Here is a 72,089-nt window from a genome sequence, read left to right on the forward strand (position 1 = left end):
TTCGCATTGTGCTGCTCTCTTCCGCAAGCGGCAGAATGCGTAGCAGAATTCGGGCGGTTTGGCTCTCCTCCCTCCGCTACAGCCTCGGCTGTCCATTTCCCTACGAGACCTTTCCACTTTGTGCGTGAAAAAACAGACGAGCACAAGTTACTCACTTTGTTGAACGATCTGTCTCGTTCCTTTTGCGCACCAATCGCGCATGTTCTAAGCACGGGTGCATTCGTGCCGCTGAGATCGCCGCTTCTTTTCCTTTCGCGATCGTTTGCGTTTTCTCACCTTTCGAGGAGAGCATTCTTTCATGCACCTGCCTTTCAGCTCTTTTCGGCGGCTGCGCTTGAATGTTTGCTTTCTTTCTTTTGGTGCCAGCTCTTTCAAGCTGCTGGTAACCGGAGCTAGTATGGCGCCGACATCGTCGGAGTGCGGCGCCGCGCCTGCATCGCGGCCAGCAGCGCATGATCTCACTGTTAGTCGCGTCCGAACAAGGACAAGGCTCGCTCACGCCTGCCCCCGGGCTAGGCATATCCTCTGCAGGCCCGCCACTCAAGTTACTCTGATCCGCCGATGTGCCGCATCGCTCAGCGCTAACCGGCGCACGATCACGTTCGTCCGACAGCTGCGGCGCTTCGGATCGCGTGAGGTCCATGTTCGCACCAAGGTTGTTTTCGCCAATACAATTGAGCGCGTCAGGACAGAAAGATTCATGGCTGCTGTCTAGTCGCTCGCCGTCGACTTCACAGGTGTGGTTCTCGACAGCTTCCGCGTCATGAGCCTGCCTTAGCTGTTCAACACTTGTGAGCTGCGCAATTTCCATGAGCGCAACTTCGTTTTTCTGTGTGTCATGATCTACGTCGACTCTGACTTCGGAAATTGCCAATTTGTCGTCTCCTAGCCTGACTACATCTCCGCCACGCTTGACAACTTCTGCTTCTGAGTTGTGAGGCGGTTGATTTAATGCCAATTCTCCACTCTCGATTGGTGGAATCGGATTGCTTACAGCTACGTGAGGCGGCGTGCAGGACGGTGTCACTGCAGATTTCTCGCCGATGGAGTCGGCTCCAACCGTCTCAGCTGCCAGTGACTCGACCAAGGTAACCCTAGACACTTCTGTTCGAGGCTCGATCGGTTCGTTGCTGCTGTCGCGTTGCTCGGCCGCCTCGCCAAGCTGTATCTCAGTCTCTGGTGCAAGTACAATTTTCTCCGAGACTTCCTGGCTGTCTAGCCATTCGGTTACACCGGCTTTCAATTGATACGCCAAATTTAAAACCGTTTTGGTACAGTTTTTCTCACGCCGATACCTATCCCCAAGCTCCATTGGTGACAGGCGATGTCTTTTCAGTAAAGACTCTTTCAAGTAATCGTAGTTTTTCAAGTCAACGTCTAACACGCGCTTGATTTCTTCCGACACCTCAGCGGAGAGAAGAGCTACCAATTGGTGTGCCCAAGTATCTCGCTCGAAGCGCTCACTTTTGCAGACACGCTCGAAATCTGCCAAGTACTCTGCCATATCCTCGGCAATGAGGAATGATTGCAGACACTCTCGCGGCTTGGAACTGTTACCTTGAATGGCAATTAAAGCGTCATGCCTTTCAACACTTTTTTCATATGCCGAAAGCTCGAGCTGCCAAAGCTTCTTTAAGCGGGAAAACCGCTTTTCGCGTTGTAACCTACGCTCATCGCGCTCTTGGCGTTCTAGCCTTTTGGCTTCCTCCTTCCCTTTTCTCTCTTGAATATCATCCCAGGCCTCTGCGGCTTCCTCAACCGTCACGTCCTCTGCCTGAATGATCTCAAGAATTTCCTTTTTTCTTTTTGTTGAGCCCAAATCGACGCCCAACTCATCACAAATTTGGAGAAGTTCTTTGACCTTGTAACTCTCCATCTTTTACACCTGCCTCTTGTTGTTTGCCTTTTTAGAATAGTGTACTAAACATGAGCGCAACACCAGGGGTGAGGGACGCTCGGGGATGCTTCGTGCTGCAACCCCATCTGAGAGCCCTGCAGCGATGACATGCCGAGCCGGCCACCACTTCCTTTCTTATGCAAGTACTGATACGCTGGAATCCGCTCACAAAACTCTCTCGTCGACGCGTCACACTCGAGTCACGCAACAAGAGATGTGGTTCGAGCCATACTTGAGCGGTCGTTGTCTCGTTTCCGATGGAATCGAGATTTAAGCAGGAGACACGAAAGCTTGAGCGGCACCGATCGCCGCAGCACTGCATACGGAGACACATGGGCGCGGCATCAGCACGTCAGCGGGGGTTTGATGTAATTAAAAACGAGGAATTTACTGGTTCTTATGATTTGCATTTATCACTTTTGGCACTTGATAAAGTTATTATTACAATTTGTGGCACTGATGATGTCGGAAGCAAGCATTTATTAAATAAAAGTTTAACATTAGCGCAACTCTTGTTAAGCCGCTGGCAACAATAATTTTCTCTTTTTCTGACAGACGACGCTGAGCTGACCGAGCCGCTTCGCCGCACTTTTTTGGTGCCTTCGTTTCCTCAGTAAACGTGTCTGTACACCGGCGAAGGAAGCTTCTAAAGAAGCTGCTGCTCCTAAAAGCGAAGCAAGGAAAAGTGAAACTCAGGTGGTTGGTGCGACCAGCCCCACGAAGCGCGAAGTCTTCACTACGGTAAGAAGCGTTCTAATCATTCGGGTAGCTGCCGATATTTTTCCTACATAATCAAATCAGGAACGTTGACATACGGAGCAACGCATCTTGCTTTTCTATACACAACGCTGCGCACAACCGACAACCTAGCGAGTGCGCCCATGGGGCGGAATCGAGAACAGAGGAGCGCCGTACGACCGCTATGTCTTTCCTTTCATTAAATAGCTTTCTCTCTCTCTCTCTGCTCCGCAGCTCAACTCTCGAGCGCTGTCCGTAAGCATGCTTGCTTGTAGGCTCTTGTAGCGCCGTTGTAACTTCATCGATTGCTGTATGGCATACTGCACCGGCGCAAGCATCATATAGTCAGGCTGCTCATGGTCGGCCAGTGCAATAAAAGCAAAAAATCCGACCGCGTAAAATCATGCGAGGACGAGCAGTCATCCTACGATGTGCTGCTATGAAACAGTGGACCCACATTAACCAGCGTCCATCGCATTCTATGCTGTTTAATGTTGTGAAAATTATAAGCTTATTTCTGACTGGACAGACTTGAGTGCTGCCTCTTCTCGTCATTCTCGCATTTTTCCCCCGAATTGAGAAGCACAGGTGACCATCGCCCCTTTTCTTATTTCAATTGAAAAAGATGAGGGAAGGAGACCTGGATTATTTCAAGAAGCATTATCGCATGTCTCCTGAGCAGTTTGACTTTGTACTACACCTTATGAGGGAGGACCTCATGAAGAGCCATGAGGTCCGGGAGCCATAATGCCCAGCTGAAAGGCTGGCCATTACGCTCAGGTACATTAAATGCTAGAATCATATATTATTTTCAAGCATCACATTGCAATCTTGCAGCTGTTTCTATGCCTGCAATTTATGGGAATTATTCATGTTAACTGTTTGCTATATAGTTGCACCTGACCTTATGTTCTTCTTGTCCATGCATTTGTGCACATTTAACTTCCCAACAAAGTTCATATGCAAAACAGAAATTTTATTGTAGTGAAGGCCTTGCCTTCAAAAAACGGGTCCGCGGGCCATAGTCTCGCCCGATGAGTTACAAATCCCGTCTCTTAAGAACGTCTTTTTTTTTTCTGATAAACAAAAAAAAAAACATTCAATAAAAAGAAACAACATCGGGCACTACCCCGCTGGAAACATGCTGTTCATGCGCGCGACGATAGAACACCAAAGGTAAAGCATACCGAGGGTCAAGGCTTTACCGCGGCGAGACAAAACACATTGCGGAGCGAATAGGGCGAGCAAAAGGCCAAATCGCGAACGGCGGCCCAAGAAACATTGCTGCTCGCGTAGCAGCAACTCACGCCCAAGTCATTCCTCCAGGTTCCGCTTTCGTCTTCTCGCAGATCTCGTACCGTCGTCAGTGCACGTTCCGCTGGTCTCTCCCATCGGGCACAAAAGCATAGAGAAGAGATTTGGTAAAGACCGGGCACTCGGCGAAATCTGGCCCCGGGAACTGACGCATGACTGATAACGTAACAGCCGCACCGTGAAATGGATGGCACCCCCAGCATTTGTCGCGCCGCGCAAACCAAAGCACACTCCGGAAGGGCATATATATATATCCCAGGCAGCACAACAGCCCGGGCCAATGTTGTCAGTGAGTTGGCAGAGATCAGCCCTATGTAGGCCCAGCGCTGCCATCTCATGGCTGGTATTGGTTGTGCCATTCTATAACACGTCCAACACTGGCCCTGAGGATTCCATTGGTAACCAATATTGTTCGTACCTATTTATAATGATAACAACATTGGTCCGTCATATCCGATGCCCCCACAATATCGGTGGTACCATTATACAAGGATGGCAACGATGGGCCTGGATGTCCGGCGTATCACCGGTGTTGGCGCTGCCATGAGATAAGGATGGCTATAACGGACAGCATTAGCCGGCAGTCCACTGATGTTGGCCAATATTCGACATATGCTGGACAATAATGTCAGCTCTGTTACAATGGCCCGCCAATGTCAGATATACACTGGCATACCTTACATATCAACGGTATTGGCATTGCCCTTTCATAAAGATGGCTATATCGAACAGCGTTAGCCATTACTCCACTGACGTTGGCTATTATATGACATATGCTGGACAATACTGTTAGTTCTGTTACCATGTCCCGCGAGATGCATTGGCATACACTTCAGTCAACATTGTCTTGTCTATTTCACCTATTGGTCAATATTAGATGCAAATTAGCATGTGGCTGGAAATATTCCGTGGGAAACCGCATTAGCGTGCTTTTGCGGTTGGCAGGCTCATTTAATACTTGGAGTCGTTAACTGTGCTGTTATAATCGATGTTTTCAAGTTACCTTTGCAATTTTTAATGCTTCGAAAATCTTGTGTTTAAATAGTTATAGTTCCGCGGTGCTGGTTTCCGTCGTGTTTGCTTTAATTCCACCTAGCTGTTGTTGATGTTGCTTGGGATTACACCATGTTCTTTTACACTAGATCTTCATTGACTTAAGCTGGCACTGTAATCAATCCACATGTATACTGTGACGAATTTGGATGAGACCGACGATCGGTCAACGGCATCAAATAAGTTCACCACCGTTTGCTGGTCCGGGCGGCGGCGGCGATAAATAGTCCACGCCGACCGAGAGATCAGAAAGAATCAAAACGACATGTCATATATCGTGCATAGGCAATGGTTGCTATTTTTTGTATTCTATTCGGCAATGGTCTAGGTTCTTCCATGGCTGCTCCCGTGGCGATTCCTGCTGCTCTGGGTGAAGAGAATTCCAAAAGTTTTAGCAAATTTCTTTGCCCCCGAGTGTATCAGTTTTAACAACAGTGGCTTCAAACAGACGATTACCGCAGGACACGCATGCAGTGCGATGCAATTATTGAGCGATAGGCGTCGGCCTATTAAGGCTCGTACGTGACTCAGATCGAGTATGGCGAGCGCGCTTCCATCGAAATACACTTTGAAAATACACTTGGCCGTTCAAGCTATACGAATACGAAGCATCGCAGCACATACTTTCGCTTAAACGATTCAACAATGGTGATCTAAATTAAAGCTGGGTTATTGAGCGGTAAATTAAACGTCGGTCCGCACATGCATGAACGTTCCCACATATGGCAAATCGTATCGACGCTTCCTGCTTCGTTGTCGCTCTAAGAAGTGAAGTATTAGAAAAAAATGGAGAGAAAACACTGCACGTACAATCTCAGTATGAATAATATTAAGGTTATGCTGAAACAAATAACTGGGTTACAGTTTCACTTTTCTTCATCGCACTCGTTCGCACATTTGTTTTTTCTCAAGCGTCCGCTGTTGTTGACGGCACACCGCGCACTTCTGTTCCAGTCCACTGAGGGCACTCACTCGCGCCGAAATATGGACGCTCTGTTCGCTGCTTGCTAGGGTGCATTGAAAACATCACAAACAAAGGAAGAAAAACATTGAGGCACGGCGCCAGCAACAGCGGCGCCGACTTGCCCGAGTGGATGCGCTCTGCAGGTGGGGTTGTCGGGTTACACGCTGCGCGATGCAATCCAAGACGCAGGCCCTGACGCTCCACGTGTGGTTCAAGGTGCACACGGCCGCCGCCCGGGCGGGAATTTACGACGCAGTGCGTCAGCCGCTATACTTTAAGGCTGTATTTTTTTCATATACCTATTTGACATACGTGCAGCTAGCGTAACTGACGTCTTAGGGTTTGCAAGAGTAGACCATTCCATACGTGTAAAATCAAAAATACGACTACAATGACCATGGCGCATTAATCACTGATGGAATATCGCACACATACGGTACTGGTAAATGCTCTATGATTATCTTGAAACACTCATTCGGCAAACGAGTACGCCAGCTATTTGCTAAACAAGCCGCGAATATTCAAATCACTACAGTGGCAAAAATGATCGCAGAGCCAGCTATAGAGTCACCCGCGGCACGGCGGCGGGCCGGCTTCCACATTTCACAAGAACTTGAAACGCGAAATATATCCGCGGGGGGGCTTTGTCACACTGAATTTCATAGGAACACAAAATAGCTTCGTGTAGCGGCCAGTATACAAGAGCGGCAGCTAAGCAGAACAGCTTTGATTCGACGCATGCCAAGTGCATGGATAGCATAATTTTAGAATTTCTCGTTTGTTTTTTTTTGTGGGACGGAGTTTGTGTTGCATATGTCTCCTCCCATAGCCAGGCCCATGTCTGGCGCGGGCCCGTAAATCCAAGCCTCTGGGTGGCTGGAGCGGGACTTCAACACGGGTGAGCAGACACCCGAGAGCCCTCCGCGGAAGCGGAGAGGACTCAGCTGTGACCTGATGAAGAGGGACAGGTCAGCCTGGTGGCATTAATTTGTCATCGAGCAAACTAAGGCAGTTTTCCCGATGATGGGTGGATTGACTTTTGGTTGGTCACTGGGAGGGGCTGCGTCCTCCTGTAACCGAGAGGGGTGCAACCATTGGCGATGAAGCTCTGAGGGATAAGGCTGGGAGCAATGGCGCGCTCCTGTAATCGAGAGAGGCCACGCCGGTGAATGCTCAGACGGCCGACTGGAACCTCGGAACCTTGTGCACTCTGAGGAAGTCTACCCCGCTAAAGCGGGGTAGATTCTCGGGCTTAGGAACTGCTACTATGGGGCCCACTGAAGATTGCAGCCTTTACCGATGATGTACCCTATTGACAAACGGGACTAGGGATAAGGCTGGGGAGCTCCCAACTCCCTGTAATCCATGGTGGAAGCCGCTGGAGTCGGAGGTGACCACTCCTCGTAGCGGGAAATAAGAGTCTGTTCCCCGCCGGTGCAGTCCAGGGATGGGCTGTGCCGGCTAAGTCTCTATGTATGGACGCCGCGGGGGAATCCCCGCTGACTTATGTCATCAGGGGTAGGGGCAACCCCGTGTAACCCAGCCCGCGAGGAGGCATGGGGGCGCTGTTAGAGACTGTCTTCACTCCACCTCCGGCGTGCCAGGTCCGTCCTGGGAAACACTGAGGCCTTCGGGCGTCTCAGCAGGCTAAGAGAGTGAAGGCGAAGCGAAAGCAGAACTGGTGCAAGCACCCTTTGAGAGTCTGTCAGTAGTACCGCTGTGAGACCAGAGGGGTGGAGGATGAAGCCTCCACTCGCGCTTCCGGTACGTAGGCGGTAGGTCCCAAAGGTTTTGGAATACGGGGCCGGCGTCCAATCCAAGACGCTTAACAAAATTTGGTAGAATCGGGCTCTCGCGTGGAGCGCAGCACGAAGAGAGTTACCGAAGTCGGGGGCGCGAAGGCGTCTGGCAGGGGTACACGTCATGGGAGTGTACCACGGGTGTTGCGATCCCGCCTGCCCGAGCACGTGGGTGCGACCCACAACACGACCAACGCGGTGGCAGTAGTTGACAAGTCCGCCACGCGCGCTGGGAGAGCTGCAGGATTCGTTTTCAGCTCGACGATGACCAGACGTAAACTGGGACAAGAGCGGTCCCCGGCGTGGGTGTCCGCCATTTTGTGGGACTTAGCTCTTGGGAAGGGGCTCGGCCTGGGCGATCCCATGTAAGCCTGGGGGATACTTGTTGGCGAGCTAAAACTCTTCTTGGGACGGAGTTTGTGTTGCATATGTCTCCTCCCATAGCCAGGCTCATGTCTGGCGCGGGCCCGTAAATCCAAGCTTCTGGGTGGCTGGAGCGGGACTTCAACACGGGTGAGCAGACACCCGAGAGCCCTCCGCGGAAGCGGAGAGGACTCAGCTGTGACCTGATGAAGAGGGACAGGTCAGCCTGGTGGCATTAATTTGTCATCGAGCAAACTAAGGCAGTTTTCCCGATGATGGGTGGATTGACTTTTGGTTGGTCACTGGGAGGGGCTGCGTCCTCCTGTAACCGAGAGGGGTGCAACCATTGGCGATGAAGCTCTGAGGGATAAGGCTGGGAGCAATAGCGCGCTCCTGTAATCGAGAGAGGCCACGCCGGTGAATGCTCAGACGGCCGACTGGAACCTCGGAGCCTTGTGCACTCTGAGGAAGTCTACCCCGCTAAAGCGGGGTAGATTCTCGGGCTTAGGAACTGCTACGTTGGGGCCCACTGAAGATTACAGCCTTTACCGATGATGTACCCTATTGACAAACGGGACTAGGGATAAGGCTGGGGAGCTCCCAACTCCCTGTAATCCATGGTGGAAGCCGCTGGAGTCGGAGGTGACCACTCCTCGTAGCGGGAAATAAGAGTCTGTTCCCCGCCGGTGCAGTCCAGGGATGGGCTGTGCCGGCTAAGTCTCTATGTATGGACGCCGCGGGGGAATCCCCGCTGACTTATGTCATCAGGGGTAGGGGCAACCCCGTGTAACCCAGCCCGCGAGGATGCATGGGGGCGCTGTTAGAGACTGTCTTCACTCCACCTCCGGCGTGCCAGGTCCGTCCTGGGAAACACTGAGGCCTTCGGGCGTCTCAGCAGGCTAAGAGAGTGAAGGCGAAGCGAAAGCAGAACTGGTGCAAGCACCCTTTGAGAGTCTGTCAGTAGTACCGCTGTGAGACCATAGGGGTGGAGGATGAAGCCTCCACTCGCGCTTCCGGTACGTAGGCGGTAGGTCCCAAAGGTTTTGGAATACGGGGCCGGCGTCCAATCCAAGACGCTTAACAAAATTTGGTAGAATCGGGCTCTCGCGTGGAGCGCAGCACGAAGAGAGTTACCGAAGTCGGGGGCGCGAAGGCGTCTGGCAGGGGTACACGTCATGGGAGTGTACCACGGGTGTTGCGATCCCGCCTGCCCGAGCACGTGGGTGCGACCCACAACACGACCAACGCGGTGGCAGTAGTTGACAAGTCCGCCACGCGCGCTGGGAGAGCTGCAGGATTCGTTTTCAGCTCGACGATGACCAGACGTAAACTGGGACAAGAGCGGTCCCCGGCGTGGGTGTCCGCCAAATTGTGGGACTTAGCTCTTGGGAAGGGGCTCGGCCTGGGCGATCCCATGTAAGCCTGGGGGATACTTGTTGGCGAGCTAAAACTCTTCTTGCCCAAATAGTTGCGCCGATGTGGCAGTGATTTGTTCCGCCATCGGACAACAATAAGTCCGCCTTGCGCGGCAACAGCCCATTATGTGGCCCTTTTTGTTGTCCGATGGCGGAACGGATCACTGCCACATCGGAGCAACTATTTAGGCCGTGACACCTTTTCCCAAGCATTTCACCCCAGAAGAGCCGAGCACCAGGCCGGGAGAAAGCTTGTACCCATTGAAAAACCGGTGGGTAACTGGCGGCACCAGGGATCGAACCCGGCACCTCCCGAATGCGAGGCGGATGCTCTACCACAAGTGCGAAAAAAAGAAGTCTGTAACGTTTCTCCGCTTTTATTCACACCCCCAATTTCGCGATTCCGTCGTCGTTCACTGCAATACAATGCTTGCGCTACATATGGCAACAAGGAATAACTGTAGAGTTCAAAAACTAAATATAGCAGTCGTTGTTTTACAATTAAGCTTAATTCGGTATCAAAGCTTATTTATTCTCTAACTACCTCCGTGGTGAAACAGTTACAGGCGTGCGCGGGGAAGGTAGTTTTTTTTTTTTTTACAAATATTGTGTATGGAGAGAAGATACCCACATGTAAACTGACTTGTTAGCATTTGAACAAAAAAAAATGTGAAAGAAAAGACTGGAAACACAAATAAAATACGAAAAGATACAATGGGTATATTAACAACTGGATTACAATGACACATCTTTGTTTCGCACACGCTCGTTCGCACAGTTTTCCAACGCCTGCTCTCCGTGCTGACGCACCGCTCAATCCCGTCCTCGCGCACTTCGCACTCCTGTCGTTCCCCGATCGTTGTCTCTCACCGCATGCGATGCGAGCAAGGTCCGAGGTTGCATACGCGCGTCGAAATCCACGCAGGTGCGCCAAAGCGGTGGACGGGTCGAGGCACCACTCAGGGTCCAAGGGGCGGACGGCCGCCGCCCAGGGGAAGGCATTGCGCAGTAATAAAAAGACAAACGCTAACAGACTGGAGACTTCTTTTAAACATTTCCGGGCTCTCACAACAGGTTGCATAGAGAAATGTGCTTTTACCGCATTTTCTTGGCCAATAAAATATACGCAAGAAACTAAACTGAGAAAGAAACAAGCGCCTAATGAATCGGGCCAACAAACGACTAATCTAGCAGATAGAATGATGCTGACGGTGCGGATATATGAGAAAAAATGTAAGCATCGTGTGCAACTACCTTATAAAGAGGTGGCAAGTCGTGGTACTAAGATGCTTAGCTCAATAATTTTCAACAAACTTGCTTCAAATCCTCATTTCAGGGTGATTGAAATATTCCACTCGATTGAGCACTATTGTATGAAAGCATTTTCGTTGGTATGCTAAAAGTGAGCAAACTATTCGTAGTAGAACACAGCATTCACAAAATACAACTTGAACAGGTTTGGGTGTTGTAAACAAAACAGCTAGGCGCCTCTCCAGGACGACGACGCGCTTCGCTGCTGGCACAGAGCCCTACATAGATGAGCAGCAACAGCAGCGCATCGTTCAAAGCTGATTCAAGTCCTGTCATCTAGGAAACGCTTGCTAAACGGAGGGTACAAAACCGAGACCATCGATCTGCTGAAAAAGCGATTACTAAAAAGCTCGAAGGATGACGCGACAATCGCTTAGCCGGCATGACGGCGGCAGTTGTATTTTGTTTCAAAGAGGGCGCTCCGTTCTTTCGTCCATCCAACGGCCGCTCGTTCGCTCGGCTCGACGTTCGGTGGCACCGCGCACGGAAAATGCTTCTTTCTTCAAGAAATATTCCATGTAAGTTCTCAAATTTTTTCATTCAGGTTTTATAAAGCGTTTGTGTATATTGGAGCAAAATATTAGCCTCTTAGATTGAGCCTTTTTTAAATTACAAGCGTTGTCTTACATTTCATTGTTGCTGCAGGCTGCGTAAGCCATGTGCTAGGGAGATTTGTCTTCTTTTAGCATATTTCTTACGTTGTTAACTCTTCAAAAGTGGTTCTCAAGTATGCGCGACTTCATTCCGATCATTTTGCAGCTTATTTCAAGTTAAACCGTTGCTGTTTTGCAGAGTACTGATTTACTAAAGTAAACAACTGCGTCGCATCGTAGCCCTAAAAGCCAACTTCGGATATTCACGGCGTTACAGTGGCTGGAACGGCGTATAGCCGTCACTTGGCTCGGCCGCTCGGGTTCCCTCGGGTGACCTCGGGCGGAGTCGGTGGAGTCCGGGCAAAAGCATATATTTTCGTGTCTGGTGCGATAAAACGCTAACCGCATGAGTCGCGCGGCAGCACTATGCGCAGTGAGCTGAGGACCGCTAAAGCATTGCCGCTCGGCGCTGTCGCCCAGGTTCTGGGTTTTTAGAAATCGCTCATGATGCTGGAACCAGCTCGCGAGGCAGCCAATCGCAAAAGGCTTTGGGGTACTCACCTTCGTTGTTTTTTTTTTGTTTGTTTTTTTTTTTGCATGCAAAGTTTGTTTCCCTTGTCCGGTATCAGCGAAAATCCTGCAGACGCTCATTTCGTCTGATCCGTGCATATATGAGCGCATCGAGACGGTTTAGTAAAAGCTTGGTAGGGTAGTATTGCAAAACAAAAAAGGCTAGTGTGGCTAGATATTGCTAATTTTCGAAAGTTGCAGAAAAACGCCACTGCTTTCAATCATGTCTGCATCGCAGTATAGTAGCACGCCGCTGCGCTGGGACCATTTTTTTTTTTTTGGGGGGGGGAAGGGGGGGGGGCTCGACGCTTTTCAAGAAATTTCATCAGTGTTGCTGTTTAGTGCAAGAAACTGGATATAGCGTAACTATACTCAATTACCAAACGAAGAGGCGGCGCTAACAAAGCAAGGCTGAAAACGCGTCTCTGTCGCTGAGGTCCTTCGCTCTGTGCGATGTGCACTAGCGGCAGCGACAGGCGTTATCGTCGTCGTCGCGCGATGCATCGCCAGGGATTGTGGCCTATTTTTTTCTTTCTGTATCGTTGCTTCAGCTGCAATAGATCAGTTGCAAAACCTACACGTCAGCTTCCCGGTGCGGCAGACATTCCTGCACAATGGTGACATAGACTTTGGGGTAATAGTTGGGTACAGTGCTAGCACATCGCCTGACGGGAAGGGTAATTCCCGCACCTCTTGCCCATTCGTCACAGTATCATTCGCGTGCCCATTGTCGCCCCGCTATTACCCTCTCCGGTTAGTGTCCCTTTTCTAAATTTTCTTTCTTCACCCCTAGGGTGACAGTGCTCCCCCCTTTATTCCAGTGTTAAGAATGCCCGAAAACCTTTCTCTGACAATGGCCTGTGCGTGGGGAACTGCATCCCAAGCAGCGTGGACTGTGGTAGATGCATGTACTGCACCTAACTATTATCCCTGAATCAGGTTCTGTCGCCACTGTGCATGAATTCCTGCCTCATAGGGAAGCCGACTTGTAGGTTTTGCAACTGGTCTGTTATAGCATGTCCAGCAGGGCGGGAGCCTTCAGTGTGAGCGCTGGGTGGGCTCAGACAATTTCAGTTCCAGGCCGGGTTCGGGTTTGTAGCATGAGGCCCGGGTCGGGCTCAAAATTTATGCCCGTGCACACCTCTAGTCGCGTCGGTTGTGTAGCACACGTTTGGCGCCCGTGCATGCTTTTAATTTTGTTCTCCGCACCATGACACTTTGCTCCAGCATCAAGACTGCATGAAACATCAGTATGCATTTTCCGGTCGTTATGCTAACTGATCGCCCCACCGCCCTGGCGCAGCTATGTTATACCATGTGTAACATAGAGTTGCAATTAGTCCATTTTTTGAGACAGCTTTCAATTGAAATTATAGATTAACTAAACAGAGAAGAGCCGTGGTATGTTGTTATCATGTTTTAGAGGCATTGATTTAATGGAGACTTTCTTTCCTTGCATTTAGGGCTCTTTGCTCTATAACGCCCGCAGTCCAGCTGCTCCACTTGTATCATCGCACTGCTTTTGCACAAGCAATCATCTGCCATCAAAGGAGTGCTGCGTGAATGTGAGGCAGACAACATCATCATCATTTTGGTGCTGCATAACCTGTCAACAACTGTGGGAGCCTTGCCATGAAACATGCTGTGTGTAAGGAAGCATTGCCTCGGTAGGTATGACACATTGCCTTTGTTTTGCTTTATATAAAGGCTTTAAAAAAGGCTCTGCTGGTTTTTCGCTATATGATTGCATGCTATATGACTTTTTCTAGCTTTTTAGCTCAAGACTTACTTGTTCAGAAGTCTTGCCCAAAGTATGCAGAAAATAATATCCTTCAGGTCCCTGGCAGTGCTTTAATAGCTGGCGCTATATTTCGTTGCTTTATTTCAACAGTATGTGACTATTTCAAGTTGAGGCATGATTGAGTGAACCTGTGGTGTAATAGCACAATAACAGACATAGCTTGTTGAACTGACGAAGTAGTTGTCATTTGCGTAACACGGGAGAGCAGGTGCTTTAAGTGATGGAATATTTAGCATACTTGATTATGCTTGCATTACAAGAATTCGCAGGAAGCCTGTATTGAGGTTTCAGAGAAGAAAGCCATTAAGTATTGCTCAGGTTATTTGCCTTCCACTCTCCCTTCATTACTGCTGCCTGCACTGTATGTATTTGTTCATACAGACATGCAGTTACTGACTGCTTGTACATTTCTGGTTGCCTACACTGGCTTCAGTCATGTAGATGTAATATTACTTTGATCTAAACCAGGCTATTTACTTTGCTCAAAGTGACAATTATAATTAATTCTCTCCCCAAGCCATTGAGATTTGCCATTAGCTCCCAACTCGCTTTATTCGCAGCTGCAATGAGTTTATTCTGTAACCCTAGAGCAAGACATTTGCAGAAAGGAGATCATCATGCAATACTCGTGCAAATTTTGTAAATTTTAGAGGACATTCTGTTTGTTTTTGCATATGCTACGGTGTTCGGAAAACGGAGCAGACTAGCTTACAGTGCAGGAGGGGTGGGCTGCAAGACAAAAGGAAATTATTAGTGCAGCTGCTCATTCAGGCGTGCATTCCTTGTGCATTTATTGCTCTTATATATGTGCACCTTTGCCTGCATGCTTGCCAAGGCTTTCCCCATAATGGGTGGCAGTGATCTTGCCGCCTACCTCTCAGGGGGACTGCCCTTTACCAACTACTTGCCCACAACCAACTCACCTCCTGGGCTTCAAATTTGTCATACTCAAGGAAGATTTTCTGTGTTTGATGTTACCAGTGACGTCACTTAAGATACGCAGTGTGCATCATTGGTCCATTAGTTTCATTTCGGGATGTTGTCACCCCTTATATTCCCTACTCATATTTCTTCTTCTACATCCCCTTGCAACTGCCAAACGAAATAAGACGTATAAAACTGCCAAACTCCCGCAGTCTCTAAATGCTAAGTCAACAACCAAAGAGCTTTTACATGTCTAAATAAAAGTAGAAATGATCCGCCGATTATTTTTTTGACTGTCATGTCTAGTCAGACGGTTTAGTGAACTGCCACATGACCAAGCAAATTGCAATTGTAAGTGCACTGAGGAGTCATGCGTTAGAGCAAGCATATGGATCTTGTGTTGCTTAGCTACTTAACTCCAAATATCCTCCTTTGTCAGACAAGATATTTTTTTAGAAAACTGGATGGGGAGCCAGAAGAAAGCAGATTGGATTCTTAGCAGCATTGTTACTTGTTACACGTGCGTTCCACCCCTGTATACATGAACTCGGCAGAATTGGGTCGCGTACGTCTGTCGAGTGAAAAATCAGTTTAGGGGTTCATGTATACACAGTCGGGTCGAGTAAAATAGGCGGCGGAGCGGGTCGCGTTAACTCGCTTGCAGGGGGTAGGTTAATTCGCTTGATCCGCTTATCTTAAAGGCATGTAGACGCTGTCCAGTCAGGGAGTCTAGTTATGGGGAACTCTGGGCTATGAAAAAGCATCTGGAGCGGCGACGAGCGTCACTCGAAATGAATGCTTTTTAGCGCTCATCAACGATAAAAAATAATCGAAGCTCTCGATAGTAAAAGGCAATGGGATCAAATACGAGTAAGAACTTGCACAATAACTTCGAATCTCGATGCAACGCTCTGCTACGATACTTACTCACTAGAAAGCGAGTTCATGTAGACATCAGCCGGGTCGAGAATGATGACCTTGCTTACTCAACGCTGATTCAACCCGGTGCTGTCGAGTCCATGTAAACAGGGCTATTGTACTTGTAATTTTAGGTGAACTCTCATTTCGTGTATTGCACAATAAATTTGAGTGATATTGGTGCTTTCTTGCGTATGTGCTGTTTTGTTCTGCAAACAGTACTATTTCTCCAGATACAATCTTATTTTTAATTTGAGTACAAAATATTGTCCACTTAAAAAAAAAAACAATTTGTGAGTCTGTTAAGAAATTTTGATTTTGAAATATATTCACAAAATAGCAACATTTTATAGATACTGAAATGTAAAATGTGTGCGAAACAACTTTTCAGCTCAGGATTAAACTGGGTTTTCAAGGAAATTATTGTGATAGGGTGAAAGTGAAAAATCACTGTCATGCTAGATGTATCGTTTTTTTATGATCTCATAGTCACATCAAGCATTGTATTTTATGGTGTGCTTAAGCAATGAAAATAATATTTGGCCTCAGATATCCAGGCAGATTACTATTCTCTATACCAACAACTACTATGAATTGGTTTTAAGAAATCAGATGCCCGAGCACCACACCTGTTACCTGGACATAAAATCACCCATGTATGCCTAACTGAATATAATCTTGCACGTGGAAGGTTGCCGATGGTATGGCCATATGATTAGCTGTGATGAGGGAAAATGCATACCTCGTAGGCTGCTAGCTGATAAGGAAGTACAATATCATTGTACTCAGATCTAGCATAACATTTTCCTGCCTATGCAAAGTAAATTTCTAGTCTTGCTCAATTGCTCATTGCAGGCTGCCTGTAATAATTTTAGCTGAACAAGCATGCACTGTATGATTACTAGAACTTCTTGTTGGGCTTGTTCGTGTTTATTTATTATAAACTGAAGGCGCCAAAACAATGCACGCACACAAGAAAAAAACGGGACAGAGTTCCACTCACAACTGATTTATTGTGCAGAACAGAGTACATATATATCTCACTGCAGGCACATGCCCAAGGAACACATTCAGCTACATCACATTCAGCATCATGTAGTTTAACATAAGCTATGTTCAAGAAATGCTTTCTCAGAGAAAGAGGCTGTGGTATGAGGCATGGGCTTCTTGAACATATCTTATCTTAAACTACATGATGCTGAATGGGTTCTTTGCGCATATGCCGGCAGTGAGATATATCTGTACTTTATTCTGCACAATAAATCAGTTGTGAATGGCGCTCTGTCCCGTTCTTTTTTTCTTGTTTGTGTGCATGCTGTTCTGGTATCTTTAATTTATAATGAGCACTGTATGAAAACTATTCCTTGGTACATTACAATTAAGGCAATTGTTTATAGTAGAATGCAGCAAGCAATAAAGCTGTGAAAACTAAAAAGCTGGAACTTGAAATGGTACGGTTATCTTGAGAATATTATATGCGTACACAGCCTTGAGAATATCTGCGATCTGCACATCTCCCTCAGTTAGCCGATTGAAGATAGCTTGATTGACTCTGTCAGGGCAATTATTTTTTTATTCTGGCCGCAGTAATGCATGCGTGCCTGTAACTGGTGTACTGCAGAAAAATATTCTTTAATGTGTTCTTTAATATCATCCAGTCTTGCATGCTTAGTAATCCATATTGTCTATTGCAGGAATGTTTAAGAATTTTTTAAAAATTGAAAGTTCTGGAGCCTGAACCGTCAGATTTTCAGGGACTGTAATTCTATATGAACACTAAGCATCTACCTGAAGTTATCGGTTTGCCGGAAGCAGGTTTTTACTTCCAAATATCTTTCTTTTGTATCTGGAATGGATATTATTTTGCATATAGGTTTATCATCCCTACGTCATAAGATGCTGCATGCCTTTGCAGGCCCAGAAACCTGTCGCAAAGTGCTCTAAAAGAAGAATGTGTGGCAATAGGCCTTCAATATATACAGTAGAACCCCTTTATAGTACAGCCACTGAGGCCAGCGAAAATATTTACTATATCATGGTCTTTACTGTATCAGTGGTCTGTGATGACATGGTCCTGAAAGTGCTGTCTAGTAGTTAAATAGGCACTTACTGAACACGTCTTGTTGCTTAATGAAAAAAAAAACCTAAATACCTTCCATTTCGCTTTTATCATCTCTTTGTGTAATTTTTTCATTATAAAATTTCTCTACATCTTGTGGAAGTACCTTTGAAGCATGAAGACGTGATTACGAATGCAACCAAGTTCGATTTCATGTAAAAACTAAAGCCTTGCATGAACATGGTGTCCCTTTTTGCTCTTTCTGTCTTTTAAAAGGCAATAAGTAATAAATTCGCATGGCACTCAAGTGCTGTAAGACCTTACTCGCTGCACCTCCACTTTCTGCCACCACTGCCTCATGATTTGTACTGCACATTGCAGTGAATGTTGACCCATTTCTTTCCCTTTCCTATTTCTTGCTGCACGTTTACTCCTTTACTTCCTGAATGGAACACGCTGCCTCCTTGCTATGTTTGTAGACAGCTTTACTTTTTTCTTCTTCGCGCTGCGCGCTTTCCTCACGGCTCCAAGGCTTCTGTAAAGTAGGCTTCATCTGACTGCTGCTACGGCTAGTAGTAAAGCCACCTAAACGAACACTCGGGGTTATTGTTCTGTTTTCAAATACAAAAAGTCTTGGCTTCGCGACTCTAGGTAGTGCGCGGGAGTCGTCGCCAGGGTCAGAAGCACTTTAACCGATTTTTACCGAAAACATCTTTACTATAAAGGGGGAAAATGTGCAGTTGCCTATGGAAGATGAACTGGGACTTCAGTTTCACTTTACTATATCAGAGGTTTTACTATAGCGGGGTTCTGTATTTTGTACTCGATCGTATAGAGCACCCAGACTTCAAATATGTGTTTGGATAAGTGTTGAGAAGGTGAGTTTAGATCTTATTGTGATATATGCTTGTCTTCTGTGCAGATGTCATTTGTAAGACCCACGGACCAATCTCCTCAACAAACTGTTCCTGAACGGTTGCTTCCTGCGGGGTGCCCAGCTTACTACCTGGGCCATGTGCTTCCCCCGCCCCGTCAACCTCATCACTTGATCCATTGACCCTTCACTGCCAACTATCATGCTCAACACAGTCCACTGCCATTTTCCATCCATGGTGGACACTGCCCTGAAATGCACCCATGCTCAGCCTCCTATTCCTGCAACACCTCTCGCACTACAAGGCTATAGTGCATCAACCCTGCTCAACATGTCCAGCCCCTTCCATCATGACCAATGCATACCAAGATACTTTGTTGGGCGAGTTGGTACTTATTCATTATTGATATAAACAGCGCGAACACGAAAACAAGGGACAAGAAACACGAAAGCCACAGTACATGCGCTGACTCACAACTAAGCCTAAGCCGTTTACTGCAAGGCCCAGAAAAACAAACATGAAGAAAACGAAACAGTCACGTGAAAAACCCCTGGGTTCACCTGCTGCATAAAAATTACTTTAAAAAATCACTTAAAAAAGACACTTCTTTCCTTGAAAGAGCAAGAGACGTCTTGCTGATACACTTATTGTCCGTTGAAATAAAATACGCTTCCACTATCTCTCTCGTTATCTTCTCTTTGTGGCGATATAAAATCTTAACACTGTCAAACTTAGGAGTGCATTTCTTCTTCTCCTTCTTCATTATTTCACATGACTGGCAATGGGATACTAGAAACGTTTTGTCCTTTCCAATTTCTAAGTTGTTACAGTGTTCCTGTAGTCTCTTATTTATACACCGTCCGGTTTGTCCTATATAACTGGCTCCACAAGAGAGTGGAAGCCTATACACAACACCTGTCTTGCATCCAACATAGGGGTTTCTATGTTTCACCCCACATTCTTGCTTCTTCTCTTCTCTTTCCCTTTGAACAGCCGGGCAGATCCTCTTCATCTTGAGCGGGGCGGTCAGTGCGACGTCCACATTATACCTCTTGCCTACATTTTTGAGGCCATGCGAAATCCTGTGCACATACGGTACCACGGCAACCTTCCTCTTCCTCTCACCCATGCTAGGCAGGGATTTCAGTCTGTGCGTTCTTTTAAGGTTCTTCAGTACCCGGCAACTGGCCTCAATAATAACTGACTCGCGATAACCGGCCTTTGCAATTCTCTTCACTTGTCTTTCAAAACTCTTGGCCATGCCGTGGTAACAAGATTTCGTCAACGCACTTAACAAGCAAGTGTTTATCATCCCATTCTTCACTAACTTGGAATGTCCTGAATTGGAGCCTAGCAACGGCTTCATCGATCTCGGGTTGTATTCCCAACAAACATGATCATCACCGAATTGAATCAAAATATCTAAATACTGTAACTGATCGTCCACTGGTTTCTCAACAGTAAATTCCAGGCCGGATCCACTCTCAGTAAAAATATCCATAATGTCCTTCATTCTTTGATTGAATCCCTCACGGCCTGTTAATACTAAAAAGTCGTCCACATACCTGAAGGTGGAATAATGCAAGCCCTCCAAGTTATCCTTCAGGTGTCTGTCCACGTACATTAAAAAGATGTCACTCAAGACCGGTGCAACACTCGATCCAATGCACACTACAGCCTTCTGTGTATATAGCTTGTTCTTCCATCCTATGAAGGTGGATTCCAGGTAGAACCTCAAAAGTTCAAGGAAACTTTCAACACTAACACCTGAGGCGTCAATGAAGTCACATTCATTATTGTCTTCTGTAATGCACATTTGTACTCGCTTAAGGAGGCAGTCATGGGGAAGGCTATAATATAAATCCTTGACATCCATGCTGAAGCCGACACAATTTCTTGGGTTGTGTTCTTTGAGGAACACGACAAGGGCTTCAGAGTTAGGTAGCCTTAGAGGGTCTGATAAAGTCAACGAGGAAAGGTGCTTCTGCAAATATTTGGACACCAGGTGCTGCCACGTGCTCTTCTCAGATACGATGGCTCTGAATGGAACATCTGGTTTGTGGGTTTTTGCCGAAAAGAATACTTCCAAATGTAGTTGCTTGCATTTCTTCACCTGTTCACGTATTCGTTCAAGCCCCAGATCATCTAGAAGAGCCATAGCCCTCTCTTTTATCTTGGTCGCTTCCATAGGAAACCTTTTGAAATTCTTCTCAACAGCAGCCTCGGCTTTTTCTTGAAACTGATTCTCAGAAAAAATAGTAAAATACCCTTCTTTATCTGATAGTATAACTCTGAGGTCTCTTGAGGCCATCCATTTAGCAATATAGTTAATAGGGCACCGTTTCCCCTTTAATCCTTCTTTTGTGTGCTCTAGCACTTCCATGCACTCATGGATGCACCGCGACCTTTCAGAATCTTCAACTCTATTTGCAATACAGCGTGACATGGTCACCTGTTCAGCCTCATCAACTCTAGGTTCAAAAGCATGTTTAGGACCCAGCCTCAGCATCTTATCAATACCTAGAGGTATATCTTCATCAGCGAAATTCAATACCTTGCCTTGCTGATCTTTGTTCATCTTCTTCTTCCGTGGAAGCAGAGGTAGAACCACCTTCCAAAGGAATTCCGTCAATCTTTCACTCAGGGCACACCACTCTGTGTACTTGCGAAACGCACGCTGCTTGCTATACATGCACTCACACACGAGTCGTAGACAATCCTTGAAATGGCGGGCTTGCCTCCACATCTCAGACACCATTATACGGCAGAGTCTCCTGCAATGACCAGTAGACGGCCTCAGGAACCCAAAGGTCTTCAGGAACTCCGGAGGCACTGTGCCGAGCTTGAGGTACCAAGAGGCCTTTCTTGCTTGGCAGATACAAACTGCGATGGCAGGCGCTAACACCTCAGGGTCATTAAACGAAAGGTTCTGTAGGACACACGAAGAGCCCGTTGCACAAGAAATATGGCATACCAAGATACTTTGTTGGGCGAGTTGGTACTTATTCATTATTGATATAAACAGCGCGAACACGAAAACAAGGGACAAGAAACACGAAAGCCACAGTACATGCGCTGACTCACAACTAAGCCTAAGCCGTTTACTGCAAGGCCCAGAAAAACAAACATGAAGAAAACGAAACAGTCACGTGAAAAACCCCTGGGTTCACCTGCTGCATAAAAATTACTTTAAAAAATCACTTAAAAAAGACACTTCTTTCCTTGAAAGAGCAAGAGACGTCTTGCTGATACACTTATTGTCCGTTGAAATAAAATACGCTTCCACTATCTCTCTCGTTATCTTCTCTTTGTGGCGATATAAAATCTTAACACTGTCAAACTTAGGAGTGCATTTCTTCTTCTCCTTCTTCATTATTTCACATGACTGGCAATGGGATACTAGAAACGTTTTATCCTTTCCAATTTCTAAGTTGTTACAGTGTTCCTGTAGTCTCTTATTTATACACCGTCCGGTTTGTCCTATATAACTGGCTCCACAAGAGAGTGGAAGCCTATACACAACACCTGTCTTGCATCCAACATAGGGGTTTCTATGTTTCACCCCACATTCTTGCTTCTTCTCTTCTCTTTCCCTTTGAACAGCCGGGCAGATCCTCTTCATCTTGAGCGGGGCGGTCAGTGCGACGTCCACATTATACCTCTTGCCTACATTTTTGAGGCCATGCGAAATCCTGTGCACATACGGTACCACGGCAACCTTCCTCTTCCTCTCACCCATGCTAGGCAGGGATTTCAGTCTGTGCGTTCTTTTAAGGTTCTTCGGTACCCGGCAACTGGCCTCAATAATAACTGACTCGCGATAACCGGCCTTTGCAATTCTCTTCACTTGTCTTTCAAAACTCTTGGCCATGCCGTGGTAACAAGATTTCGTCAACGCACTTAACAAGCAAGTGTTTATCATCCCATTCTTCACTAACTTGGAATGTCCTGAATTGGAGCCTAGCAACGGCTTCATCGATCTCGGGTTGTATTCCCAACAAACATGATCATCACCGAATTGAATCAAAATATCTAAATACTGTAACTGATCGTCCACTGGTTTCTCAACAGTAAATTCCAGGCCGGATCCACTCTCAGTAAAAATATCCATAATGTCCTTCATTCTTTGATTGAATCCCTCACGGCCTGTTAATACTAAAAAGTCGTCCACATACCTGAAGGTGGAATAATGCAAGCCCTCCAAGTTATCCTTCAGGTGTCTGTCCACGTACATTAAAAAGATGTCACTCAAGACCGGTGCAACACTCGATCCAATGCACACTACAGCCTTCTGTGTATATAGCTTGTTCTTCCATCCTATGAAGGTGGATTCCAGGTAGAACCTCAAAAGTTCAAGGAAACTTTCAACACTAACACCTGAGGCGTCAATGAAGTCACATTCATTATTGTCTTCTGTAATGCACATTTGTACTCGCTTAAGGAGGCAGTCATGGGGAAGGCTATAATATAAATCCTTGACATCCATGCTGAAGCCGACACAATTTCTTGGGTTGTGTTCTTTGAGGAACACGACAAGGGCTTCAGAGTTAGGTAGCCTTAGAGGGTCTGATAAAGTCAACGAGGAAAGGTGCTTCTGCAAATATTTGGACACCAGGTGCTGCCACGTGCTCTTCTCAGATACGATGGCTCTGAATGGAACATCTGGTTTGTGGGTTTTTGCCGAAAAGAATACTTCCAAATGTAGTTGCTTGCATTTCTTCACCTGTTCACGTATTCGTTCAAGCCCCAGATCATCTAGAAGAGCCATAGCCCTCTCTTTTATCTTGGTCGCTTCCATAGGAAACCTTTTGAAATTCTTCTCAACAGCAGCCTCGGCTTTTTCTTGAAACTGATTCTCAGAAAAAATAGTAAAATACCCTTCTTTATCTGATAGTATAACTCTGAGGTCTCTTGAGGCCATCCATTTAGCAATATAGTTAATAGGGCACCGTTTCCCCTTTAATCCTTCTTTTGTGTGCTCTAGCACTTCCATGCACTCATGGATGCACCGCGACCTTTCAGAATCTTCAACTCTATTTGCAATACAGCGTGACATGGTCACCTGTTCAGCCTCATCAACTCTAGGTTCAAAAGCATGTTTAGGACCCAGCCTCAGCATCTTATCAATACCTAGAGGTATATCTTCATCAGCGAAATTCAATACCTTGCCTTGCTGATCTTTGTTCATCTTCTTCTTCCGTGGAAGCAGAGGTAGAACCACCTTCCAAAGGAATTCCGTCAATCTTTCACTCAGGGCACACCACTCTGTGTACTTGCGAAACGCACGCTGCTTGCTATACATGCACTCACACACGAGTCGTAGACAATCCTTGAAATGGCGGGCTTGCCTCCACATCTCAGACACCATTATACGGCAGAGTCTCCTGCAATGACCAGTAGACGGCCTCAGGAACCCAAAGGTCTTCAGGAACTCCGGAGGCACTGTGCCGAGCTTGAGGTACCAAGAGGCCTTTCTTGCTTGGCAGATACAAACTGCGATGGCAGGCGCTAACACCTCAGGGTCATTAAACGAAAGGTTCTGTAGGACACACGAAGAGCCCGTTGCACAAGAAATATGGCATACCAAGATACTTTGTTGGGCGAGTTGGTACTTATTCATTATTGATATAAACAGCGCGAACACGAAAACAAGGGACAAGAAACACGAAAGCCACAGTACATGCGCTGACTCACAACTAAGCCTAAGCCGTTTACTGCAAGGCCCAGAAAAACAAACATGAAGAAAACGAAACAGTCACGTGAAAAACCCCTGGGTTCACCTGCTGCATAAAAATTACTTTAAAAAATCACTTAAAAAAGACACTTCTTTCCTTGAAAGAGCAAGAGACGTCTTGCTGATACACTTATTGTCCGTTGAAATAAAATACGCTTCCACTATCTCTCTCGTTATCTTCTCTTTGTGGCGATATAAAATCTTAACACTGTCAAACTTAGGAGTGCATTTCTTCTTCTCCTTCTTCATTATTTCACATGACTGGCAATGGGATACTAGAAACGTTTTGTCCTTTCCAATTTCTAAGTTGTTACAGTGTTCCTGTAGTCTCTTATTTATACACCGTCCGGTTTGTCCTATATAACTGGCTCCACAAGAGAGTGGAAGCCTATACACAACACCTGTCTTGCATCCAACATAGGGGTTTCTATGTTTCACCCCACATTCTTGCTTCTTCTCTTCTCTTTCCCTTTGAACAGCCGGGCAGATCCTCTTCATCTTGAGCGGGGCGGTCAGTGCGACGTCCACATTATACCTCTTGCCTACATTTTTGAGGCCATGCGAAATCCTGTGCACATACGGTACCACGGCAACCTTCCTCTTCCTCTCACCCATGCTAGGCAGGGATTTCAGTCTGTGCGTTCTTTTAAGGTTCTTCAGTACCCGGCAACTGGCCTCAATAATAACTGACTCGCGATAACCGGCCTTTGCAATTCTCTTCACTTGTCTTTCAAAACTCTTGGCCATGCCGTGGTAACAAGATTTCGTCAACGCACTTAACAAGCAAGTGCTTATCATCCCATTCTTCACTAACTTGGAATGTCCTGAATTGGAGCCTAGCAACGGCTTCATCGATCTCGGGTTGTATTCCCAACAAACATGATCATCACCGAATTGAATCAAAATATCTAAATACTGTAACTGATCGTCCACTGGTTTCTCAACAGTAAATTCCAGGCCGGATCCACTCTCAGTAAAAATATCCATAATGTCCTTCATTCTTTGATTGAATCCCTCACGGCCTGTTAATACTAAAAAGTCGTCCACATACCTGAAGGTGGAATAATGCAAGCCCTCCAAGTTATCCTTCAGGTGTCTGTCCACCTGAAGGAAGAAGCCGAGGCTGCTGTTGAGAAGAATTTCAAAAGGTTTCCTATGGAAGCGACCAAGATAAAAGAGAGGGCTATGGCTCTTCTAGATGATCTGGGGCTTGAACGAATACGTGAACAGGTGAAGAAATGCAAGCAACTACATTTGGAAGTATTCTTTTCGGCAAAAACCCACAAACCAGATGTTCCATTCAGAGCCATCGTATCTGAGAAGAGCACGTGGCAGCACCTGGTGTCCAAATATTTGCAGAAGCACCTTTCCTCGTTGACTTTATCAGACCCTCTAAGGCTACCTAACTCTGAAGCCCTTGTCGTGTTCCTCAAAGAACACAACCCAAGAAATTGTGTCGGCTTCAGCATGGATGTCAAGGATTTATATTATAGCCTTCCCCATGACTGCCTCCTTAAGCGAGTACAAATGTGCATTACAGAAGACAATAATGAATGTGACTTCATTGACGCCTCAGGTGTTAGTGTTGAAAGTTTCCTTGAACTTTTGAGGTTCTACCTGGAATCCACCTTCATAGGATGGAAGAACAAGCTATATACACAGAAGGCTGGAGTGTGCATTGGATCGAGTGTTGCACCGGTCTTGAGTGACATCTTTTTAATGTACGTGGACAGACACCTGAAGGATAACTTGGAGGGCTTGCATTATTCCACCTTCAGGTATGTGGACGACTTTTTAGTATTAACAGGCCGTGAGGGATTCAATCAAAGAATGAAGGACATTATGGATATTTTTACTGAGAGTGGATCCGGCCTGGAATTTACTGTTGAGAAACCAGTGGACGATCAGTTACAGTATTTAGATATTTTGATTCAATTCGGTGATGATCATGTTTGTTGGGAATACAACCCGAGATCGATGAAGCCGTTGCTAGGCTCCAATTCAGGACATTCCAAGTTAGTGAAGAATGGGATGATAAACACTTGCTTGTTAAGTGCGTTGACGAAATCTTGTTACCACGGCATGGCCAAGAGTTTTGAAAGACAAGTGAAGAGAATTGCAAAGGCCGGTTATCGCGAGTCAGTTATTATTGAGGCCAGTTGCCGGGTACTGAAGAACCTTAAAAGAACGCACAGACTGAAATCCCTGCCTAGCATGGGTGAGAGGAAGAGGAAGGTTGCCGTGGTGCCGTATGTGCACAGGATTTCGCATGGCCTCAAAAATGTAGGCAAGAGGTATAATGTGGACGTCGCACTGACCGCCCCGCTCAAGATGAAGAGGATCTGCCCGGCTGTTCAAAGGGAAAGAGAAGAGAAGAAGCAAGAATGTGGGGTGAAACATAGAAACCCCTATGTTGGATGCAAGACAGGTGTTGTGTATAGGCTTCCACTCTCTTGTGGAGCCAGTTATATAGGACAAACCGGACGGTGTATAAATAAGAGACTACAGGAACACTGTAACAACTTAGAAATTGGAAAGGACAAAACGTTTCTAGTATCCCATTGCCAGTCATGTGAAATAATGAAGAAGGAGAAGAAGAAATGCACTCCTAAGTTTGACAGTGTTAAGATTTTATATCGCCACAAAGAGAAGATAACGAGAGTGATAGTGGAAGCGTATTTTATTTCAACGGACAATAAGTGTATCAGCAAGACGTCTCTTGCTCTTTCAAGGAAAGAAGTGTCTTTTTTAAGTGATTTTTTAAAGTAATTTTTATGCAGCAGGTGAACCCAGGGGTTTTTCACGTGACTGTTTCGTTTTCTTCATGTTTGTTTTTCTGGGCCTTGCAGTAAACGGCTTAGGCTTAGTTGTGAGTCAGCGCATGTACTGTGGCTTTCGTGTTTCTTGTCCCTTGTTTTCGTGTTCGCGCTGTTTATATCAATAATGAATGACCAATGCACACTGCACCCAATCACCTCTACCTGCACTACCTGGTCATGTGCTGCTTAGTGCCCTGTTTCCAATTACACCTACTAGCCTCTCCCATATTAACCCTGTATCCAATGCCTCCTGCACTGCATTTTGACCCTCTGATGTCCTTGTGGCATTTACATGTATATCAGCTCTCAATAAAATGTTTTCGGAAAATATTTTGCTTGCCTCATTTAATTTCATGGTTTTTATGGCTCCTTAGGGAGATGACATGCAAGGTGATATTGGGAAATGACTGCATAAGAAAACCACAATTATCAGAGTGACAGTTAAGCAAATGGCAGCAGTAAAGGCAAGGGTGAAATAACTGCATGGCTAAAGGTGGCTTAACAGTGGCAGGCCACGTGTGCCGATGAATACTTGTTGCATGCCAATAAATACCAATATATAATACTAGCGGCACGGCCGGTTTATTGCCAATGTCAGTTGGGCCAGTGAATACTAGTGGCATGCCAATACGTGACACTAGGGGCACGGCCAGCTGATAGCCTATGTTGGCAGTGCCAAGACAGGTGCAATGTTGGCATATAAGCCGGACCAATATATAAAAATGTAGTAATTTCTCAAAAAGCCAGTGTTACGCCAATGTTGGTACCAATTTTTGTCGACGTTGGGCCGGGATTGGTGCGATGTTGGTGTGCTGCCTGGTCGTCTACGCTTTGTTCACGAGGACTTTTACGGCTTTCTTGGTCTTCGAAGCGGAACTTATGCAGTTTGTCACGAGGACAAGCACTCGGAGAGCTAGAACGTAGTCGCCGAGCTTCATCTCGTGCACGACGCTTAGCACGACGTTTTTCACGTTCTTCCACTGTCTCTTGTGCACGTTGTCGCTTTCTTGCCGCAGTTTGTCGTCGACACCTCTTTTAAGGCCGAGTATAGTCCGACGCAACGCATGCGCGCGCGTGCGCTCGCACACGCTGCGTTACGATGGCGAAAACACTGTATCGATAGTTCCGCGAGCTCCAGCGCGCCCCGATGGGCCCGGCGTAGAGATGGCTCCTGTTCCATTCGAGCGTCGGTGCCGCCGACCGCGTCGACCCACAATGCAAGGTTTATCGAAGCCAGCGGCTGACTTATAGCGCCGGGAATTCCCGCCTGGGCGGCTGCTGTGTGAACCTTTAATCAAACGTGAGCGTCTCGTGAGTGTGATGTAAACTGACAACCCCCCCCCCTGCAGCGTGCCTCCGACGAGTCGGCGCCGCGGTGGCTGACGCCGTGCCGTCCGTTCGTGTTTACCTTGTTTTGATTGTGTTTTCGTTTGGAATGGGCCTAGTGAGCAGAGAATACAGCGTCCATATTTTGGTGCGAGAGAGTGCAATCACGGGATACCGAGCAGCAGTGCGCGGTGCGTCGACAATGAGAGCGGGCGCGTGAAGAAATGTGCGAAACAGTGAGCGGTGCGCCAGCACGAAGAATGGACGCTTGAAGCTTGTGTGCGAAGTGCGTGTGCGAAACGAAGCCGCGTATTTGTAATCGAGTGTCTAATTGTAAATATTGTCACTTGGTGGTGACAAGGTCGACGACACAAATGAAGAGAAAGTGATTGCACTGAAGAAACTCATTATTGGGCTGACTTGCGCCAGCAAAAGAACTAAGCAACTAGGTGGCGGCGTAGCAATGAACGTGTTCGTCGATCGTCGAAAAAGAATGCCTGTCGCACATATCAACGCTCAATTTAATGCTGCTGAGAACAATCTAGATAACGGCTACTAGCACAACCTGGAACATTGTGGAAACATACGCGAGTGATCGGAATCTTCGTTACAGATCTCGGCTCATCGTTCACGACAAAGAAAATGATAACGCGTCGTATCGTGTCCACGAGCATGAACAAACACGGGATACAGAATTGATAAGTGCGCCACAATCACAATGATAAGGCAGTATGCCAGCGGCTGTCGAACAGGGACAAAAAAGATTTAAACAGTTCGCGGCATGCAGTTCAGTTCAGTCGTATCCGACTCTTCGTGACCCTATGGACCATATCACGCCACGCTTTCCGGTCTCGCACTATCTTCCTAACACAACATAACCTCATCTGCAGCGCCCTGAGGGTGCCATCTAACCATCGCGTTCGCTGCCTACCTCTTCTCCGGCGACCCTCAACCTCTCCCAAGGTCAAATCTTCCTCCAGCGACTCCTCTCTTTTCATCAGATGACCAAAGTAGCTGAGCTTTAACTTTAGAATTCGACCCTCCAATGAGCAGTCAGGGTTTATGGTCGACAATATCGACTGATTTGATCTTCTGGCAGTCCAAGGAACTCTCAAGAGTCTACGCCAGCACCACAATTCAAACGCGTCAATTCTTCGGCGGTCAGCCTTTTTCACAGTCCAACTCTAGCATCCATACATCACAACTGGAAAGACCATAGCACGAGTTATAGTTGGCAGACTAATGTCTCTGCTCTTTACTAGCTAGGCGGTCAAGGCTAACCATGGCTCTCTTTCCCAGAAGCAGGCGTCTCCTAATTTCATGGCTGCAGTCTCCTTCCGGGGTAATCTTGGAGCCCAAGCAGAGAGAATCTGTCACATACTTCACTTCCAGCCCCATGATGCTCCAGGACTTGATAGGGCAAGACGCCATGATCTTCGTCTTTTTAATGTTCACTTTAAGCCCAAACTTCTCACTCTCTTCTTGTACCCGCGTCAGAAGTCTCTTGAGTTCCACTTCACTTTCTGCAATTAAAGTGGTATCATCCGCATATCTAAGGTTGTTGATACTTTTTCCAGCAATCTTCACTCCAGCTGAAGACTCGTCCAGACTGGCCTTCCTCATGATGCACTCTGCATATAGGTTAAGTAGGTAGGGCTACAGTATGCAGCCTTTTCTCACTCCTTTCTCAATCCTAAACCAATCAGTGACTATGCCCAGTTCTGACTGTGGCCTCTTGCCCTTCATACAGGATCGTGACGAGATAGATGACAGCGGCATTACTCCCCCTTTAAAAAACATCGTCTCGATGTTTCAAAATAAACACACGAATTAACATAAACATTGCAAAGGAAACATGAATAGCCTTTAGCGCGCATAATATGGCTTAAGGCGTACAAATGCACAATTTCTGGATGCACTGGGCGCCGTTGCGATGCTGCCGCGCCGTCGGGAACGATCTCGTTGTTCAATTGTCCTAGTCCGCGAAGCACCTTGTACGGGCCGAAGTATCGGCGTAAAAGCTTTTCGCTCAGTCCGCGGCGGCGAATCGGCGTCCAAACCCAGACTTGATCTCCCGGCTTGTACTCAGAATCGCGTCGTCGTAGGTTGTAACGTCGGGCGTCGGTTCGCTGCTGATCTTTAATTCACATCTGGGCGAGTCTTCGGGCTTCCTCTGCACGTTGAAGTAGGCGGAGACGTCCAGGTTCTCCTCGTGGGTTACGTGCGGCACCATTGCGTCGAGCGTCGTCGTGGGCTCCCTGCCGTACACAAGGCTGAACGAGGTCGCTCTCGTCGTCTCCTGGATTGCCGTGTTATACACGAAGATCACGTACGGCAAGATGGCGTCCCAGGTCTTGTGTTCAGCGTCGGCGATCACGTCCGCGATCGCTTTGTTCAGGCGCTCCGTAAGGCCATTGGTCTAGGGATGGTGCGCATGTTGTTCGTCGATGGCTTGTATTACTGTATTCCAGGATGGCTTGCTTCAACTCTGCCATAAACGCCGTTCCCCTGTCCGTGACGAGCACTTCTGGGACGCCGTGTCGCAAGAGAATTTGTGCGACAAAAAAATTTGGAGACTTCTGCCGCAGTACCATTGGGCAGTGCTTTTGCTTCGGCGTAGCGGGTAAGGTAGTCGGTGGCCACGATGATCCACTTGTGACCCGCAGATGACGATGGAAAGGGGCCGAGATCCATCCCAATTTGTTGAAAAGGCAGGGTTGGGGGCGGTATCGGGTTCAGTAGCCCAGCTGGTCTGATCAGCGGCGTCTTGCGTCGCTGGCACTCACGGCACGTTTTCACGTAATGGGCAACGTCGGCAGTCAGTCGTGGCCAGTAGTACTTCTGGATTCGATGCAACATGCGCACAAACCCGAGATGCCCTGTTGTTGGCTCGTCGTGTAACTCGAAGAATTTCCCGCCTGAGGCTTTTAGGCATGACAAGAAGCTGCGCGGTCTTGTTGGGAGCGAAGTTCTTTTTACGAGGACGTCATTGCTTAAGGCGAACGACGATAACTGATGCCTAAACAGAGCAGGAGGGGAAGCGGTCTTGCCTTCCAAGTAATCGACTAGGTCTTTCAGCTGAGGATCTGATCACTGCTGTTGTGCAAAACAGCTGGCGCTTACTGGCCCCAGAAAGGCGTCGTCGTCGTCGTCCTTCGGGGGTGGTGGTGGTGAAAAACATTTATAAGATAATATTTACATGAGAGAGAGAAAAAAAAGAAAAGGTGGGAGGCAGGCCTTAAGGCCCAGCCTCTTACAAAGTTTAGGAGGGGCCCCTAGTCCGGGACTTCTATAGCTTCCTCGGCAGCTCGGGCCCTAGCCACGAGAGCACGTTGGCTCTCCAAGGTAGAGCAGCCGAGCAGGGCAGCCTCCCAGCTCTCTCGGGTGGGTGAAGGGAAAGGGAAGTAAGCGGGGTTAGAGGGGCAAGCCCACACCATATGGTACACATCTGAAAATGCCCACCCACAGTGCGGGCATTCGCCATTAAAAGCCGGATTGAAATACTGCAGTACTGCCGGGCACAGAACTGTATTGGTGAATAGACGAAGGATCCAGCGCTCCTCAGTTTTAGTTAGTCCTTTAGCGGGGGGGGGGGTGAAAAAGACAGTGTCGAGTTTTGTACAAGTCAGCAATTTCTTTGTAGGTAATGGCCGGATTGGGTTCCAGTTCCTCAAGCGGCGAGAGTTGAGGCGATGCCCGGTGGTTAAGCGCGCGGGCTGAGGCGTCTGCGGCCTCGTTCCCCTCGAGTCCCGCATGTGCTGGGGCCCAGATGACGACACGTGTGTCCGGGCGATCCGGGTACTCGCATCTGCGGAGGATTTCGGCGGCGCGTTGCGAAATGCTCCCTTGCTTCAAATTTCGACAAGCTCCCCGGGAGTCAGTGATGATAACCCTGGAGTCATGCTCTGCAGCGGCCAGCGCTATGGCGACCTCCTCTGCGTGTGTGATGTTTTGGGCGCGGAAAGTGAGTCCCTGAATGTATGTGTTCTGGTGGATGACCGCGGCCGTGTACCGCTCTCGATGGTGTGGGCCAGCAGCATCCGTGTAGAGGACTCCGTGACGAGAGCCGTAGCGCTCTTTTAGGTTCACCGCACGCGCTATGCGACGGCCCTCGTGAGTCTCCTTTGTCATGTTTTGTGGCAGAGGTCGAACCTTGAGCGCGTAGCGCCAGTCCTCTGGAACTTCGGTTCGTTCCTCTGTTCGCGCATTGTAAGCAATGTGCAGGCGGTCTAGGAGGCGTTTGCCTGCAGGTGATTTGCTTAACCGCAAGTATTGGTTGCTTAAGTGCGCCTCCTGCAACTCTGAAAACGTGTTGGTCATCCCTAGAGCAATGAGCCTTTGATTGGACGTCGTTATGGGGAGGTCGAGGGCGGGGTTATAAATTTTGCGAAGGGTCACCTCTAGGGCGCTCTCATCACATTTCCACAAGTGGAGGTAGGTTGCCGCATAGAGTATCCGGCTGGTCACGAATGCATTGGCCAGCCTCAGGGCGTCTTTGCATCGTAACCCCCCCCCCCCGCTTGTTAGATACCCGACGGACCATGCGGCCCACCTTGTATCCAATCTTGCGGAGCTTCTGCAAGTTTGTGTCAATCTTGCGGTTGCAGTGAATAAAGAGTCCCAACACTCTTATCTCATTTCGTTCAGGGATGGGGCCGCTAGCAAGGGCAAGGGCAATTTTAGTGGTACACTTCGGGTTGGGCCGGAGGTGTACGATTTCTTATTTGGTCAGAGAGCATTCCAAGCCACAGGGACGAGCATATCTGTCCACGATAGTCGCCGATTGTTGCAGGTTGACCTCGATCTGCCCTAGCGACCCATGTGTTGCCCAGAGCTTGATGTCGTCGGCATACAGAGCATGCCTGATGCCTTTGACATCATTAAGCAATGGTGGGAGGTGAGCCATGGCGAGGTTAAAGAGGAGGGGAGAGAGGACCGCTCCCTGTGGAGTTCCTCGCGTACCCAAAAGGCCATGCTCCTGGTCTTGGATACGTATATAGAATTGCCGATCAGTGAGGAACTGTCGGATGTACCTAAACGTGTTGTGTCCACAGTTTGTCTGCGACAAATGTGTGAGGATGATGTCGTGGGTTACATTGTCGAAGGCCCCTTTGAGGTCCAAGGCGAGGACCACCTTGTCGCTACTAGGATATTCGACCGGAGCCAAGACTTCTTTGTGAAGTTAGAGCAGGACGTCCTGCGCGGACCGGTGTGGGCGGAAACCGCACATTGTGTCCGCAAAGGCGGCTTTAAGCTGTAGATATTGAGAGAGTCGGTCCCTGACTATGGTTTCCATCGACTTCCCCACACAAGAAGTCAATGAAATGGGTCGAAGGTTTTCGATGTTGATGGCTTTTCCGGGTTTCGGTATGAAGGCGACTAATGCAGTTTTCCAATACATTGGGAGAGGTGTGCCCCCTTCCCATATGGCGTTGAAATAGTGTAGAAGGCTCAGGTATGCCGAGTCCGGGAGGTTAGCAAGGAGCTTAACCGTCACTCTGTCCCGTCCGGGGGCTGTGCCACGTTTCATTTTTCCCAGTGCCGCTTTTAGGTCGTGGAGCTGGAATGGTCTATCCAGCTCCTCATTCTCAGAGCCTGCATTTGAGTATGCTGACCCGCGGGAGACCTGGATGCTACAGAGATATTTGTCTCTCAGCGCTGTAGCCAATTTAGTGGTGTCCCCATGGAAAGCATGAATAGCTCTCTGAAGGTGTTTCTGGGTTTCGTTGCGTGTTTGGTTCGGATCAATCAATGCGCGGAACAGGCGCCATGTGCTCCGATTCGACATTTGTCGAGCCGCGGTGTTGCAGCGGTCTACCCAGTTTGAGTCAGCGAGTTGGGCCGCATACTCGGCTGCCTCTTGGGTGAGTGCCGCTATTCTAATTTTGAGTTTGCGGTTATGCTTCTGCCGGCGCCATCGGCGGATGAGACTATGCCGGGCCTCCCAGAGGTGCAAGAGGTGGTTGTCCACCTCTGGCGTTGCCTCCGAGAGTTGAACCTGTTGTTCAACCTTACGAAGCTGGGCCACCAAATTTTGAGACCAGGATTCATAGCCCTGTTGGGCTATAGGCTCAGAGTTATACTTCGATTCGAAACGTGTCCAGTCTGGGAGTTTAGCTTTTTGGTGGGAGCGTGTAAGAGGTTTAGTGCGGAGTGTTGTGATGAGGATGCAGTTGTCGCTCCCAAGTGTTTCCTCGGTGGTGTGCCACTCCGCATATCTTATGTTTTTGGTAAATGTAAGGTCTGGGCACGTGTCCTGTGTCACTGCGTTACCTATCCGAGTGGGCATAGCGGGATCCGTGGGGAGGGTTAGGCCCAACGTGGAAATAAGCTCCGCCAGCTTTCGTCCGCGTTTCTCCCCCCTACGGTAGCCCCAGAGAGTACTGGGTGCATTGAAATCCCCCCTTCGGGGGAGCGTTGACGGGAGCGCGGGATAAGCAGTCTGCGTCGGAATGCTTGCGGCCCGACTTATAGACTACAGTCACGTCAAATTCTTGAAGTCGTAGGCTCCATCGGGCAAGGCGGCCGGAAGGGTCCTTCAAATCAGCCATCCAGCAGAGCGCGTGGTGGTCGCTTACCACCTTGTATGGTCGGCCGTATAGGTATGGACGAAACTTCGATATAGCCATTGTTCTTTTTCGTATTTTGTTTGTGTGTCCAGTCTTTTTATTTATTTTATTTATTTATTTATTCAGATACCCTAAAGGCCCGCTGGGGGCATTACATAGGGGGGGGACATAAGCCAGTATACAATTCATTGTTAAAGAAACAATCAATCAAACAAACAACAAAAAAGATCAAACAGAGCAATGGAGATGGTGAAGTAGCACTCGTAAACAACACACCCAGAGATAACATAGCATTATATCCTAGAAACTGAGTTTAATGCAATCGCGGGGAAAATTCATGCGAAAGAAAGCAGACAGCGGTAGGAAAAGAGACGGCAGAGTGGTCCAAAACATTTACCGTGAGTGTAATGATTCAAGGTAGGTTTTCAATGCTGACTGAAATAAAGATGATTCTGTTATCGTGGCGATTCTGGGTGGCAGTTCACTCCATTCTTTTATTGATAAGATTAATGGTGAATGTTTGTACTTTTCCGTCCGGGCAAAAATGGGTTTAACTTTACGGGCATGATCACCGCGATGTGACGTATGAGGGGCTGGAGAAATATGAGACCGGGTGAACGGAGTGCTATTATGATAAAGTGTATGAAAATACAATAAACGGGTGATTTTTCTGCGCACTGATAGGGATGGCATGTTGAGTGTTTCCTTCAGAGATGAAACGCTTTGATATCGTGAATAGGATGACAAGATGAATCGAGCAGCTTTATTTTGGACGGATTCAAGAATGTTAGTTAGGGTGATTTGATAAGGGTGCCAAATTATTGATGCATAATCCAGAGAAGGACGTACAAGGAAATTATAAGCTTCAAGTCTTGTGTCCCTGTTGGCGAGACATAAGCGACGCTTGAGAGAGCCAAGTTTCTTTTGTGCTTTAGACGTAATTTGCTCTATGTGGTCAGTCCATGTTAATTTAGAATTTAGGTAGACGCCAAGGTATTTAATCGAGGAGACCGAGTCTATTAAACCATTATTAAATAGTGTAGATATTGGGAGAAGACTTTGAACCTATGGAAAACTTTATATGTTTAGTCTTTTCTGCATTAATTTGCATCTGCCAGTTGCAGCACCATGCCGTTAGCTTGTGTAAGTCAGATTGCAAAGTAGTTGTGTCGTTAGGGCTGCTTATATCTCTGTAGATTATACAATCATCGGCAAAAAGCCGAACTGTAGAAGTAATATTATCAGCTATATCATTAATGTATATTAAGAATAAAAGCGGGCCTATTACCGAACCTTGAGGGACACCAGACTTGACTGGTGCTGGACTGGAAATAGTACTGTTCAGTTTAACCGCCTGAAGGCGATTGGTGAGGAATGCTTCAAGCCATCTTATTGTCTTATTATCTAACTCCAGATTGCGTATTTTCATTAGTAATCGTTTATGAGGTACACGGTCAAAAGCCTTTGAAAAATCGATTAAGATGCCATCCACATAATGAATCAGATGCAATGAAGAGTGAATGTTACTAGTTCGTAAAGTTGAGTCTGGCATGCAAGCTTCGGACGGAAACCGGGCTGATTGTTTATCAGCAAATTGTTTTGGTTCAGGTGGGCCATAATGTGGGAGTAAAGAATGTGCTCGAGCAGTTTACAACTGATTGAAGTTAGCGAAATAGGCCGGTAGTTGCTGAAAAGTGTATTATCGCCAGATTTAGGTATTGGTAGAACGTAGGCTAATCTCGAGTCATCAGGTACACATCCAGAATCAATCGATTGTTGAAATATAAGGGAAAGTATAACAGCTGAAAACTCGCTTGTTAGCCTTAAAAGTTTAGCACTCACGCCGTCGGGCCCTGGGCTAGTCTTCAACGGTAGACGGTATATAGCGCACTTCACGCCATGGGCGGTGATGATAATGGACGGGTATGCCAACGGGATGCTTAGCCTGGGGAGCGTAAGGGAATCGGAGATTTGATGTTCTTGTGTGAATACGCTGGCAAAGTGCCTGTTAAAGTGTTCGGCGCACTCCTCTGGTGGTAGTATGCTGCCATCTGTCCCTGTCATGGCTGGAATGGACTGATTTTGCTTAGGATTTACCATATTCCAGAACTTCTTAGGATCTGTTTTTAAAAGATTTGGGAGAGTGCAATTAAAATATTTCTCTTTCGCATCAGCAACTGTTTTTTCGGCAAGCCTGGAAATTTCCTTGTATTTCTGCCAATCTTCATGGGCATTTGACCGACTAGCTTTTCTATACGCTCTCTTCTTCCTGTTTAGGTGTCTTCCAACATCCCGCGAGAACCATGGGTCGCTTTTACGAGATGTTATTGTACACTTGGGCACACATGAATCTTCTATATATTTTAGCTGATCTCGAAATAAGCACCAATTTTCATTAGTTGAACGGCTCGCGAAGCTGGAGTAAAACTCGGTTAAAAAACTATCTAACATGATATTTATTCTTTCGGTATCTGCGCGCGCATAGTTTAGTATTTGTTTTTTTATTTTTGTTTTTTCAGTGCGAGGTAGAGACAATGAGCAATGAACGGCTCTGTGATCGCTGATGTTTTTCATGACTTGAGTACATGCAAGGTCAGGACTGTTTGTCAGGATGAGGTCTAATATGTGATTTCCGCGAGTTGGTTTATCGACTACCTGGGTGAGGTGATGGTAGTGAAGGCAGTGAAGAAACCGAAGATTTTCTGCGCGATCATGCTGTGTGTTAATAGATGAGGTGCTCCAATCTATGGCTGGATAGTTAAAATCACCGCATATGACTAGAAAACAGCGTGGAAATTTGATCGAGATTTGATCAATTGCGTCACTGAACAGTTCAGAGAAATTAGAGCGGCAGTCTGGCGGTCGGTAGCAAGCACCAAGGACACAATGAATGTGCGAAAAGTGAACAGAGACCCAGATTATTTCTAGAGGCGATTCAATATCTATGAGCGATGGTTGGAACTGTTCCTTTACCGCAATAAGCACTCCTCCTCCTCTAGCCCCGATCCTATCTCGACGGAAAAGTACAAACGACGATGGGAACATTAGTTCGCTGCTGGCGATGTCATTAGAAAGCCAAGTTTCAGTTCCCACAAGGATATCGGCAGAACAATTGTGAATTATTGTTTTTAAAACATCAAGTTTACGAAATATGCTGCGGAAATTTGCCAAGAGCAGAGAAATCGGATTTGGTGTGGCCGTTTTCTTACGTGGTTTTACATACTGTCATTCAGTGGTTTCCTCTTGGTTTTGAGAGTCAGAAGTATCGATTACAGTAGCAGAGGCGCTTTGTTCTTGCACATGAGGGGCAGAGATACGAATAACACAGTCTGAGGCTGAATCATAGCGATAAATGCCGCCCCTCATGTGTAGTTTGTTGTAGCGCACACTGAAACGCTCGTTGGCACTGCGTTGATCCTTGGCGAAGTCGCGTAGCCTTTTTCTTTCGTAAACAACTTTAGGAGAAAAATCCTCATCCAACCAGACTTTTGGTGTTTTGACATCCTTTAACTTGAATGCATTACTTAGAACTTCGGTTTTAGACTTAAAGTTAAGGAATTTAACTATGATTGGCCGATGACTATCAGCACGACGCTGTCCTAACCGGTGGGCTCTTTCGATGTCGCCGACTTGAATACCAAGATAGGTACCTATAAATTCGTTGACAATGCGCTCGGATTCAGCATATCCTTCTTGTTCGACTTCAGGAAGGCCTTTGATGATCAAATTATTTATTCGCATGCGGTTGTTCATGTCCTCTACCACACCAATCAATTCACTGTTTGTTTTGTTAATGTTCACCTTGCATTCCTGCACAGAGTCGCTCATTGTGACAAGGCCGTTTTTGAGCCCCGATACACCGGTCAGACATTGTTCAATAGTGGACACTCGCACATTTATGGAGTTGATCTGCTGATTGATTTCTCTTAACGACGTAGTGGTTTCAGCGTGGCACTTTTTTAGCAGCGTGAGTACATCGTCAATCTTAGGACCTGGGTTAGCCTCTACGTCGCCCGCACAGAGCATTGCAATACACATGGATAAGATAAGCGAAGAAGTTTTAGGGCACAGCATACGTAGAAGGCCACATTCTGAAGCGAAACGCTCATTACGGGGGCAGTGAATTGACCGACGAGCAAAAAATGAACCAATGCGAGCACGGTACGTACACACGTCAATACCCATTTAAGCAAATATCAAGACACAGTAACAGGGATTGGCAGCCACTGACGTCAGGAACTTTGAAAGAACAAAAAAACAAAATGCCTACCTATAACAGCAAAGGACACGAGTTACACATGTGCGGTTGTGGCTGCGAATCCCAGGGCGATGATGCCAGGCGGTGGTTTTTATAGGGTTTGATGGCGCGGCGACCTCTTGTGGTTGGCCGGCGTCCCTAGTCACGGTGCGGTGCAGGATGATCGCCGGTCCTCAGCTGGCACACCTGGGAGCCAGATAAGATGGCGAGCTGGTCCTCGGTAGATAGCAAAGATGAATCAATAGGGCTTGGCTGGCACGAGGCAAGGTACGCCGATCTATAACAGCAAAGGACACGAGTTACACATGTGCAGTTGTGGCTGCGAATCCTACCTCTTTTTTTTCGTTCTATTGCTAACACTAATGTGTACGACACGAAATGAAGAGTCCAGCAGCGCAAATAGAACGCGTGTGAGCAGATAAGGCGGAGCTGCTGTCTCTTGACAGGTGAGCTGTTCACTGCGGCCGTGTTTGGTTTCATTTGTATGCTTGCCGGCCGGAACGAGTTACCCACTTGCTGCACGCACTGCTATACCGTAACGTTCAATCTTTTTTTTTTTGTCTGTCGTTTCCATGTGGTTGAAGAATGCTATAAGTTGTGGAAGAAGCTCCAAGATCACTTTACCCGCGAACGGTCGAGGCTGCGAACGGGAAGCAGACGGCCCGCGGGTCGCCGATCTTTCTGTGTAGCTCCGAAGAGAGCCGCTGACGGTGCGTAGCGCGGAAGTATAAAGGGGATACATTTCGTCTGGCGTAGCGTGACTGACCGCGAGCGACGCTTGCGCGGAACACGTCGGACTATTGGGACTATATACGCGCCTAGCCTACATAAGGGGAGAAAACCTGGGCCAGGGGGCGTTGCACCGCTCTGTGCGGCGCAGCGCCCAGTTGACAGCCGTGTGGTGCGGACGCGTGTTCCATCGCTCCTCCGATTGCACGTGGCTACCGGAAACGGACGGACTGGCGACAGCGGGAGCTTCCGAAGCGTCAAACAGATGAGTTCTTTCTTTTGTTAATTTTATTTCGCTTTCAGCTAGTTAGGTTAAGTGCAGCCTAAAGAATAGATTTTAGCTCTTTGTCCTAGCGGCCTGGTTTTTCGTGCCGGCAGTTAGGTTTTTTCGGCGTTCATTTTTTAACTATTGTGTTTAGATAAATAATTTTTTTTTCTAGGCTATTCGCTTTCGCAGAATTGATTTTAACGCGTGTTTGCTAGTCGTTTCTTTTGTCTTCTTTTGGCAGTTTCTATATTCTGAGAATTCGTAATAGATATAGTTCAGTCGATACATGCTTAAGATGTGCAATCAAAAAACGGTAAAGTGTACTCAGTGTGAGGCGCAGGTTAATCTCAAGGAAACGCGCTTTGACTCTGTAGGTGAAGCGGAAGGCAGCGACTTTTTGTGTCGGCGTTGCGTGCTGAGTGCGCGCTTAGATAGATTTGATCAAGAAAGGGGCGGTTTAGTGTCTCGTGTGGATGATTTAGAAAATTAAGTACGTTTGTTAAGGACAGAAAATCAGAAACTGCTTCGACAGCTTCCTCAAATGGAAAAAAAAAGGCCGACTTCATCCTTGGAACCAACGAGGACGAACATTCCAGTGCGGGCCACGTGGCTGGGACCAGCACTGGCATGGAAGGCATAAGCAAAGTAGGTCAGGCGGATTGGAACCCACAGAGCTATTTAGAAGCAGCTACTAAGAAGCCGGAAAAAATGAAAGAAGTAAGGAAGAAAGAAAATCCCAGAGAGAAGGACACAGGTAACCGAAAGCAGGAGCTAACAGTTGGGAGAGGGAGAGAGAAGGCCCAGGTGCTTATCGCCGGAGATTATAGCATGAGCAGGTGCAAGCGAGACATCTTTGAACGTGTAACGGGTGATAAGAGAGTCTTATTTAGAGCCTTCCCAGGGAGCACAATCAGGGCAGTGCTGAGAGTAAAAATAGGCTGATGAAAAAGTAGAAAGGTAGGCTTGAAAATCAATATGCAGAAGTCTAAGGTAATGTTCAACAGCCTCGGGAAGGAACAGCAGTTTATATTAGGTAGCGAAGTACTGGAAGTAGTAGGCGAATATGCCTACTTAGGACAGGTAGTAACCGCAGATCCGGACCATGAAAAGGAAATAACAAGAAGAATAAGATTGGGATGGAGCGCATTTGGCAAGCACTCGCAGATTATGACTAGCAGCTTACCGGTATCGCTCAAGAGGAAAGTATACAAAAGTTGCATCTTGCCTGTACTCACCTATGGGGCTGAAACATGGAGGCTAACCAAGAGAGTTCTACTTAAGTTGAGGACAACCCAGAGGGCTATGTAACGAAAAATGGTAGGGGTAACATTAAGAGACAGAAAGCGTGCTGAGTGGGTCAGAGAAATAACTCAAGTTACCGACATTCTAGTAGAAATTAAGAGAAGAAATGGACATGGGCAGGACATGTAGTGCGAAGAGAGGATAACCGATGGTCGCTGAGGGTAACAAACTGGATTCCAAGGGAAGGAAGGCGTAGCAGGGGGCGGCAGAAAGTTAGGTGGGCGGATGAGATAAAGAAGTTCGCAGGGGTCAAGTGGATGCAGCTAGCGCAGAACCGGGTTAAGTGGAGAAATATGGGAGAGGCCTTCGCCCTGCAGTGGGTATAATCAGGATGATGATGAAAAATTCCGCAGAGCGCAGTATGGTGATAGTAGCTGCGGGGCTAAACGATGTCCTAAATTGTGACGCTGCAGGAGTGGTGGAAAGTTTAGCTAAGGGAGTTGACGATTTCAGAGAGATAGCACAGCAAGCGCAGATAGTTGTATGCACAGTACCAGAGGTGCTAGGATTGAACGGAAAGCTGGAAAAGGACGTGGTGACAGTTAATCAGGACATAAGAAAGTTAAGCCTGGAGAAGCGTTTCGAAGTGGTTGAGGTAAACAGGTATGTACATAAAGCAGGTTTTGGTAGGGCTTTTCAGCGAGATGGCATTCATTTTAACAGAAGGGTGGGAGCAGAGATCGGCTGGCGCCTCGCAGGCAGGGCTGTAGCTTTTTTTGGGGGTCCGCGAGGACTCCGTGCAGAGAGGTAGTTAGAAGTGAAGCAGAAGAAAGTGTAATAATGGAGGCTGAGCCCCCCACAATGGCAAAGACTAGGTCGAGAAAGAAAAGTACAAAAAGAACTTTAGCACTAGATCAGCTACATAAACATGCAAGGAGGTAGAAAAAGAGCGAAATGGCTAGAGATAGAACAGCAGTTGAAGGATGACAAAATAGGTGTGTACGCTCTTTTCGAGACTCATCTCAGGCATCTAGAAGATCCGCCGTTTATAGAAGGCTACGTCTGGGAAGGGTGCAATAGAACGAGAACGGAAAAAAAGGGTGGAGGGGTAGGTATGTTGATACACCAGGAGACAAATTGGCAAAGAATTAAATCATCTTGTAAAGAACATATCTGGGTATCAGGAACAATTGCCGGATAAGGACATGGCTAAGGGTAGTTTATTTAGGAAAAGGACATCAATGCAGGCAAGAAAACAAGGATCTTGTTGAATGTCTCAGTGACGATATAAGCCAGTTTGGAAACAGGGCAATTATTATTCTGCTGGGGGACATAAACGGCCACATCGACGATCTGGATGGATACACGGAGTATAACGGAAAGCTAATGCTAGGTTTCTGTGAGCGACACGATCTAGTTATAGTAAATAGAGAAACAAAATGTGAAGGCCAAATCACGTGGGAATTCCGCAACAGGCAGACGACTATTGACTACTGTCTAATGTCGCAGTAAATTTATAGCAAGGTCACAAAAATGGAAATAGACGAAGAAACGGAGTGTAGTCTGGGAAGTGATCGTAAACGCATTAGTCTGCAGATGGGGCCCTTGATGAAAAGAGAAATGGAACTTGGACAAAAAGTAAACGCGAAATTAAACGACGATCAAATAGCGCAGACAGCAGCAGACATAGAGGAAGCAACAGAGAAAAGCCCCATGGAAGACTGGGATTATGAACGGGTAGAACTACTCATAAGGAGTAAAATTCAGGAGGTTAAAGTAGCAAACCGCTAGAATGGAAAGAGGAAGCCACGGAGCTGTTGGAATAAGGAAATCAGGGAAGCTATTGAACAACGACGGGCTGCTTCAAGGGAACACCGAGTGCCAAAGAAAGCACAGGTATCTCAGGAGGAAATCGACCACAAATTGGAATCATATTGACAAAAGAAACTTGAGGTACAGGCCCTTGTCCAAAGTAAAATAAAACAGTCCACTGATCGCTGGATGGCTGACATACACGATACCTCTAGAGGCGGAGCAAGAAAATTCTGGAACCATATAAGCTGGCTAGGGAAAAGGAATCAAAGAAAGCAAGATCGGATTCAAGATAACGAAGGAAATTGTTTAAAGGGAGACAACGCAGTGAACTACACTACATCAGTTATAGCCGAGTCATTTAAAAGCGACGATAGGGTAATATCCGCAAATCAGGAAACAACACAAGGTAGCAGAATACAAAATAGCTTAGAACTGAGCAATCTAAACTGGAAAAAGGCAGAAAAAAGTATTCCTAAAAAACATCTACAGGAACAGATGGAAATTCGATCAAGCTGATTAATGAACTTGGATGCACATTAATGAAGGATGCACATAAAATCCTACAGGCCGATTACCATAACATTTGTTATGTACAGGTTGTCCATGCAGGCGGTGAAATTAAAGGTGCAAGCATGGGTTGAAAGTAACAAGATACTCGGAGAACTTCAGAACGGCTTTAGAAATGGTAGGCGCTTAGATGATAGCCTATTCGTGCTTACCCAATGCATCGAAATGTCTAGACTGGAAAATAGACCTTTGTATTTGGCCTTCCTGGACATAAACGGGGCGTACGACAACGTAAGCAGGGAACTCCTGTGGAACATATTAAAAGAAGGTATTGGTTATGAGATAATAGAGTTCCTACAGGATATTGTCACGTAGTGGTGACGAGGTCGACGACACAAATGAAGGGGTCGATGATTGCACTAAAGAAACCTTTATTTGGGCTGACTTGCGCCCGCAAAAGAACTAAGCAACTCGGCGGCGGCGATAACAATAAACGCGCTCGTCGGTCGTCGAACAAAGAATGCTCGTCACACTCGTCAACGCTCAATTTAAAGGCTGCACAGAACAATCTAGATAACGTCGCAAACAGCTACCAGCACGGGCTGGAACATTGTGGAAAGACACCCGAGTGGCCGGAACCTTCGAGACAGATCTCGGTGCATCTTGCGCTACAACAAAACTGATAAAGGTGTGACTCGCGACATCGAGCATTCACAAACAAAGATTACGGAACTGATACGCGGTCCAGAATCAGAGTGATAAGCCTGTATGCCGGCGGCTGCTAAAAAACAACAAATACTGTTTTGAAGGTTTCGCGGCATTACTCCCCCCTTAAAAAAAACATCGCCTCGATGTTTCAAAACAAAGAAACTTAAACATAAGCACTGCAAAGTTTAAATACCACAGATTCTTTAACGCGCGTAATATGGCTTCAGTCGTACAACATGTACAATTTCTGGGCGTGCGCATCGCCGTTGTGATGCTGACGTTCCGTCGGGAATGACTTCATAGTCCAGTGGTCCGACGCGGCGAAGGATTTTGTATGGCCCAAAGTATCGACGCAACAACTTTTCACTTAATCCGCGACGGCGAATCGGTGTCCAAACCCACACTTGGTCTCCTGGATTGTACTCTGCGTGGCGTCGTCGCAAATTGTATCGTCGGCTGTCGGTGCGCTGTTGGTCTTTAATACGCAGCCGTGCGAGTCGTCGGGCTTCCTCTGCACGCTGCAGGTAGGCGGCGACGTCAAGGTTGTCTTCGCTGCTTACGTGCGGCAGCATTGCGTCGAGCGTCGTCGTGGGCTCCCTGCCGTACACAAGCTTAAACGGGGTCGCTCTGGTCGTCTCCTGGACTGCCGTGTTATACGCGAAGATCACGTACGGCAAGATGGCGTCCCAGGTCTTGTGTTCAGCGTCGACGTACATAGCGATCCTGTCCGCGATCGTTTTGTTCATTCGCTCCGTAAGGCCATTAGTCTGGGGATGGTACGCAGTTGTTCGTCGATGGCTTGTGTGACTGTATTCCAGGATGGCTTGCGTCAACTCTGCCGTAAACGCCGTTCCCCTATCCGTGATGAGCACTTCTGGGGCGCCGTGTCGCAAGAGAATTTGTTCGACAAAAAATTTGGCGACTTCTGCCGCGGTACCATTTGGTAGTGCTCTTGCTTCGGCGTAACGGGTAAGGTAGTCAGTGGCCACGATGATCCACTTGTTACCCATAGACGAAGATGGAAAGGGGCCGAGGAGATCCATCCCAATTTGTTGAAAGGGCAGGATTGGGGGCGGAATCGGGTTTAGTAGTCCTGCTGGTCTGTTCGGCGGCGTCTTGCGTCGTTGGCACTCACGACACGTCTTCACGTAGTGGCCAACTTCGGCAGGCAGTCGCGGCCAGTAATACTTCTCCTGGATTCGACGCAACGTGCGCGCAAATCTGAGGTGGCCTGCTGTGTGCTCATCGTGCAACGCCTGCAGAATTTCTTGCCGAAGGGTTTTAGGCACTACGAGAAGCTGCGCGGTCTTGTTGGGTGCGAAGTTCTTCACGAGGAGGCCATTGCTTAACGTGAAGGATGATAAATGTCGCCTGAACACACCAGGAGGGGAAGCGGTCTTTCCTTCCAAGTAATCGACTAGCGCTTTCAGCTCAGGGTCTGATCGCTGTTGTTCTGCGAAACTGCTGGCGCTTACCGGTCCCAAAAAGGCGTCGTCGTCATCGTCCTTCGGGGGAGCATCGACGGGAGCGCGGGATAAGCAGTCTGCGTCGGAATGCTTCCGGCCCGACTTATAGACTACAGTCATGTCAAATTCTTGAAGTCGTAGGCTCCATCTGGCAAGGCGGCCGGAAGGATCTTTCAAATTAGCCAGGCAGCAGAGCGCGTGATGGTCGCTTACCACCTTGAATGGTCGGCCGTATAGGTATGGACGAAACTTAGAAGTGGCCCAGATGATTGCAAGGCACTCCTTCTCTGTCGTCGAGTAATTGACTTCGGCTTTTGTGAGGGATCTGCTAGCGTAGGCGATTACTTTCTCCTGTCCGGCACTCTTCTGGACAAGAACGGCTCCTAGGCCCACACTGCTCGCGTCGGTGTGAATTTCGGTCTCGGCATTTTCATCAAAGTGGCCAAGTACAGGAGGGCATTGCAGGCGGCGCTTGAGTTCGTCGAAGGCTTCACCTTGCGGCGTTTCCCATTTAAAAGGTACGTCAGCCTTTGTAAGCTGCGTCAACGGTTCGGCAATCCGCGAAAAGTTTCTGACAAATCGTCGATAATAAGCGCACAGCCCAAGGAATCGGCGCACAGCTTTCTTGTCGGCAGGCGGTGGGAATTGTGCGATTGCAGCTGTTTTCTCCGGGTCTGGGCGAATACCGTCTTTGCTAACGATGTGACCTAGGAACCGGAGTTCTTCGTAGGCGAAGTGACACTTCTCTGCTTTTAGCGTTAGTCCCGATGACTTGATGGCTTCCAGCACTGTCTGTAGTCGTTTTAGGTGGTCTTCAAAGTTTGACGAGAAGACAACAACGTCGTCCAAATATACCAAACAAATTTGCCACTTCAAGCCTGCCAGGACTGTGTCCATTACTCGTTGAAACGTGGCTGGTGCGGAGCAGAGGCCAAATGGCATCACCTTGAACTCATAAAGGCCGTCCGGTATGACGAATGCGGTCTTCTCGCGATCTCTTTTGTCGACCTCAATTTGCCAATATCCGCTCTTCAGGTCCATCGATGAGAAGTACCTTGCATTGCAGAGCCGGTCGAGAGTGTTGTCGATGCGGGGAAGCGGGTAGACATCCTTCTTCGTTATGCTATTCAAGCGGCGGTAATCAACGCAGAAGCGAAGTGTGCTGTCTTTTTTCTTGACCAAAATGACTGGCGCCGCCCAGGGGCTGTTCGAGGGCTGGATTACGTCATCACGCAGCATTTCCTCAACTTGATCGCGAATGGCCTGGCGTTCTCGCGGCGATACACGATAAGGGCTTTGGCGCAGAGGTCGGGCTTGTTCGTCCGTTATAATGCGGTGCTTGGCCAGTGGTGTTTGTCGTACCTTCGATGATGACGAGAAGCACTCCCCGTAGCTTCGAAGAAGACTGAGAATCTGGTCTTTCCTGCTGTGGGTCAATGCCGGGTTGATGTCAAATTTGGGCTGACGAAATTTGTCCGGTGCGTCTTCCAGCGTTTGGTCGTGGAGGGCGAATACATCTTTGAGGTCGGCTAATTCGTCGAGAAAAGCGATCGTCGTGCCCTTGTTAAGATGCCGGTATTCTTCGGTGAAGTTTGTTACCAGCACCTGAGCTTGACCTCTCCGGAATTTCGCGATGCCTCTTGCGATGCCGACACCTCGTTCTAAGAGCAATTGGATATTTCCTTCGACGATGCCTTCAGCGGTTTCGATGTTTGCGCTACCTACGCAGACTGCGATGCTTGATCGGGGCGGGACGGTCAATTCTTCGTCGAGGACGTTTAGAGCGATGTGTTGCATCGACGTCGTCGTAACAGGAATGGCTTTGTCTGCAGAGAGCTTGATGAGCTTGGATCGCAGGTCGATGATAGCCCTATGTTCATTTAGGAAGTCCATGCCTAAAATCACGTCGCGGGAGCACTGCTGCAAGACCACAAAGCTGGTGGGGTAAGTACGCCCATTTACGGTTATTCTTGCAGTGCATCGTCCCGATGGAGTAATCAGGTTGCCACCTGCGGTGCGAATCAGCGGGCCATCCCAAGCGGTGGTAACTTTTCTGAGCTGAGAGGCTAATGGTCCACTAATGACTGCATAGTCAGCTCCGGTGTCTACTAGGGCAGTGACTCTGCGACCGTCGATATCAACTTCAAGGTCACTTGTTCGCGTCCTCGCATTGCACGTGGGCCTCAGTGTCCGATCTCGGCTCCGTCGTTTCTTCAGGTCATGGCCGGGGCATACCGTAGTTACTGCGCTGGCCGGCGTGGTCTGCTTGCGGTATGGTCGTGATGTCGTCGATGACGTCGTGTGGAGCGGCGGTGGAATGGCTGCGTCGTCGTTAGTGGTCGTTGGCGGCGGAGGATGTTCGTCTTTTCGCCATTGAGCAACCTCACCTCCAAAGGTTGCTCTGTTCAGTTTCCCCTGCGCGGGCTTGGGGACCTTCCGCGCATACTCTCATCATAGGTACGGCCTGGCGACGCAAAGCGGGCCCTGTACGGCGATGGAGATCTGAACCGACGGCTTGATGGCGCAATTTCACCGCTACGCAGATAGTTGTCAATTTCTTGTGGTCGTTCACCTGGGCGTGGTCGTGGAGCGTCGACTGCAAATCCGCGGAGACCGATTCGTCGGTACGGGCAGTGTCGCAGATTGTGGCCGGCCTCACCGCAGTGGAAGCATAATGGCCGGTTGTTCGCTGTCCTCCATGCGTCGCACTTCCTGGGGCTTGGTGGTCGTTGGTAGGCTTGGCGGGCGGGGGCCAAGGGGCGGCTTTCAGGAACAGGACGGTAGCGGCGAGGGCTCTGAAAGCCATCACGTCGGGGCGGAGGGCGACGTAATGCACCAGCGTAGTTTATCGCTGTTGCCTCTTGTGCTGGAACTGTCGCAGCCATCGCTTTAGGAACGCCCAGCGCCTGCTGAACTTCTTCACGGACGACGTCCGCGAGCGTCGAAACCTGGGGTTGTTGCGATGATGGCAGCATTCGGCGGAGCTCCTCTCGCACGATCTCCCTGATTATGTCCCGAAGGTTCTCTCCGCCTGCAGATGCGGTGGGGTAGTGGCATGAGTAGTCTGGTTGAAGTGGTCGCTCGAAGTGGCGCATCCGGGTGTCCAACGTCTTCTCGATGGTCGATGCTTCACTTTCAAATTCTTCCACAGTTTTCGGCGGGTTCCGGACAAGCCCCGCAAAAAGCGACTCTTTAACTCTTCGCATTAGGAATTTCATTCTCACCTTCGGTCATGTGAGGGTCGGCGCGGCGAAAGAGGCGCTTCATTTCCTCTACGTAGACCAGGACGGGCTCGTTTTGTAGTTGAATTCTTGATTGGAGGAGGGCCTGAGCTCTTTCTTTTCGGACAGAACTTGTAAAGGCCGTCAAGAACTGTGCTTTGAATGTCTCCCAATCCTTGAACGAAGTCTCGTGATTTTCAAACCAAATTCGGGCATGTCCTTGAAGAACAAAGTAGACCTGCCTGAGTTTCGCAGCGTCGTTCCAGCCGTTGAAATCTGCCACACGGTCGAAAAGGTCCATCCAATCTCCCGCATCTTCATCCGGTAGTCCATGGAAGCAGGGGGGCTCACGGGGTTGGACGAAAACCACCGGTGCTTTAGGCTGGGCCATCGTCGATGCCTTCCGAGATCGAATGTGGTCAGGCAGTAGACCGTGTTCAGGTTGTAGGCCTTGAAGTCGGCGGCTGGCTCGGTGACCTGTAGGCTGGTTTTCCAGGTCGTCAGGAACACGGCTTGGGTCTTCCTTTGAAGGATCAAAGGCAGCACCTCCACCAGATGTCACGTAGTGGTGACGAGGTCGACGACACAAATTAAGGGGTCAATGATTGCACTAAAGAAACCTTTATTTGGGCTGACTTGCGCCCGCAAAAGAACTAAGCAACTCGGCGGCGGCGATAACAATAAACGCGCTCGTCGGTCGTCGAACAAAGAATGCTCGTCACACTCGTCAACGCTCAATTTAAAGGCTGCACAGAACAATCTAGATAACGTCGCAAACAGCTACCAGCACGGGCTGGAACATTGTGAAAAGACACCCGAGTGGCCGGAACCTTCGAGACAGATCTCGGTGCATCTTGCGCTACAACAAAACTGATAAAGGTGTGACTCGCGACATCGAGCATTAACAAACAAAGATTACGGAACTGATACGCGGTCCAGAATCAGAGTGATAAGCCTGTATGCCGGCGGCTGCTAAAAAACAACAAATACTGTTTTGAAGGTTTCGCGGCAATATATACCGGGATAACAAAGTAGAAATTACCTGGGAAGGGATAAGAAGTACGGAAGATGTCAAAGTATGCAAAGGATTAAGATAAGGCTGTCCTCTATCACCGCTGCTGTTCATGCTTTATATGATAAACCTGGAACGGAGGATACAAGACAGTAACCTAGGTTTTAACCTGCCATATAGTTTAGGTGGAAAGGCGGTAGAGCAGCGCCTCCCCGTTTTGATGTATGCAGACGATATTGTGCTGCTTGCTGAGAGTCTGGAAGAATTGCAAACTCTAGTTGAGTATTGCGGAGACGAAGGGGAAGCTCTAGGCTTCAGTTTTAGCGCAGTTAAGTCGGGTCTGATGATTTACAACGGCTCAACTGATCAGGGTCTTAATATACAAGGCCATGAAATACCCGCAGTAGCAGAATAAAAATATCTGGGAGTATGGGTAAACGAAGGACTGGCATACATTGGAAAGCATGAGCAATCTCTTAAAGCCAAAGGACGAAGGAATGCCGGGATAATGAAGCATAGGGCATTGTGGGGATACAACAGGTATGAGGTTTTGAGGGGTATTTGGAAAGGAATTATGATGCCCGGACTTACTTTCGGAAATGTGGTTTTGTGCCTAAAATCAGAGGTACAGTCGACATTAGAAATAAATCAGAGCCGTTGGACGATTAGCACTAGGTGCCCACGGCAAAACCATAAATGAGGCGGTACAGGGAGATATGGGCTGGGCATCTTTCGAAGTACGGAAAGCTCAGAGTAATATTTTTTTTATATGGAACGCCTGAAAAAATTGGACAGTACCAGATGGGCAGCTAAGGTACTTAAATACCTGTACTTAAAAGACGTTGACTCTCAATGAAGGAAAAGAACTAGGAAACATGCTAGTCACAAGGACGGAGAAAAAATATGGCCGATTTGAATAGTTAATAAAATACGAAGTAGGTGCTTAGCACCGCTTATCCCCGCTATACCTTTCATGCATACACTTCAGCGATTTACACTCTTTCCAAAATCTTCCCTCAGCTCACGCAAGAGGGGGCCAGCAGTCACAAAGACAAACAGCGCCGGCGGTTACGCTTCCAAAACACACAAACCTAAGGCCCAAACATTGCGATCGCTGCCCTTGGTCGGTTGCACCTGGGCGGCGGTTTCAAAGGGACGTATGTCCAGGCATCTTCCCGAGAAGGCACCGAAAGCAGCTCCCTCTGCCGCGCATTCTCCACAGCCCGTGTTTCGCCGCGTTTCGGAGATTATGGCCTTCGCGCCCTTTCCCCTCAAAGCGAGAGACAGAGCACAGAGCAGTTAGCGACGAACCGGAACACGTGCGCGACCGAGACACTTCCGCATTCACGCCGACGCTGAGTGTCTAGAGCCGTTTCGTGAGCACGCTCGGCATGTTTCCTCGTTCTTTGTGCTTCTAAATTCTTGCACCGTTTTGCTGCAACACCAAATTCAGTAGACTCGCGTTCCCGCTGCCTTCGTAATCGTTGTGCTTCAGCACGTCGAACCCGGCAAACCTGCGCCGCAATGCCACATGGACCGGCTTCGTCCATTGCGACGCGAAGCAAACGCACACACGCTTGTGCAACGCTGCCCTGGCACGGTCGCCACGTCCGCAACTGACACGCCCCTCTCTCACTGTCTTACTCTCTAACTGGGTGCATCATGCTGTCGCTCCGCCCCCTCAGTGTTAGATCGCGGGATGTAGTCGTCGCCACTTTCACTTCCTCCTCTCAAGTTCGGGGAGATTTGGATGGACAGATAAAAATAGAAGCTTCTACTACACCTCCGCGGCTGCTCCACCTCCTCAATGCTGAGACGCGCGCGTAGCCGCCTTCTCTTTCTCCGCTTCAAGTTCACGAAGAGAGAGAGAGAGAGAGCGGCTTCGGAGAGACCCGGCGAAATCCGTGATTGCGGCTAGTAGTGCTACGCACTAATAAAGAGCATTAAGCAACAGGTGAAAAACACAGAAGGTAAAAATTGGATAAATTTGATGGAAAAGAAACAGAGTGTGGAATTATATTGAAAGTGGAAAATGCAGATCACGAAGGAGGCTTTCTTTGATAACTCAAGAGGCAGTGCCCTACTGTTTGAAGCTAGATCAGGGTGCCTTAGAACACGCAGCTACAAAAAGAAATTTAACAATGGAGATGACGCATGTGCTGTATGTGGTAACTACAGTCAAACAATTGACCATATCATACTCGAATGTAATGGTATCCTTCCGGAAGTTGATGCAGGCGCAGTCACTGTTCCTGAAGCTCTGGGGTTTAGAGATACCAGTGGCCGGGTGAATAAACCGGCGGTGGAAACTAGCAAAAAACGACTGGAAGATCGATGGCTTACAAGCAGAGAAGTGACATAATGTTAGTAATGTAGAAACAAAAATTTAATAAATAGAATGATGGTTTAGTTGACCAATCTAAATAAATAATTAAGATATAGGGAGAAAAATCAGCATGATAGTTACTGCTGCCACCCTGTTTCAAAGGGGATGCTCCTATATTCTATCCATCCATCCATCGTCAGCGCCCTCCATGGAGGCCCCGTCAAAACCTCTGCGCAACGCGGCCGCGTCGTCTGCTCCCCGCCGCATCGAAAAGCATGCTGTCCTCTTCTCCGCGCTGCTTTCCAGTACGTGTTCGCGCGCGAGCTCGGTTGTTTCCTCCTCCGGCCGCGTTCTGGCCACCGTCGCTTCAACAAAGGGGCAAAAACTGGAATGAAAAAGTGACGGCGCGCTTTTTCGCAAAACTTGTGTGGAAACGGTAACGGGATGGTTGTCGGCTTTTTTTTTTAGGTATCTCGTACCGCTCGTATCTCGCACCTCTGTTTGTATCTGGCGGTGCCGCAGCAGCCATCGCGGAACCAAGTCGGCCTCAAGAAACAGATATACGTCAATAATGCCATCACTTGGTGCTTGTAAAGGAAAAACACACACGTCAATCGTTCTATCCTCATACGCGATCCAGCTTCGGGAGCTCAAAACTGCGCATTCGCTAGAGGAGATAACTAGGAAATGCACATCGTAGCTGTGGAATTAAGCAGACAAAGATTTACTTGGAGAGATATCCCCGCCTGCATGGAAAGTCGTCAGGCATTTCCTCGCTCTTCGTCTCGTGGAGAGAGGAAACTGCCGTAAAAATGGCATCCCTCTGCTTCTCGTTAGGCCGTTAAGAAACCCCTCATCGTTAAAGGTAGATAGGTCATTGATTTCGGATGTCAGCGCCGCAGCAGCGAACTCCCCCTGACCGCTGTGAGCAGGAACCAAAGGGTAAGACGGCATGCTTTGTGCCTTTGTAAGGAATGCGTACTAAACGCGCCGAAAGCAGGCACCACAGCGCCAGTAGCATCGCCTAAAGCGTCTGTCCACAAAGAGTTGAATAGGCCCCTTTCAAGTGAGCAGTCACAAATGGAAAGGAAGCTCCCCAACCAGCGCCCGGAGCACTTGTCGCTCTGTACACTGTATCAATTCTCAATGAGAAGGCTGGACCCTTCATTCTCTGAACAACATGGACAGAGACATCAAGAGGTGCCGTCTCAAGTCCTTCAAAATATCTGTCGCTTGCCTCTGCCTTCCAGTAGCGAATTAGCGTTCATGTTTTCTTTTTAATGTCTGATCCTGCCAACAAGCACTCTTTAAAAACAATGTCCGTGACGATCAAATAATCATAATTTCTCGCTTTCGAAAGCACCGATAAAAAACATGCTTCCAGCCAGCCTCTATGTCAGCCGGGGCACAGAAAAAAGCAAGAACAAGAAACCCCACTGGCAAAGAGCGCCGGCTTTGCGCGCGCAGACGCGCGCCCATCCCACCTCGTCCTCGCCCTCCTTCTCCCGCTCCACGTGCACGCGCGGATGCCTGTGGCACGCGCTCCCGAGCGAGCGGGCTGCGCAGACTCCGCAGACAGCCGTGCGCAGCGCGGGCGCGGAATCGCGTAGCCATGACCTTCGAGATCACCTCCGCGAACACACGCGCGGGGGTGATCTCGGAGGCCATGGCGTAGGCTTTGTAGTTCCTCTCCCCTCCGCTAGAAACCGAGCGCTGGCGTCGCGGAGGAAACTCCAGCTTTGGTTCCCTCACGGCCGGTCTCGTGGGAGAGAGCGCGCGCTATTTCTTAGGGCCTTCTCAATCGCCGCGTGAACAATGGGAACTTTTCTCCTTGAGTCACGCTCTCCGCCGCCGCAAGGGGCGCGACCTGCTCACTGTTCGCTCCGCATCTGCTTCAGTGGCGGCGGGTGGCTTTTGCCTGGTTTCGCGCTGTCGCCCGCGGGTTTCGTGGTGAGTGCAGCCCCTAAATGAAAAATTACAGAAGGTAGATGCTGCAGCGGCATCTTGTCAGCGTGCTACGCACGTGAATGGAGTCTTTATATTAAAAAACACTGTCGCTTAGCAAACGCTCGACAAGCATATGACATGTATTGCGGCATGGTATCTACTTTTGCTCATTTTAATCTTAATTTTTTCCCAAGCTTGTACAAGAAGAGGAATAAAAAAAGTGAATGAGCAGTGATCACATCGAAGCTTCTTCAAGGCAAACATAACAGCAACAATGGCAAAACCGTCTTTCAGCGCTAGATGAGAAACCATCGAGGTAACACCGAAGATGAAAATAATTGTATAAAAATGTAATGTAAGTTGCACAATGCTTACATGACATAAAGTATTAGTATAACGTCAGAGTAAACGCTTTTAAGTTTTGTTTTCAATTTTGCTATAATTTATAGACCAGCAAATGTTTTATGTTGTATTATAAACATTATTTTAATTTTGCAAATAAACGTTGGTTTAATGAAATGTTTACATGATATCATGATTATTTCATGAAAACAACAGGAAATCTATTTCAAGCACTAATTCCTAGCAATATTTTCATTCTTTTTCTAGTATGTTTTTGAACTAATAGTTCCTTGTAACTATCTGTGCAGTAAGGCCTGCCTTAGAGAGCAATCGCTGCCCCATTATTTTGGTAGAATGCTTTGCTTATTACACATGCGCCACTGTTACTCAAGGGACACTCCTCAATAATGGATATAAAAGCTTTTCTCTGTGCTATTTATTCAACGGTGACTATAGGAGTTGTATGTCGCTCTGTATTGCGCGCCTAGGCACCTAGTGTCGACACCGACGAAATCATTTCAGCTCTGCCGCAATCAGTAACCGAGGAACTGAAAGAAGTGATGGTATCTCCTGTCATCCCATTACCCACTGTCACGTATTCTGGTTTAGCTTACGTCGCTGGATACATTGTGAAGTTAATCAGTGACTTCGGGTTTGACGCTTGTGCTATCCTTCTTGAAACCAGCGAAAGAAGCAGCCCCATGTACACTATTCTGCGAGGACAAGCTTCTAGCGGACCGCATTATCCAAAACCAGAGTTTGTAGCTTTCTTGGACAAGGTTGTGTCTCTTTTTGAAAAAGCTGTCGTGCACCTACCATACACAAATGTCCTTGAAGTCCGACAAATCTTAATCCAGCCAGCACTTAAGGACTCACCTTGGCTGAGTTGTCCGGAAGGCATTGACAATTGCCATGCTATAACGTCCGCTTCTTTAATATGTGAGAAATTTCTCAGAATACTTCTTGTCAATTATGCTAAGAAGGTGACAGACAGGAACGAAAGGCCAGCTCCTTATGTGCACAAACCGTCCAGAAAGATTTTGAGACTTTAATTTTCTAGCCGCATGTACCGTTTTGATCAATGAGTGCAATGAGTCAACTTTGAAGGACATTTTTTTTATTGCTTGCTGCAATTTTTAATTATGCACATCTGCTTACGCCCATTTCCTTGATTAAATGTCGTTTTTTTTATCACTGTATTAAACTATGACTGTCTACGTGTGCGTCATTCGCGAGACTACGTATACATCTGCTGTCTTTCAACCTACTGATTTGTTTTAAACGAAGCTAGAACAGCCCACTTCACTAGACAACTGAAATTTTAACTGTATGCGTAAATGTTTGATCCTTACTCTGAATCTGAGACGGGCTATGAATTTTCGTCAGTGCCTCTTTGCTCTGAAAGAAAACGGCAGCGGTTGACAGAATATCCATCGAACAGTTTGCCATGCACTAGCGTCAGGTCGCGTTATACCAGCTTACAGCTTTCAAAAGCACACTGCATAAAATGGTACATATAGTTTTGTGAAAAATTTAGGGGCAAAAATTGTTGATGTAAGTGCACCCGAAACTTCATTCGACCGTGCGCGACAGCACTGACGAAGGCGCGCTCATTATTGACTATTTTATTGCTCATACACGATAAATCAGACGCTGATTACGGCTTCTTCCTATAAGCCATAAGGGGTGAAATATCAGAACCTGCCGGTTGCAACCGATGCGGGCGGAGCGAAGAGCGAGCGCGCGTTTCCCTTGCGCGTGAACGGCTGTAGCGGAGGAGCAGCAGTGGGGCGGTGGCGACCCCACCGAGGCGCGGCGGGCGGTGGAAACAGACCCCATTGGAGAGGCCGTAAGAGAAGAGAGAAACGCGCTCTCCCTCGAGACCGGCTATGGTTCTCTATTGGCCTCAAGATCGAGCAGAGTCGCCACCTTGCTGCTCAGCGGCGAAACCTACTCAGTGTGGATGCGTTTTCCCATCGCGTGCCAGCCCGCAGTGATTTACGCGCGCGCATGCAGCGTGTACAGCAGTGTGTTTGTTTCGCAGTTCCTGTGAGCTTTTGCTTACCTATACGCCTCTTGCAAAATAAATATGAACGCTTCATTAAAAAAAATATACTTGTCCGTATCGAGCATGTCATGCTTGGATAAGGACATCATCCATCGCGGTCTTTGGCGCTTGAGACATGCAATCCTTTGACATGCAATGTCTCAAACGACGTGGTGCTGTCGTTACCGCCGTGTCAAAACAAAACAGGTCGTTTCCGTCAATAAACGTTAATTCAAACGCTCAGAAATCGCATATTCCTATTTCTGTTTGGAATACCGCAGCTTCTAAAACATATTCCACCGCAGACTGCTTCATATAGCAGAACGCAGTTTGAACAGACCACTCTATGCATGCTATGCCGTCTGTGTGCACGATAGAGTTGTGTGAGTACTTTGCTTTTTTTTTTCCTTTTTCTTTTTTTTGCTTTTAAACCTCTGTCGCGATGTCTCAATGGTAAGGGCGCTCGACTGCTGATTTCGAGAACGGGGGATTCAATCACATCCATTTCGAAAGGCGTTCGTCTGTTGCGGGATTTGACTGCACTATAAGCAATCCCACGTGGTAAATGTGGAGTTAATAATGAAAAAAAACGACACCGAAACCAGCCTCTGCAATCATCCTTCATAGCCGATGCCGCTTTCATGCGTTAAACCCGGGCCAATATGCATTTCTTTTCTTTTCTTTTGTTGTTGAAGGCTTCTGTGCATCCGTAAAAGTTTTAGTGAGCACATTTTGCTTTAGAGAAATGCTCGAATGTTTGGGAAACATATTCCCTGCACCTAATTGTCACCCTAAATATTACATAACACACCTAGATCAATGTACTTCACTGGTAGCCTATTATGATCTTTATAACCCCTTTTCGTCCAAGTGCTGTCTTCCGACAAAACTCATCATTTCTGACAAGGGGACTAAAACAGCTTCATGCGGGCTTGAATATCAGTGTTTAGTTCGGGAATAAATACATTTTTATAGTCGCATGATAAGATGACCTCCATTTCTTTCGGAATAGTTTTATATCTGGCATCTGTTTTGGAAGCAACCCTAATATTTTACTTCGCATAAGATTTAGTCACTGCTAAATAATTAGTGATAAAGAAATTTTCAGCCTGTAAAATTGCTTCCCAGAACATGACAGTGCCCATGCGCAGTTTATAACGATGTCCTCGCAGCGAGTAATTCGTAGCTTGCACTTTAACGTTACTGAAAATTAATCGCTGATTATTGTAAATTCTGTCAAGTGTGTAAAAGTTCTCTGAAAGGGTAAAATTTATTTGCATTACAAAACAAAATAATTACACTACTAATTTACCGTTAAATATTAACATCACACACATCAGAAATACCTTATACTTTCCTCGGTTTCAGGAAATCATTTACAGTTAGTGGCTCATGCATTATTACACTATCGCATTCTATGACTGTGGCCGCAAAAAGCATCTCGGCAAATTCAATCCACTCAGCGCTGTATACGTGAACAATTAGCTTTCTTGTGCGGCGAGGTTTCTGTATAGGGTCGGCGTGATCTCATTTTTGGGGAATACTTGTGCGTGGTTGTCTGGGCCAGAATTGATGTGCACTCAGTCTAAAGCAACTCGCCATGCAGTGCGCTGCCAATGCTACATTTAACCTGCTTAATCCTCGAGTCAAGTACGATATAGTGAACCAGGCTGCCTCGATTCAATGTAAATTACTGCAGGTCAGAGCACGAACCTTGTATCTGCGTGGGCTTGACACTAAGTTCGCCGGTCTCACTCGCATGAGACACGTGCAAACTGTTTAAAAGTCGATAGAGGAAAACAAAGCTGTCGTTAGGCAGGCGCGTGAGTGCGGTACAGCGCAAGAAACGTGCAAAGTAAATCTAGAAGACAGATGGTTGCGTGCTGTGTTTTCCTAAAATCCGCTCTTCTCCTGCTGCATTGGCGGAATTTTCTGCAATATTGCAGAAATACTGCTGAAGACACGTTTTCATCGCCAACAAACCCGCCGTAAACTCGAAAGCAGACCTACGCAGCGTGCGTTTCTGCGAGCGCCGCCGGCTGCCGATCCACACTGGATCGATGGAAGGAATATAGGAGCGTCCTCTTTGAAACGGGGTGGTAGCTAGCTATCATGCTCATTTTTCTCCATATATCTTAATTATTGATTTAGAATGGTTAACTAAACCATCATTCTATTTATTAAATTTTTGTTCCTACATTACTAACATTATGTCACTTCTCTGCCTGTAAGCCACCAATCTTCCAGTCGTTTTTTGCTAGTTTCCACCGCCGGTTTATTCACCCGGCCACTGGTATCTCTAAACCTCAGAGCTTCAGGAACAGTGATTGCGCCTGCATCAACTCCCGGATGGATACCATTACATTCGAGTATAATATGGTCAATTGTTTTACTGGAGTTTGCACATACAGCACATGCGTCATCTCCATTGTTAAATTTCTTTTTGTAGCTGCGCGTTCTAAGGCACCCTGATCTAGCTTCAAAAAGTAGGGCACTGCCTCTTGAGTTATCAAATAAATCTTCCTTCCTGATCTGCATTTTCCACTTACGGTATAATTGCACACTCTGTTTCTTTTCCATCGAATTTACACAATTTTTACCTTCTGTGTTTTTCACCTGTTGCTTAATGCTCTTTATTTCTCCGTCCTTGTTACTAGCATACTTACTAGTTAGTTTCCTAGTTCTTTTCCTCCATTGTGAGTCAACGCTTATTAGGTACAGGTATTTAAATACTTTAGCTGCCCATCTGTTACTGTCCAATTTCCTCAGGCGTTCCTTATATAATATTTTATTCCAAGCTTCCCGCTCTACGAAAGATGCCCAGCCCATATCTCCCTGTACCGCCTCATTTGTAGTTTTGCCGTGGGCACCTACTGCTAATCGTCCAACGGATCTCTGATTTGTTTCTAATGTCGACAGTACCTCTGATTTTAGGCACAAAACCGCATTTCCGAAAATAAGTCCGTGAACCATAATTCCTTTCCAAATACCCCTCAAAACCTCATACCTATTGTATCCCCACAATGCCTTATGCTTCATATTCCCGGCATTCCTTCGCCCTTCGGCCTTAAGTGATTGCTCATGCTTTCCAATATATGCCAATCCTTCGTTTACTCATACCCCCAGATATTTATATTCTGCTACTCTAGGTATTTCAAGGCCTTGTATTTTAAGACCCTGATCAGTTGAGCCGTTGAAAATCATCAGACCCGACTTAACTGCGCTGAAACTGAAGCCTAGAGCGGCCCCATCGTCTCCGCAATACTTAACTAAAGTTTACAATTCTTCCAGACTCTGAGCTAGCAGCACAATATCGTCTGCATACATCAAACCGGGGAGGCGCTGCTCTACCGCCTTTCCACCTAATCTATATGACAGGTGAAAACCTAGGTTACTGTCTTGTATCCTCCGTTCCAGGTTTATCATATAAAGTATGAACAGCACCGGTGATAGAGGACAGCCTTGTCTTAATCCTTTGCATACTTTGACATCCTCCGTACTTCGTATCCCTTCCCACGTAATTTCTACTTTGTTATCCCTATATATTTCCTGTAGGAACTCTATTATCTCATAACCGATACCTTCTTTTAATATGTTCCACAGGCGTTCCCTGCTTACGTTGTCGTACGCCCCGTTTATGTCCAGGAAGGCCAAATACAAAGGTCTATTTTCCAGTCTAGATATTTCGATGCATTGGGTAAGCACGAATAGGCTATCATCTAAGCGCCTACCATTTCTAAAGCCGTTCTGAAGTTCTCCGAGTATCTTGTTACTTTCAACCCATGCTTGCACCTTTAATTTCACCGCCTGCATGGCTAACCTGTATGTAACAGATGTTATGGTAATCGGCCTGTAATATTGTATGTGCATCCTGTCTGCTTTCCCTTTATAAATCAATATCATTTTACTCTGCCGCCAGCTGTCCGGAATTTGCTTATTCGTTATGACTGTTTCCAGAGCTTTTAGCAACGTTTCCTTACTTTTTGGACCGAGTTCATTAATCAGCTTGATCGGAATTCCATCTATTCCTGTAGATGTGTTTTTAGGAATATTTTTTTCTGCCTTTGTGCAGTTTAGATTGGTCAGTTCTAAGCTGCTTTGTATTCTGCTACCTTGTGTTGCTTCCTGATTTGCGGAGATTACCCTATCGTCGCTCTTAAATGACTCGGCTATAACTGATGTAATGTAGTTCACTGCGTTATCTCCCTTTAAACAATTTCCCTCGTTATCTTGAATCCGATCCTGCTTTCTTTGATTCTTCTTCCCTAGCCAGCTTATATGGTTCCAGAATTTTCTTGCTCCACCTCTAAGGCATCGTGTATATCAGCCATCCAGCGATGGGTGGACTGTCATATTTTACTTTGGACGAGGGCCTGCACCTGAAGTTTCTTTTGTCGATATGATTCCCTTTTTTGGACGATTTCCTCCTGAGATACGTGTGCTTTCTTTGCCATTCGCTGTTCCCTTGAAGCAGCCCGTCGTTGTTCAATAGCTTCCCTGATTTCCTTATTTCACCAGCTCCGTGGCTTCCTCTGTCTATTCCAGCGGTTTGCTACTTTAACCTCCTGAATTTTCCTCCTTATGAGTAGTTCTACCTGTTCATAATCCCAGTCTTCCATGGGGCTTTTCTCTATTGCTTCCTCTATGTCTGCTGCTATCTGCGTTATTTGATCGTCGTTTAATTTTGCGTTTACGTTTTGTCTAAGTTCCATTTCTCTTTTCATCAAGGGCCCCATCTGCAGACTAATACGTTTATGATCACTTCCCAGACTACACTCCCCTTCTTCGTCTATTTCCGTTTTTGTGACCTTGCTATAAATTTCCTGCGACATTAGACAATAGTCAATGGTCGTCTGCCTGTTGCGGAATTCCCACGTGATTTGGCCTTCACATTTTGTTTCTCTATTTACTATAACTAGATCGTGTCACTCACAGAAATCTAGCATTAGCTTGCCATTACAATCCGTGTATCCATCCAGATCGTCGATGTGGCCGTTCATGTCCCCCAGTAGAGCAATATTGGCCCCGTTTCCAGTCTGGCTTATATCGTCACTGAGACATTCAACAAGATCCCTGTTTTCGTGCCTGCATTGATGTCCTGTTCCTAAATAAACTACCCCTAGCCATGTCCTTATGCCGGCAATTGTTCCTGAAACCCAGATATGCTCTTTACAAGATGATGTAATTCTTTGCCAATTTGTTCTCTGGTGTATCAACATACCTACCCCTCCACCCTCTTTTTCCGTTCTCGTTCTGTTGCACCCTTCCCAGACGTAGCCTTCTATAAACGGCGGATCTTCTAGATCCCTGAGATGAGTCTCGCAAAGAGCATACACACCTATTTTGTCATCCTTCAACTGCTGTTCTATCTCTAGCCATTTCGCCCTTTTTCTACCTCCTTGCATGTTTATGTAGCTGATCCTAGGGTTAAATTTCTTTTTTGCACTTTTCTTTCTCGACCTACTCTTTGCCATTTTGGGGGGCTCGGCCTCCATTATTACACTTTCTTCTGCTTCACTTCTAACTACCTCTGTGCACGGAGTCCTCGCGGACCCCCTAAAAAAGCTACAGCTGATCTCTGCTCCCACCTTTCTGTTAAAATGAATGCCATCTCGCTGAAAAGCCCTACCAAAACCTGCTTTATGTACCTGCCTGTTTACCTCAACCACTTCGAAACGCTTCTCCATGCTTAACTTTCTTATGTCCTGGTTAACTGTCACCACGTCCTTTTCCATCTTTCCGTTCAATCCTAGCACCTCTGGTACTGTGCATACAACTGTCTGTGTCTGCTGTGCTATCTCCCTGATCTCGTCAACTCCCTTAGCTAAACTTTCCACCACTCCTGCAGCGTCACCATTTAGGACATCATTTAGCCCCGCGGCTACTATTACCATACTGCGCTCTGCGGAATTCTTCAACAGCCTATTTTTACTCTCTTTTAGCACTGCCCTCATTGTTCTCCCTGGGAAGGCTCCAACCAACGCTCTCTTATCACCCCTTACACGTTCCAAGATATCTCGCTTGCACCTGTTCATGTTAGACTCTCCGCTGATAAGCACCTGGGCCTTCTCTCTCCTTCTCCCAACTGTTGGCTCCTGCTTTCGGTTATCTGTGTCCTTATCTCTGGGATTTTCATTCTTTCTTACTTCTTCCTTTTTTTCCGGCTTCTTAGCTGCTTCTAAATAACTCTGACGGTTCGGATCCGCCTGACCTACTTTGCTTATGCCTTCCATGCCAGTGCTGGCCCCTGCCACGTGGCCCGCATTGGAATGTTCGTCCTCGTTGGCTCGAAGGATAAAGTCGGCCCCTTTTTTTTCAGTTTGAGTAAGCTGTCCAAGCAGTTTCTGATTTTCCGCTCTTAACAAACTTACTTCATTTTCTTAATCATCCACACGAGACACTAAACTGCCCCTTTCTTGATCAAATCTATCTAGACGCGCACTCAGTACGCAACACCGACACAAAAAGTCGCTGCCTTCCGCTTCACCTACAGAGTCAAAACTCGTTTCCTTGAGATTAACCTGCGCCTCACACTGAGTACACTTTACCTTCTTTTGATTGCCCATCTTAAGCGCTCATCGACTGAACTATATCTATTATGAATTCTCAGAATATACAGATTGCCAAAAGAAGAGACAAGAAACGACTAGCAAACACGCGTTAAAAACCAATTCTGCGAATGCCAATAGCCTAGAAAAAAATATTTATCTAAACAAGATAGCTAAATAATAAACGCCAAGAAAACCTAGCTGCCGGCAAGAAAAGCCAGGCCGCTAGGACCAAGAGCTAAAATCTATTCTTTTGGCTGCACCTAACCTAACTAGCTGAAAACGAAATAAAGTTAATAAAAGAAAGAACTCATCTGTTTGACGCTTCGGAAGCTCCCGCTGTCGCCAGTCCGTCCGTTTCCGGTAGCCACGTGCAATCGGAGGAGCGATGGAACACGCGTCCGCACCACAGGGCTGTCAAGCGCGGCGCGCCGATCGTGCCATCTGGCGGAGCTCGGCTGAAGCGGTTGCTCAGCTCGGCTGTTCAAGGTCAAGCGTGGCGTCCGCCGGGGATACGCGACGGCTCGAACCCTGGCGCAGTATTGCTATCGCAATAAAACCCGCGGGGAATGCGCTTTAAAAAAGCCAGTAGAAAAGTAAACACCGAGGTGGTTCTAAACAGCTTGATACTAAAGAAGTGGCGCGACGATAATTCCGTCCTCTCTGTTTCTGAAAACATGCATTCCACCCGCGTATTTATTTTCAGTGCTCCTAACGCGCATTTTGGCCGTCTGGCTGGTAGCCCCTGTGTCTTTACTGCCCGTAAATCAGATATTTTTATCGAATGAAACGCATAGTCGGCTGTCAATGCAGCTTTTAAAACCAAATACTAACATCGGGAAATGGTGCAATGCTTGGAAATTATTGGTAGGGATCTTCGCCGTGTAGCTTGATTTGGAAACTTCGCCTGCGGACGATCTGCCTACAGCGCCCCACTCCGAACATGGAGAAGCTGAGGCTTGACAAAATGACAGCGTGACGCTACCCTGCGACAACCAACAATGCGAATCCAGGCAAGATCAAGCTCCGCCAAGGCCTCAACGTGAACGTCGTCCGCCGATACGGTGACCCTATCTAAGCTGGAATGGATATTGTGTGCGGAAACCGACGCACAGTCACACTGTCTCCTAGCAAACGGACACATGGCCGCTTCTTGAACGTGCGAGCCGGCCACTTCGGAGAGGTCCCCCTGTCCACGCCGACGACGACGCGCGGGCCAACGAAACCCGAGCCGTGCGTTTCCTTGGAAATGGACCGTCCTCGGACCATGTGCGCGACTGAGGAACCAATGCATTCTTTACAAGCGCTCGCATTTCTCTCTTTCCTTCTCTCTCAACGCTCAATGAACGCAGTCTCTACCCAGCGACCGCATCTAGAGGGTCCTCTTTCACGGGGCTCTCCCGCCCCAAACATAACAGTAACTCTATTGACTTTATTCCTTTGCGAATTTCTCGCGTTTAATCTGTTCGCACAGTTTCGGTAAAAGGTGTATCACGATGACATACATTTCTACTGTAAATTTTTCAGCAGATGCCAGGATTCGGCATTCTCTGCTGTGTGCCCTGGTGAAACAATTATAGCATACGTGCAAGAGGTCCGGACCAATATCCCGCATTTCACGAGTCAACAGGTTTGAGCTTTTACTTTCGGCTTGCCATTTCACGTGACTTAATGTACACATCAGGTATTTCTACAACGATATAATAGTTATTCAACATGGAAAATGTGTTAATATTCATGAAATAAATGCGCAAATGTTTCCTGAAGTATTAATATCAGTACATATTTTCACATTCCGACAAATTGACCATCTCAGAACATTGCAAGATAATCATGATTGGTTACTATTTACCGTCCCAAAGAGACCCAGGCTATAACGACGCTCATAATAGAGGAACCATTCTTATATTGACGCTGTTGGGCATTCTGGCTGTGAATTTAACGAGTGCTACTTACTTTGTCATTGTAAAATGAATACAAAGCACTTTGTAACATGAGTCAATGTTTGTTTTCCAGCCTATTTCGGGCTTACAGAATATTTGTGATTAGGAACCCTTCAAACTTCCTGAAAAAGGTGATGCTGAGGTTGAAAGAATTTTGCTGGAATTTTTCTGCCAATGTCGTATCCAAAAACACGTGATGGTATGTGGAAGGGTGCGCATTTAAGCTGAAAGCAATGTGTCTGTGGCATAATACCAAAGACGACTTGAATTATATTTGCTTGAAGTCTGTGTTCAAAATAAAAAAATACAATGGTTCAAGGCTGCTGAACCAAAGATTGAGCGAAAGCATTAGCTGCGGGTGACCGAGCGTTCTTCTTCTTCTCTTTTTCTTCTTCCTCAGCCCACATATAAAGACCCGCTTTATCCAAGCCGTATGAACGTGCCTTAGTGGCCTAAAAGGGTAACGTGGATGCCAGGGTTCTAGCAGGCGGATTCTGACAGAACCGTTCCATGTGAAACGAGAGATTCAAGTTGGCAGCACCTGCCAGCCGCTTGAGTTGGTAGCCCAGCTTTCACCCTAGAATCACGTGGGGTGTGACGTCACAGCGTCACGTGGGTAAGACGTGGCTACCGGCCGCGCTACGCTGAAGGCTCGGAACCTAGAGTAGTATTGCTTTCTCAATAATGCAGAGTATTCTGAGGCAGCCGCAAATGTATTTTGAGCTATTTGCTTATGTATAATTTTCCATACCCAGTATATATGTATGTAATGCTACATTTGTTTACCCATGTATTGTTTCTTGCCTCGTGCAATTTTTTTTCTCACTTTTTTGTAATGTAGACATAGGCTGATGTATCCTACGTTTTGTCTGCCTTCCTGTTTGCTTTCGGGCACCTAACTGTGACAGAATTGTATTGGTTTTGCTTTTGTATGAAGCAAAATAAATGTTCATTTCACAGAGCTCCTGGCATCTTTCCTGCAATACTGCTGTTTGGCAAAGACTTTGATGCAGCTGCGTTGATGGCAGTCAGCAGTAATTGTGACTTAATTTTACATTTAATTACTGAAAGTAAATAGAAAAATAATACCACACCTTACAGAACAGAAATAATGTGCCAACAGGGCGTGGCAGTACGGCAAGCGCTTGCTAGCATTCGAACTGCGCGCTATGGCGCAGCGCATTTCAGCATTCAAACTGCGCGCCTTTAATGAGAAAGAGAGAGAGAGAGTAAACTTTATTTGTTTAACGGAGTAGCGTGGGTGGTTTCCTCAATCCAGGATACCATTGGCCTGGGCTTTCTCCCGGGCCCTGGTGAGCAGGCTGCGCTGCTTAGAGATACACGTGTGGGCCAGCTCTGCCTCCCACTCCGCTTGGCTGAGTCATCATCATCATCATCATCAGCCTGATTATACCCACTGCAGGGCGAAGGTCTCTCCCATATTTCTCCACTTAACCCGGTTCAGTGCTAGCTGCATCCACTTGACCCCTGCGAACTTCTTAATCTCATCCGTCCACCTAACTTTCTGCCGCCCCCTGCTACGCTTTCCTTCCCTTGGAATCCAGTTTGTTACCCTCAGCGACCATCGGTTATCCTCTCTTCGCACTACATGTCCTGCCCATGTCCATTTCTTCTTCTTAATTTCCACTAGAATGTCGGTAACTTGAGTTATTTCTCTGACCCACTCTGCACGCTTTCTATCTCTTAATGTTACCCCTACCATTTTTCGTTCCATAGCCCTCTGGGTTGTCCTCAACTTAAGTAGAACTCTCTTGGTTAGCCTCCACGTTTCAGCCCCATAGGTGAGTACAGGCAAGATGCAACTGTTGTATACTTTCCTTTTGAGCGATACCGGTAAGCTGCTAGTCCTAATCTGCGAGTGCTTGCCAAATGCGCTCCATCCCAATCGTATTCTTCTTGTTATTTCCTTTTCATGGTCCGGATCTGCGGTTACTACCTGTCCTAAGTAGACATATTCGCCTACTACTTCCAGTATTTCTCTACCTAATGTAAACTGCTGTTCCTTCCCGAGGCTGTTGAACATTACCTTAGTCTTCTGCATATTGATTTTCAAGCCTACCTTTCTACTTTTACTGTCTAGGTCATCAATCATTTTTTGCAGTTCATCCCCCGAGTTGCTTAGCAAGGCAATGTCATCAGCAAACCGCAGATTACTGAGGTATTCTCCATCTACCCTTATCCCTAACTGCTCCCATTCCAAGTCTCTGAATACTTCCTCTAAACAAGCTGTGAATAGTACTGGGGAGATTGTGTCTCCTTGCCTAACACCTCTCTTTATGGGAATTTTGTTACTTTCTTTATGCAGAACTATGGTTGCGGTGCAGCCACTATATATATCTTCCAGCACTTTCACGTAAGGCTCGTCTACCCCCTGATTTCGCAATGCCTGCATCACCGCCGAGGTTTCAACTGAGTCAAATGCTTTTTCGTAATCAATGAATGCTATGTATAAGGGCTGGTTATATTCCGAGCATTTTTCTATCACCTGATTGATGGTATGGATATGATCGATAGTAGGGTACCGTTTCCGAAACCCTGCTTGATCCTTCGCTTGATTGCAGTCTAAGGTTGTCCTGATTCTATTAGCGATTACCTTAGTAAATACCTTATACGTAACAGACAGTAAGCTGATTGGTCTGTAATTTTTAAGGTCTTTAGAGTCCCCCTTCTTGTGAATGAGGATAATGTTTGCATTCTTCCATGGTTCCGGTACCGTCGATGACACCAGGCACTGCGTATACAGGGTGGCCAGTTTTTCTAGCACGATATCCCCCCCGTCTTTTAGCAAATCTGTAGTTATCTGATCCTCTCCAGCTGATTTCCCCCTTTTCATAGTTTCTAGTGCTTTCTTGACCTCGTCCTTCGTCACTGGTGGAACGTCTGACTGTTTTTCCCTACCGCCAATCTCATTACGGTCCTGACTACTTTGGCTACTGTAGAGATCTGTATAGAACTCCTCGGCTACTTTGACTATCTTGTCCATATTAGTGATGACGTTGCCCGACTTGTCCCTTAGCGCATACATCTGGTTTTTCCCTATGCCCAATTTCTTCTTTACCGCTTTAAGGCTTCCCCCGTTCTTTACAGCATGCTCAATTTTCTCCATGTTATACTTCCTTATATCGGCCACCTTGCGCTTATTGATTAGCTTTGATATCTCGGCCAATTCGATCTGGTCTGTTGGATTGGAAGCTTTCATACTCTGGCGTTTCTTAATCAATTCTTTCGTCTCCATAGACAGCTTACCGGTATCCTCTCTAACTATCCTACCGCCTACTTCTACCGCGCACTCAGTAATGATATCTCTGAAATTATTGTTCCTTGCCTCTAGGGTAATGTCGTCCCCCTCAGTTACAGCTGAAAACCTATTCTGTACCGAGATCCTGAACTCTTCTGCCCTCCCCCTCACCGCTAATTCGTTGATGGGTTTCTTTCTTACTAATCTGTTGCGTTCCTTCTTCAGATTTAGCCTAATTCGGGACCTCACCATCCTGTGGTCACTGCATCGCACTTTCCCGATTACCTCTACATCCTGCACAATGGCGGGGGTTGAACACATTATGAAGTCGATTTCATTTTTAGTCTCTCCGTTAGGACTTTTCCATGTCCATTTCCGGTTCTTCCGTTTGCTGAAGAAGGTATTCATGATTCGTAAGTTATTGCGCTCTGCAAACTCAACTAGTAACTCCCCCCTGCTATTCCTAGAACCAATGCCATAGTCACCTACTGCCTTGTCTCCTGCCTGTTTTTTCCCTACCTTGGCATTGAAGTCGCCCATTAGTACAGTATACTGCGTCTTTACTTTTCGCATTGCCGATTCTACATCTTCATAGAAGCTTTCAACTGCCTGGTCATCATAACTACATGTAGGTGCATAGGCCTGTACAACCTTCAGTTTATACCTCTTATTAAGCCTAATTACGATGCCTGCCACCCTCTCATTAATACTATAGAATTCATCTATATTACCTGCTATATACTTATTGACAAAGAAACCTACTCCTAGTTGTCGTCTCTCTGGTAAACCTCGATAACACAGTACATGCCCATCCTTCAGTACAGTATGTGCCTCATTCGGCCTCCTAACCTCACTAAGCCCTATGACATCCCATTTCATGCCCTCTAGTTCCTCTAACAGCACTGCTAAACTAGCTTCACTAGCTAGGGTTCTAGCATTAAACGTTGCCAGGGTCAGTTTCCAATGGCGGCCTGTCCAGCGGAGCCAGGCTTTCTTAGCACCCCCTGCTGCGCCACAGGTCTGACCGCCGCCGTGGTCAGTTGTTCCGCAGCCGCTGGTGACTGAGGGCCGGGGTTTTATGGAGCTTACCATAGGAGGTTGTGGCCAATTACTGCACCAGGGTGGCCAACTCCTGTTCTGGTGAGGGAGTGCGTTGCCGGAGATGTTCACCGGCATCAGGTCGCACCCCAAACCTGTGTATGCAATTCCATCGACACGCGGATTTTTTTTTTTTTGTCATCCGGTGGAGAATTGCGCGGCACCGGGATTTGAACCCCGGTCCTCTTGCATGCGAGGCGGATGTTCTGCCGCTACGCCACCGCTGCACCGCTGCTTGGCTGAGTGCTCGAGCTTTATATTCCTCTAATTGCTCTTTGCAGTTCCATATCATGTGAAGGATGTCACATGATATGGAACAGCAAATTTTGATATTTTCGGGCCAGATTTTGTGGTATTGGGAATGTCCTAGCCTGTATGTTCCTCCAGGTTACTGCCTCCTGTCTGCTGAGATCTTTGTGCGGTTCTGCGTATCGTTTTCTTTCTAACTTGAAGTACTGTATTAGTTCCGCGTATGTGAGAGGGGCTTTGTATGCCCGTTGCCGTCGATTCCCTCGTGATTATGTGCTTCTCTTTTTTTCCAGCGTATGTGCGTCGAGCACCAGCCGCTTTGGGCCCCATGGAAGTGTCCCTATGACAAAAGCCTTGCTTTCGATGCGCTTATCTTCCTTCCCAGCCGATAAAGCCCCAACGACTGCCAGCTCGATCACTCGCGCTGCTTGGGCAAACACCAATGCAAACAGGAAAAAGCGCGCGTGGTTTAAAACAATGAAAGGGGCCTTCGGGCCCCACAGTAGTGTAACAAGGAGAAAAATACGTATGGCGATGCAAAGTCACATGACTGTATTTGACCACATGGCGTAAAGTTTTTTCCCCTTTGTTGTCGGTTTTTGTTTTGCGTTTGTTTCGTGCTAGATGAAGAAATGTCTTCAAACAAACTAGTCCGTCAGTTAACTCTAACAGCTAGGAGCTTTTCTTTTTTTTGAATGGCCAATCAATCTTGCAATCTTTTTCTGGCATTTGCATCACAATCTAACTAAAGTAATTTGTTTACTGCATGAAACTTGCTCCGCTCAGTTCTTTCTCTACATCAACTGCCTCGGTTTTGCAGGCACCTGTTACCGGGCGACTTTCGGAATTTCCACCGACGAGCAGCAGTCCGCATGGCTTGTCGAGCTCTGTTGGCCTTTGTACTTCCTTGTGAGTACTCGGATTACGTAGACTTTCATTACATATGGATAGCTATGATATCAACATGAAATGAAGGTTGAAACAAAAATCTGCCTATTGAAACAAAGCATACCCTGCTTGCCTAGCACAATAGCTCGAACTTTGGGAAAAAAACTTTGGGAAACTTTACGAATTTCCGGTTACGAGGCATTTCCTTCGCCAACACTCAACAGACCCAGCAACGTCGTCGTCTACGTACGACGTGAACTAACACATGTGCTCCACTCTGTTCCCCCGAACAATGACAACCAGTATATGTGTTTGACCGTGAAGTGTTGCGCCCTGACATTTACGCTAGTGGCTGCATACCTGTCACCATCAAGTCACTTCGACGATGACAGATTAAGTGATCTTACAGCCATCACTTCTGGACCATGGATAATCACAGGTGACTTTAATGCTCACCACCCCGTTTGGGGAGGCGTTCGGATGAACTCTAAAGGCAGAAAGCTTGTGTCCTTCGCCTCTGACAATGGTCTACTCTGCCTTAACGATGGAACGCCGACCTATATTAGAGGTGTTAATTACAGCAGCTGCTTGGAATTGACTTTCGTTTCACATTGCCTTACGAAACATGTCCGGTGGTTTACAGATATAGAATGGCAGCGACCATATCCCAACCTACCTCAACATTACCGGCCATTCGACACGTATGCGGCGTATTGATTGGACACATTTTAAAACTATTACGGAAGATACTTGCACCCAAGACTTGTCCACAAGTCTCGAACAAAAAATTAAGGACGCTATGGAGAGTGCAACCTGTACCTTTAACCCTGTCGCAAACTACACAGATTTTGACTTTGAACTACAGCGACTACGATCGCTTCGGCACAGGGCGGAACGTAGATACCGGCGCACAAAGTCTAGACCTCACATACGCAAGGCGCATACAGAAAAAGATCCAGCGCAAAATTCAATCCCTGGAGTCGAACCGCTGGAGTACATTTTGTGAAACTCTCGACCCACGGAAGTCATTGTCACGTATCTGGACTGTCATTCGCGGCCTTCGTACATCACCTCAACAACGACACCCTTTCAAATCAATCGCGCTTCACCAGGGATGCAGTGAGGTCGACGTAGCCGAAGAATTCTGCGCAAGAATAACAGGACCTTCAAACAC

At 47.2% G+C, this 72,089-nt stretch overlaps 1 long non-coding RNA gene and 1 pseudogene across 1 annotated transcript; one reads left to right on the forward strand and one right to left on the reverse strand.

Annotated features, from left to right (window-relative positions):
* The first annotated feature begins 11,261 nt into the window (after positions 1-11,261).
* On the forward strand, positions 11,262-20,265 carry LOC146201316 (uncharacterized). The gene is made up of 3 exons (XR_014705307.1): positions 11,262-11,372; positions 13,481-13,684; positions 18,642-20,265. It is a non-coding gene; the product is annotated as an uncharacterized LOC146201316 (long non-coding RNA).
* Positions 20,266-31,748: 11,483 nt separating this feature from the next.
* Positions 31,749-55,797, reverse strand: LOC146201317 (uncharacterized; annotated as a pseudogene).
* Positions 55,798-72,089: the final 16,292 nt, after the last annotated feature.

The sequence above is a fragment of the Amblyomma maculatum genome, chromosome 2 (assembly GCF_055883805.1).
Source record: "Amblyomma maculatum isolate TAMU_Amacu chromosome 2, ASM5588380v1, whole genome shotgun sequence".
Taxonomy (NCBI): Eukaryota; Metazoa; Arthropoda; class Arachnida; order Ixodida; family Ixodidae; genus Amblyomma; species Amblyomma maculatum.